The sequence below is a fragment of the Aythya ferina genome (genome assembly GCF_964211825.1).
Source record: "Aythya ferina genome assembly, chromosome: 2".
In the NCBI taxonomy this organism is placed as follows: Eukaryota; Metazoa; Chordata; class Aves; order Anseriformes; family Anatidae; genus Aythya; species Aythya ferina.
The window spans coordinates 37,148,047-37,218,986 of NC_140297.1; the positions used below are offsets into that span (position 1 = coordinate 37,148,047).

The 70,940-nt window shown below is 42.4% G+C and overlaps 3 protein-coding genes across 4 annotated transcripts in view; 1 reads left to right on the forward strand and 2 right to left on the reverse strand.

Annotated features, from left to right (window-relative positions):
* Nucleotides 1–3,773: 3,773 nt before the first annotated feature.
* On the reverse strand, nt 3,774–10,430 carry FKBP14 (FKBP prolyl isomerase 14). Its single transcript, XM_084507550.1, has 4 exons — nt 10,144–10,430; nt 7,472–7,623; nt 5,841–5,968; nt 3,774–4,997 (listed from the first exon to the last, which is right to left on the reverse strand). Exons 1-4 carry the CDS (start codon nt 10,341–10,343, stop codon nt 4,839–4,841), a joined length of 639 nt encoding a protein of 212 aa, XP_084363676.1. The 5' UTR covers nt 10,344–10,430; the 3' UTR covers nt 3,774–4,838.
* A 425-nt stretch (nt 10,431–10,855) lies between these two features.
* Nucleotides 10,856–31,910, forward strand: PLEKHA8 (pleckstrin homology domain containing A8). Of its 2 annotated transcripts, none has more exons than XM_084509371.1 (14): nt 10,856–10,917; nt 18,470–18,586; nt 19,193–19,348; nt 20,647–20,771; nt 21,414–21,572; nt 22,469–22,509; nt 23,253–23,410; nt 25,245–25,404; nt 25,805–25,890; nt 26,433–26,491; nt 27,546–27,676; nt 28,238–28,308; nt 29,911–29,972; nt 30,734–31,910. In XM_084509371.1, the coding sequence occupies exons 1-14, from the start codon at nt 10,878–10,880 to the stop codon at nt 30,929–30,931; spliced, it is 1,563 nt and encodes a 520-aa protein (XP_084365497.1). In that variant the 5' UTR covers nt 10,856–10,877; the 3' UTR covers nt 30,932–31,910. The 2 variants fall into 2 exon arrangements, with proteins under 2 accessions (XP_084365497.1, XP_084365498.1); XM_084509372.1 differs by lacking the exon at nt 10,856–10,917 and adding an exon at nt 15,620–15,638.
* Nucleotides 31,911–42,698: 10,788 nt separating this feature from the next.
* The window catches only part of COLQ (collagen like tail subunit of asymmetric acetylcholinesterase), a gene marked incomplete at its 5' end in the record, with an annotated part of 39,046 nt that continues 10,804 nt past the window's right edge, over nt 42,699–70,940 (reverse strand). The window contains 16 exon segments of the mRNA XM_084507551.1: nt 42,699–42,881; nt 44,833–44,935; nt 46,690–46,810; nt 48,170–48,289; nt 51,048–51,187; nt 52,751–52,847; nt 56,923–57,003; nt 57,939–57,974; nt 58,685–58,729; nt 59,353–59,379; nt 60,398–60,460; nt 62,840–62,911; nt 64,563–64,589; nt 65,265–65,309; nt 68,459–68,551; nt 69,930–70,042. Of these exon segments, the coding sequence (XP_084363677.1) occupies nt 42,812–42,881; nt 44,833–44,935; nt 46,690–46,810; nt 48,170–48,289; nt 51,048–51,187; nt 52,751–52,847; nt 56,923–57,003; nt 57,939–57,974; nt 58,685–58,729; nt 59,353–59,379; nt 60,398–60,460; nt 62,840–62,911; nt 64,563–64,589; nt 65,265–65,309; nt 68,459–68,551; nt 69,930–70,042 (1,253 nt within the window). The 3' untranslated portion in view covers nt 42,699–42,811.

A 70,940-nucleotide genomic window follows, 5' to 3' on the forward strand; every position in this document is an offset into this window, starting at 1 on the left:
AGAGAGCTAAGGAATACACAGAACACAAACTAAAATTTGCTCTCACATCCATAAGGTGTTCCTAATAACATTTTGAAAGGGATTTCATTTAGTAAATACCAAGCCAGAAAGTCTTAAAAGTAAGCCTTCAGAGCCACGGCATTCAGAAACCTTGCACAAAATTGTTTACCTGACATGCTTAAGCTTCGAATGATCGTACCTCTGAGCAGCAAATTTCTCAGCTAAACTAACCTCCTACATTTTTTTTTATATCCATCAAGGTAGCAGAAATACCACGAGGCTTCCAACTGGGGAAAAGCTAAGCGAGCCTGCTTCTTGAACTCAAACTCCTGGAAGGAAAAAATTTGATGCCAGAGGCAACTCCCATTTGAATCCCCTGCAAGTTGGGAAAGCTGACGGTGAAGGTTCTGGTCCCTGTAAGAGATACAGAGCTTCCTACCGAGCTTCTCAGTTACATTTCTGGAGTTAAACTGTTGGCATGATCAAGCAGAAACATAAAAAACAGAAGCAGGACAGCTAAAAGAAGATCATTATTTTGTCACAGTTGTTTTTGCTACAAGCCGGAAGAAAACTAGGACGCAGAATGTAAGCATTATGATTAACTTTCAGGAGAGGCTAAAATTATCCAGGATTACACAAAACTAAGCAGGTTCTGGTTGTTGCGTGTTTATTTCCTGTTACCAAAAATGATTCAGTGTTAAGGATTAAGGATTCAGGGCTGGTTTTTTGTTTGTTTGTTTGTTTTGGGGGGTTGATTGCTTTGTTTTTTGCAAAAGCTCTGTGATGAGGCTGATGTATTTTTAAGAAGACATCAAACTCAGCATAACTGTTCTGAGTATTCTTTAATGGTCCTTGGAAATGTGAATTTAGCTTAGTTGTAACAGTAGAATCCACACAGAAATTGTCTGAAGCAGTGATTTCTAACCAAAGCCAGATCAGGAACCAGCCTTATAATTTGCAGTACCTGCACCAGTGGCTGCCAGTGTTCTTTCTGCCAAGGAAGCAGATGCCAAAAGGACCGAGGAAAGAAAACCTTCTGCATTTCTCACATCGTTCTGCATGCTTCCACCATCTTTTAGCGCACTTCCCCTAATTCTGCTGCTTTCCCCAGAAACGTCCCAAAGCAGTGAGCTCTCTCCATCCTGCTGATACTTGCCTGCCACCCAAAGCTGGGATTTCTGGAGGATCAGACATCCTCCTATCTAATGGCAGAGATTTTGTGGTTTGGGGAAGCACGTATGACAAAAACACTTGTAATTTAAAGGCTGACCTGTACCATCTATTTTTGCTTTGAAAAACATGCCATGGATCATTTCAGTTCTAAGTGTCATGGCCGAGAAGCTATGATAGCAGTTTGTTCAGTGTGTACTTAACGCTGCAATTTTATGACCTCGTTACAAACCAGAACACCTCGATACTGGGAATGCTGCTGACAGCGTAAGGACACAAGGTGCTGAAAAGCAGAGTTAAAACCGAATAAAGCAATTCCTATAGCTTCAGCACTGTTTGCCTTGTCAGTTGATCTCAAAGAAGAAAGCTTCAGAAAACATCTCAAACTGTAAACACTGTTCCTGAAGCTTTGCCAAAAGCCTTCTCGTGTCACTGCACTGCGAGGATTTTCAAATAAAATGAGCTCTGAAGGCTGCTTCTGTACCTACAGAAGGCACTAACTCCTGTAATTGCTAGGTAGTAGCTCTGAATGACAGGCTGCCGTTCTAAAAATCATCAGTGTGTATTTTCCTAGGTAACCATAAAACAAGAAATGTGTGAAGGAGGCTATAAACTATAAACTTCAGGAGGAGGAACAATCCAGTACGTGCTCACAATGCTGTTTTGAGCCATCTCCACTTCTTCAAGTGCTGCATCTTAGAGACAAGCACTGAGGGTTTGTTTCCTCATGGAAATATACCTTGCATTTCAGAAACCAGCCAGTCTAAATGTTGTTGAGTACCCCTGAAGCTCCAATATTCCTCCTCCCTCATAGGGCAGGCAGCTGCCTGCCTCTGCTCTCCTGCAGGTAGCTAGCTGGCTCCTGCTGGTACTGCAGCAATATGCCCTGTGGATTAACAAGCAGACGCAGCTGAGAGTAAGACAAGCAGCGATATTTCTACCTAAAAAACCCATCATCTTCACAGAAGGACTTGAATGATAGCAAATGGTAATGAAGTTGCAGTGGCTTCTCAAATCTGCTGCTGATTCTGCAGTTTTGAAAGTGTTTTTAGCTCAATTTCAGAAAATGTACCACAGCCACCATGAAAAGCAGTAAGAACAAACCCCATCCAGTCTGCCATGAATCAACACATAACGCACCAAACAGAGAGAGCATTTCAGTCTTGCAGCTTTAATAGTCTGCTGGTACAAACTGCCTATGGTACACATTTACTGGAAGCCATTTTTATGAAATACTTTAAAAATCTAAGATAATGCATATATACATTTCACAGTATTCTCTGCCTCCCAACTTGTATTTAATACCAAGGAAACACTTGGTCCTCACTGAAGAGGCACACTAGCATCCATTTAAAAGGTTTAAATATTTGTCTGGTGATCAGGGGCAAGTTTTATCTCATGTTTTTATGTTTTAATTTCCCAGACAGGTGTTCAGAGAATATGCTAAACATTACAGACCCAATCCGAGCCTCAGTTCTGCTCTCCCCAGCAGAGCACACACAGCATTTCCAATTTGGTTGGTTGTTACCAGCTGGCTCCTGCATCCTAAGCAAGGCTGCCCTAAGGACCACCTTTTTATCCCATTTGCCATCCTTGGCCTCAGTTGCAGGAATTGTCTAGGCTCCCCACGTAGTTAATGGAGAAAGACAGGTACCTCTGCTCGATGAGGCATCTATCCTGACCCACACCAACAATATAAATGTGATGAGTTGCTGCCAAGTGCCTAGTGCTCTAGTGACTTTAGAAGAAATCAAGACACCCAGCTCACAAACAATGTTAGGCAAGCTGAATTTGCCAGTGATGAGGAAAAAAAAAATAATAAAAGAAAACAAAAGAAAAGTTACATACAAAATTATGACTGGTAAGAAGATATAAATGCTTATTGATTATTTCCTCACAAGAACCAGGATAAGCACTGAGCACAAAAACAAAGGGAAGCACTATCCTGCATCGCTTTACTGTGAAACTCACCGCCATAGAACGCTGTGGGAGAGAAAGTATAAACGGGTTTCAGACTAGATGGCACAACTGAGTTCTTGAAAATAAAGTATGTGACCACAACTCCACATCACGTAGGTCATTGGCCACAAAATGCCAGATGCTGGAACACAAAGATTTCACTCTTGCATACTTTCACTTACACTTTTTTTTTCCCCAGAGAAACAATGACTGCTTACAGCAATCCTTGATGTCCATATACAACTCAAGTCTGTCTAATAAAGTGGTCTTTTAATGCTTACTTACAACACTAGGTGGCAGGGAGAACAACTGGCTCATATACTGTATAGAGAACCTGGAAGGCAGAGCCCCACTTGGCACTAGTTAGGGATTAGCACAATCCATCAGTGTTGATTTTATATAACTGGATTTGCCTTTGTCCCTCTTTAGCCTTAGGCATTTTTTTTCAACCAAAGTACCGTGTCCAGAAACCCCTATTAGAGGTGTCAGAATACAATTTATTTCCTTCCAAGAAATACCTCAGCCTCTCATTTAGGAGCCCATGGATGATGGCTAAGCTTCTTTCTCTCCAGAGAGGGTTCAAACACGAGATGGAGTTAAAATCCTCATTGCCTCTACTCATATGAAGATGCAGCACTGTAGTATTTACCTCATGCCTCAAAACTTCACTTTATTACTTAAAATTCAAATAATTTCTGTGCTTAACTTGTGAAAATACAGCAAAGGTGTAAGGATGAGACAAGTTCTGCAATTCAGGCAGTAGCAAAGCAGGTAAGCAATGCAGCTTTCTTCAGGACATACCAAGCCTCCATTTAGCACACTCTTTCTCTTCTGAAAATGGGGAAAAGCTTCAGCTTTGCAACACTTTGTTTTAGATCTCCCTCAAAACTTGAGGACAAGGATTATTTTTCTTTGTGAACACAAGCACTGAGTTTCAAAAACAATGTGTTTATGTAGGTATGTAAATGACACCACCCCTATAGTGCAGCATAACTTGCTGTTTTCCAAACTGCAGTTATTTCCTAGAATGTTCCTGATACTAAACATGAAAAAAAAAAAAGTGACATTTAACTCCTACTTTGTTCACAGAATGAAAAAAACAGGCAATTATTGACACAAGTGATAACACTCTCCCTTGAGAAAAGCAGAAGCAGCACAGGACAGACATTCCTCTCATTCAGCTTTGTATCAGTTTCTCAGCTGTGTTAGGAGATGTTGATGCTTTCAAGTATAGCTTTTCCAAAGCTGCAGAAAAAAGCAAGATCAGCATACTGCTTTTCAAGCACTGACACACAAGAAGGAAGGTTAAAAGTAATTAACCTTAAGCCACAGACCAGAATTCGGACATAAAAGTCACTGAAAGTGATCTCAACGCACAAACAAATCACAGAAAGGCAATGAACCGGATTTTGATTTTCAAAGTGTTTGCAAAGTGGAAACCTGGTTTCATTTCTAAAAAATAAGTTAATACAAAATTTAAAAAACATGGAATGTGCAAATCTTTGCTGCACAAAAGTACATTTTCATACTTACAAATAGTTTAAATCATTTTTACATAAACAACAGAAATTCTCTTTTGATACATAGTGTTGGGTTGTTCTTTTTTGCCGACAGCAGCTGTCAATTCCAAAACACAGAATCAAGATGACAAGAGAACCAGACAGTCTAAGTCACTGCCATTTGTGTCAAAAAAATTGTGTCACCCTTCTCTAGAGCTCATCGTGCTTGTACGTGAATTCCCTTGCAGATATAAACCCATCGCTGTCTTCATCCTCTTTATCAAATATGTCTTCAACCAAAGCATCGTGCTGTGTGTCATTTACCACTGCTCCGTGTTTTTCAAATTCTTTCTTCAAGTAAATTTTCACCTGTAAGGTAAAGGGTGAGAGTTAAAGTTTTTAGGCTTACAAGAAAATTAAGTACTGGAGGGCCATTATGTTTGGGATGGTAGCATTAAACTATTAACAGATACCTTCCTTCCTATGCCACTGACAGAACAGTACTTGTCTGACTGATTCTGCAGACAAGTTCAGTGATGAAAGAATCTCAGAGAAAATAAAACCAGCAAAGCAGTTGCCATAGCTTTACGGTATCTGACTGAAAAGTGTGCCAAGAAAGCCTGTCATCTGTTGTATATTCAATGAAGTATTAGGTATCAATTGGTCAAAGATCAAACCAGCTTTTTCACATCTTAGCACATTGAAAAACCAGCAGGTGTAAACAGCCACCCCAAATAGATACAGAAATCTGTCCACAAACTTGGCATCTGCTGCTCTAATGGGAACTACGTTAATAAGGACTTATTTCTGCAAATCTCAAAGCTTTGAAGGACAAATAGGTTTGAGGCAGCTTTTAGCAAGACTGCTGGAACAGTTATTTACACCACACTAGTTACTAATGGTGAGCAATGTTTTTAACAATATCAGATGATTTTTACCGAGTTTAAGGTTTAACTATTGAGAGCCCAGGTGTTCTACACTGCAAAGCCTTCTATCCGAATATTAATCCTAATGCACCCCTTTTAAATCCCTCGAACCACCAGTTCAGCTGGGATCCAAGGCTCAGCATGGCGCAGCATAGCCGTGCATCTTCACCTTAGTTTTATTAAAAGTTAAGCTTATAAGCCAAAGTTTGTCTTTTCCTTTACCTCTACATCATCCCATTAGGTTTCCTCCCAATGGGTTTCCTCACAAGAAGAGTAACCCACTCACCTCTTGCTTGGACAGTTTCCAATCATCGTTAAGATCCATCTCTTGGAATGACTCATGAGATCTTGGTCCATTCCTAATTTCTAGAAGGTCGACGTTGAATATCAGCGTGCTCTCAGGTGGAATTTTTCCTGCCCAGAATGGTAAACATACAGAAAAGTTAAAAACAATTACACATTCTGTGCCACACAGAAGCCATATGTCTCAGAGAAACATTCTGCTAGTCCCACCACTTCTCAAGCATCCTGCATTTTGAACTAAACTGGATAAGCACCACTGACAATGAGAAGTGCAAATATTTCAGACTGTACTCCAGACCTTGAGCAGCCCCTGCAGTGCACATGCAACTTTAAATGCACATGACTTTGGCTTCTCTCACGTTTGGTCCTATTTAAGCTCTCTGTATTCCTATATTGGATGGAAGCACCCCAACAATATCCACATAACCTGAGATGACAGGGAGAAAACTAATCCTATTTTGGAGATGCGGTGTTAAACATAGCCTGAGCTGCAGAGCCAAACAAGATTAGAGATTTCTGGGATGAATAAATGTGCAGAAACTTCTGGAACTGCAGACCACAGTCGCTTGCACAGGGTTTGGACCTCGGGTAATTTTTTCTGAGTGTTACAGAACAAGGCATCTGACTCATCACTCGGGGCAGACAGCAGGCAAGGCACCAGGTGGGAGGCTAGTGAATTCATGTGCGTTCAGAGCAAAGCATGAAGAAAATGGAGTATTTCTGTCATCGTTTGAAAATAGCAATGTAATTATGTTCAAATACTTCATTTTTTCCTAAAATACAGCATTCCTTACAGCAGCTAGCAGTGTTTACTCATTCAGCCTTCTTGCATTAAAGCCATAGGTGAGGCTTAGAAGTCTTTGAAGGCTTGTAGTGTTCTGCATTTTAGTCAAGGCAAGTATGGCTGTAATTACTAGGTGAGCTCTGCAGCGTTCAGTGGCTTTTTGTGGAAAAGTTTACAGTAGTGCCCCGCATAAAGCAGTAAAAGTAACATTCCTGCTTCATTCAAACTGACACTCATTTAACTGCAGATCCCAGACCTGACCTGCCCATGAAAAGAAGGGTCTGGAAATGCTGGAAAGGAAAAAATATCCTCAATACTCTCAGCCTGTGTACTACTGGCAGAAAACATTACAAGCAATGTTTTTTTCTGTCCGTGCAGCATTCAGTACATTTTCAGTAGATGTCAGCATGGCTGCCAATGTTCCTGCATATCTCATTTTGGGTAACAGGAATGACTAAAAGTGTCTGGAGGAGGGAAAGAATAAAGCATCCCTTTCTGGAGAAATAAACGGCGAGTTTTCACCATATCAGCTGAGAACACAAGAAGATAGGTAGCAGTACTGGGAGTTCTTCTGGGTTCAAAAGAAACCCACAAACAAGAACGAGGCTTGCACATGCACATTCAGGAAGCATCAACACAAACACAGATGCAACAGCCAAGGTGATACCTAAGTAAGCACTTCAAGTTTGACGGAATAAAAATAAAATAAAGCTGAGCACCACTGAACGCGACACTAACAGAAGCTTGAAAGCTTGCTAAACTCTTAGGCCAAGAGTAGATCAACAAAGACAAAAATAAATAAAGCGAGGGAAGGACTTCAGGTGTTTTACCTTTCCCTTCTTTTCCATAAGCAAGGGCTGGTGGAATAGTTAGCTTCCGCTTCTCTCCCACACACATGTCCTTCAAGCCTTTGTCCCAGCCTTTGATAGCCTCCCTTATGCCAAGTGTAAACCACATAGGCTGGCCATTGTTATGCTTGTGACTGGAAAAGAATGGGATAAAAGTCTTTAAACAGCAAGTTCCATAAAAGGCACGTGGAACAGATGGAAGATGTTCACAGCACAGCTATATAATAAAAAAGAATCTCAGTTGGCACCTTGGTATTTCTTAAATGAAATACCCAGACTTTTAAAGCTCTTAGAAGTTCTGCCTGGCATGACAAGGTTTCTTAAGAACTGGAAAGAAATAAAAGAGCACGTCCATGGTGTGCTTCTGACAATGCTGAACAACCTGGATCCCCACCTTCACTTCCCTGATCACCCATTTCCACTTCGAAGCTGATCAGACTAGAAAGGCATTTCTACTTTAAAAAAAAATACATATATAAATATAAAAAATAAATATATATACATATATATATATATATACACACACACACACATATTTGAAGCTATTGCACATCTTTGGTAAGCTGCGAATCAAAAACCAGCTAGGTCACGATTACAATCTATCTTATAGCATGCTTAGAGGAGTCTGACACATCTCTTCTGAAAAAGCCATTGGGGAAAAAAAAAAATAACTACACAGCAGATAGTTTAGAAAAAGAGGAACAGGTGCATGCAAAACATTTAAGTTTAAAATAGGAAGACAATCCCCTTTTCCAGTTTAACCAGGTGGTAACACCAGGGTTACCTTCACTCTATTGAAAGGCACAGAATTTTAACTACAGTCAAAAGCTCAATTGACAGCCATGCAGGAAAGGTGCTTAACAAGAAATACGAGCACTTACAGAAGTTAGTCAGCATCAAAAACTTAAAGTGTCACTAGAGCTCCGTTTAGAGAGGCAGGTAAACTACAAGAGAAAATTAGTGAGATTTTAGTTTACATCTGTGAACATGCAAAACATTTTTTATTTAAATGGGTTCCACAACAGCAGATTTCAGACATAGCCTGCAGGTACTTGTTCTTTTCCCCACATCCCACTATTGACACTCCGTTGTTTTACAGGAAAGGCAACATTAGCAAGTCTTCGAAGGCTCTCAGCAGGCTCCCCCAGTTCCTGGCTCTTCCTTCTACTTACATCACTGCTGCTCTGTGGGTTTTTCCGCTCTGGGGCAGGTGAGGAATGTCTCAGAATCACAGAATTGTAGGGGTTGGAAGGGACCTGATGATCCAGAAATCACTGGGTCCAACCCCTCTGCCAAAGCAGGTTCCCTAGAGCAGGCTGCCCACGTAGGCGTCCAGACGGGCCTTGAATATCTCCAGGGAAGGAGACTCCACAACCTCCCTGGGCAGCCTGTCCCAGTGCTCTGTCACCCTCACCGTGAAGTTCTTTCGCATGTTGGTGCGGAACTGCCTGTGCTCCATCTTGTGGCCATTGCCCCTTGTCCTGTCCCCACAAACCACTGAAAAGACGTTGGCCAAATCCCTCTGTCTCCCACACCTCAGGTATTTATACACATTGATGAGATCCCTTCTCAGTCTTTTCTCCAGGCTGAACAGACCCAGGCCTCTCAGCCTTTCCTCATAGGGAAGATGCTCCAGGCCCCGTATCATCTTAGTGGCCCTCCACTGGACTCTCTCCAGGAGATCCCTGTCTTCCCTTGTACTGGGGAGCCCAGAACTGGACACAGTACTCCAGGTGAGGCCTGACAAGGGCAGAGTGGAGTGGGAGGATAACCTCCCTGGACCTGCTGGCCACACTCCTTTTAGTACACACCAGGATCCCGTTGGCCTTCTTGGCCACAAGGGCACAGTGCTGGCTCATGGCCAACCTGTTGTCCACCAGGACCCCCAGGTGCTTCTCCTCAGAGCTCCTCTCCAGCAGGTCACCCTCCAGCCTGTACTGATGCTTCAGGTTGTTCCTTCCCAGGTGCAGGACTCTACACTTGCTCTTATTAAACCTCATTTATTTTTTCCTGCCCATCTCTCCAGCCTGTCCAGGTCTTGCTGAATGGCAGCACAGCCTTCTGGCTTGTCAGCCACTGCTCCAGCCTTGTGTCATTGGTGTCCTTGCTGAGGGCAGACACTATTCCTTCAGCATCGATGAAGATGTTGAACAAGACTGGACCCAGATGTGTCATTTAGGGCATTTCAGTAACTAGAAGGCATCAGTGCCTGTCAGATGATTTTTTGGGGGATGTTGCTGTGTTTCTTTTTAAATAAAGGTAGACTTCTCCCCTATAAGTCTGCTTCAGAAACTAAGGAGCGATTTGTTCACAGCAGATAGCTTTATACCAAAACTTGTCGGTTTACACCAAAAATTTGTCCCCTGGTTGGTCCAAGAAGACGCCCAACACTCTCACCTTTTACCAGCCGCTATCCAACGCTGCTTTCTAGAGCCCAACCAGCAAGCAGAACCCACACAACATTTACTTATTATTTATTTTAGCACTTTGATTTGCGGAAAGGAAAGGAGGGGAGCCTTACAGCTGGCACCCCCCTTTCCAAGCCAGACCTTCCCGAGCAGCTGCCTTTTAACCCAGCGGGGAATAAACACCCGCACACACCCCCGGACAACCACAGACACACGGACGGAGCCCGGGGCCCCGCGCAGCCTTACGTGGAGTGGAACATGGCGCCGTCGCTCTGCAGGAAGCCCTCGTAGTGCACCAGCAGCAGGTCCCCCCACTTGCTGCGCCGCCGGCACAGGAACGGCTTCTGCAGCACCTCCACCTCCACCTCGGCCGCGGGGATGAGCGCGGCGGCGGCGCAGCGCAGCACGGCGGCGCCCAGCAGCACGGCCCGCAGCACGGCCGCCATGGCCGCCCCGCCGCCCCCCTCAGCGCCCCGGGGCCGTTAGGGCCGTTAGGAGCCGTTACCCGCAGCCCGGCCCGCAGACGTGGCAGCGGGCCTGGGACTGGCAGCCCCCTGGCTTCGCGCTGTGCCGGGGTGGGCGGGGCTCGCCTTCTGATTGGTGAGGGCAAGCAAGCGTAGCCTCCCATTGGGGGAGCTCCCCGTCCGTCGCGCGGTTTGTCCAATCGGAGGGCGGCGACGCTGACCGTTCAGCGGGGCCTCCGCTCTCCAGGAAGCGCCCGCACACCACGGGGGGCGCGTTCCTATTGGCTGCGGCCGGCCCCCTGCCCCGGGCGTTCCGCGCTCCCCTCCCTCCCCCCTCCCTTTGGCGTCCAGCTCGCGATTCCTAGACCCGCTTACGCTAGCGTAGCGCTGCGGGCCCGCTGTTCGAGCCGCTCGCTGCGCTAGGAGCGTGGGGGCCGCGCAGGGCGGGCGGGCGGGCGGCGCCGCGCTATGGCGCTGAGCCCCGGCGGGGGCGGGGGGGGCGGGGGGGCGGCCGCCATGGAGGGGGTGCTGTACAAGTGGACCAACTACCTGAGCGGTGAGCCCCCGGCGGGGCAGGGAGCGGGCTGGGGGGCTCGGGGAGAGCCGGGGGGAGCGGGGGGGACCCTCAGCGGGGCGCTGGGGGCGCTGAAATGGCTGTGGGGGAGGTTAATGGGGTTAATAATGGGGTTAATAATGGGGTTAATGGCGCTCCTCCGCCTCGGTTAGTGGGGGGAGTGCTGGGGGCGCCTCAGCGGGCACGGGCTGGGCTTTTGTTCTCCACAGATCTGCGATGGAGGGTGGAGGCATCTCCCTTATCTCGCTGCTGAAAGTCCGCCCTGGTGTGTAAAAGGTTGGGGTTGCCCCGTGTCTTTAGGGGTAGGGTCGCCCGGTGTCTTCTCCTGGGTTGTCAGGATCCCGGCTGTTACCGGGTTTGAGGGCTGTGCTGCCAGCTGGCTGTGCCCACATCTGCTGGCTTCTGGCATCGTACCACGAAGACTTCCTGCCCCCAAGGCATTAGGTCATAAATTTGTCATAAAGCAGAAAGAAAAAAGAGAAAACAACAAAAAACAAAGTATGCTGCCGGAGTGTGGTGTTGGTCATCGAGGTGGTAACAAGGGGTTGGGAGCCGGGAAAACCTGTGTAAATGCAGGCAGCAGTCATCCCGTGCCCTTTCCTCCTAGTTATAAGGAACACGCCTCTGTTTTCCACAGTCAGAGAGCTGATAAGACATCCACCGAAAGAACAAGCTCAACCCTATAAAACAGGAGAGCTGCTGGCTCTCATTGCAGGGGGAGAGGAGATGATGGAGTCGGTCGGTAACTGGGGCTTTTCTGGGAGTTTTGGTTGTGTGGCGCCTTCTGTCAGCACCACCAGGAGAGGTGAAGTCCCCACCGAGGTGTTTCCCCACAGGCCTTGGGCAGGGAGCAAGATCTGTGTCACAGCCTGCCCGGCTACCGACAGCGAGAACCTGTCACAAGTAGGAAACGCGCTGGGCTTTCCGTGGGCAAAGGTTGGAATTGGAAGCAGGCAGGGTTTGCCTGCCAACAACTGAAAGGCAGGTCAGCTCGCCTTACTGCTCAAACAAGTTATCTCCGCTTGTAAAAATGGGCTTGTTTGCTCTATGTAGATTAGGATAAACCGAGTTAGTGGTGCTTGATTTCTGCTTGGAGATCAGTTTTTCCCTGGCATTGATCCTCTGCTCGTGTTGTGATTTGTACATGCAGGTGTTGCAGGCTGCCTTTGAGATGTTTATTTATCCCCAGGCTTACAGAATGAGCGAATTATTATTTACCCATGGGGAGACAGTAGGGTTGAGGAATTCCTTTCAATTGTGTAACAGCTTGGCACTTTCAGCTGATTTTTCTACTGAAGTTCAGTTAAGTTTGGATCTTCAGCATTTACCTGGGATGCTTTACCTGGGATAATTGGCCGCAGGAAGGATGGAGGCTGACTCTGGAGGGGATGGTGTGTGCCAGGTGTTGGCTTGTGGATCAAAGGCAGCCTAGTCATTAGAAAGAAAACTGCTGACGGCCTCCACTGAGTCGCCTGGTGTTCTTCATACGCTCAGGCAGGTGGCTTTGATCGCTTTCTTCAGAAAGCTCACCTTTTCCTGTATTTAAATATTCCCTTTCTTAATTGTGCTGACTAACTCACTCGTCTACCCCGAGGCACACTCACCCTCATGCCATCCCAAGTGACGCTGCATCGCACCACATACCACGGCTGGCTCCTCCCATCCACCTTTGTGGATCGTGCACCATCGTTTTTTGGTTGTGCTCTGATTTCTTTGCTGTTTATTTCCAAGACACCAACACCAAGCAGTAGTTTTCGGGCTTTGTGTAAAGTTTGAAGTTACTCTTGTCTCTGGTGTTTCAGACTTCCTAAACTTGAGGGGAACACTAAAGAAAATGTGGAAGAGCGTTAGTTTTTATAGCTTGGTTCTGGATGCATGGATCCATGGATATCTGTATGATTCTGCTTAGAGTGAGTCTTTGTTTTGGGAGTTTAATAAATCTGATCTTTTAGGATGGGAGCCACATCCCATCTATTTGCTACCAAGCTCTGAAGATAAGGTCCTCTGTTTGTAGAGATGGAGGAAGTAATTGAAAACTTCACACTTAGATTAACATTTGGTTCTAAAAACGCTTTTGTTTATAATTCTTTTTTTCCTTGTTTTAGCTCTCTGGGTATAGTCCAGTTTCTGATTGCATAAAACAAGAACTCTGGCTGTTGTGGAGGTGGAGCTGAGCAGCAGAGGTGCCTGCTGTCTGAAGGGAGGTGGTGTGACCAGCATTACTGACCACGGCTACTGCCAGAGACCAGCTGTTGGTTTAGATGGCTGACAGAGCCTCCCCCGGGATGCTTCAGGGACTGCTTAGGTCATTTGTTAGGATTCTGCATAACTGTTTGTGTGGCTTGACCTTTCTTATCAATTCCCTATGAGCACGTCTCCTTTTTCTTGCTTTTTCTTCCTGCTTTTGTCACACCTGTTTGGAGCTGAGTAACGTGCTTCCCAGCAGAGAAGTTTGAGGCTGCAGGAACAGAGCCGTGTCCCCTCTGTCCTCTGTAGGGGACAGGAGTGGTGCTGCAGAGCCTGCCCGGCAGCGCTGCATTCCCCACCAGGTATGCTGCAGTACCGGCGCCTCTGCGTGCTGCCCTTCTGCACTGGATAAGCTGGGTCAGACAGAATCAAAAGGTGTGGCAGAATGAGGATAAAAAAATAAAAAACATCTTGTGTGTTTTGGTAAATCGGTCGTGTTGGCTCAGGTGAGCAGGTCGTGGGTGCCCCCGGGTCAGGCAGGAGCTGAGGAAGTGTGACCAGAGGAGGGAAATGCCCAGGAGCTTTCAGTAGGTGAACGTTTTGTTGCAGATAATAACTCGAATTAGCGTGTCTGAGCAGTGACCTGGTTTACTGCACTTTTGCCTCCGTCGCTCTCAGCAATCGCTGCTCTGCCCTTCGTCCTTCCACTGCCCCTATTAGTAACGCCTCGTTACTGGCACGGTGTCTTCCGTTCCTCACAAGCACGGAGAGCTGGCCATGGGCATAAAACCCATTTGCAAACATGCCATCGGTTGCCTTGTGAAGGCAGGCTGCTCTGCCAGCGCTGCTAGCAACAGCTCTGAGGGGGCACGCGAGTTGTGCCACATCTGCATGCACTTCTGCTGCCCTTACCAGTGGTTTTTTTTTGCTGCCAAACCATTTCACCAGGGAATTAAGGCTGCAAAATGTGTTGCAGTGCCTCAGATTGTACCTTCACAAAGGTGGGATTTTGAAAACTTCTGCACATTTGCAATGTGAAGATTTTTATTGCCTTCGTTCCCCAGGGATATCCTTGTCCATGAGATGTCAGTGCATTATGAGCGTAGCTTTTGGGCTGGTACGAAATCTTTGGGTTGTGCAGATGAGGAAGCGCAGAAGGTTTTCAGCACTGCCTGTGACAGCTCAGCAAGGTAACGGGAGGCTGGAAATAAGAGCTCTTGACTCAGTCCTGTGTTTTGGCTGGTGGAGGGACGTCCTCTGGCTGGAAAATTTGGCTTCCTTCATAACTGGGAGGCAGATATTTTAGCAGTTACGTCTTGGGACAATGGCATGTCCTGGGCAGCAGCCGCTACCTGGAGCAGGCTGGGCTTTAGCAAAGGGCCAAAATTTGTGATGTTTGTAGACTTCTGTCAGCACTAGCAGCTGGGGAAGGACCTCTATTGTGGCTTTTCACTTGGTTTTTGCAAGCCAGCAGCACTGCTTTAGGCTTGTTTGAGCTTTTTCAGCTGCTCTTATCTGTCTGTCTGTCTGTGAGGCTGCAGTTTGTCTGTCCCTGAGTGGTGGGAGATAAAAGTTCCTTGCTTTGCCCAGGGCGGGGTGGAGATATGGATGGTGCTTGCACTTGCTGTGAGATGTCTCTGACTATCTGGATTCTCTTGTGACTTGACAAAGAAAAGCAGGGAGCTGCCCCCTGCTCTGCAGCTGTGCTGGGGGCTGCCACAGTCTTACTACCAGCCTGGGATGTGAGCAGTGGGGATGTGATGAAGGCTTTAATTCCTGCTCTTAGGTGGATGCTGCTGTAAAGTGGAAGTACACAGTTATCTCCTACCCACACTAAAAATATGAATTAAGGTCAAAGAAATCCAAGGACTATTTACTGCAGAAGCTTTTCTAAAGACTCAACGTTGAAGCCCAAGAAATTACTAAGCATAAATTATTGCAAAATTCTAGTAGGAAGCGAGCAGTAATAAAAAAGCCTGAGTGTTTTGCCTTTGTGCCTTTTAGAAATGCAACTGAAACTGGCATCTCTTAATTGCAGCTTGTTTTCCAGGTCATCAGTTTGACTTCCTGAGTATGTAATTCTCCCAGATGGTTTGGCTTTGTGGATGTCTGACGTGATCCATGTGTATTCAGATGGTTTTTTCTTCGGGCTTGGCACTTGGGAACCGGTGCTTTCTGGAGCCTGCGTTGTGTAGCACTAAAGTTTGAATTAAGTCCAAATTTCAGCTTTATCAAGAAATGTCAAGTTTGCTCAGTGATAGCTGCATCCAGATTTCCTGAAGTGTAATGATGGAAGCAGGCAGATCTTTCAGACTGGGGGAGCTTCTGGAGAAACAAGGAATCCTCAGCAGGCACAGGCTGCTTAAATATCTCTTGTGGACAATGTTAGGTCTTGCGGGTGCTGCAGGTGCTAACTTTAAGTTTCACAAAGGAGTGCAACGTGTATTAGGACCTGAACCAGTGGCTGCTGAGGTGTCTGAAATCTCTTTGCTGGCTTCTGTGACTGAGCCCTCAAGGTATTGCTTCCTTTTCGTGTGCCTTGAATTTTATCGTCTGTCTGGGTTTTTTTGTTTTTCCTTTTTCCCTCCAGCAAGGTCAGCTTTTATTGTTAATGGTTCTGTGTCTCTAAGACAAGCTGTGGAAGTCTGAGCTATGTTTTGTCCTGCCCATACGCCAGCGGTATGAATGGGCTTAGTAAATTCTGCAGAGTTGTGTTAGTGCTATTGCCAGTAAGACCTGGAGAGGTTCATCCTTAACTTTCAATCTCAGGTAAAGTCTGAATGTGTAGTTCCAGAAACTGCAATATTCTTCCTAGAGCTTATGGGGAAGAAATAAAACTGAATAAAACCAGGATTTGTGCTCCTGGAAATGTCTTTTTGCTGCTTCATTTTTTGTATTTTGTTTTTTAATCTGTTCTGATCTTCACATCTGACTGTGAATGTGAAGCTACTCAAATTGAAGGTTGTATCCCTGTTGTACTGTCCAGGATTTGTCAGCCACGCGTTATTTTTAGCTGGTTGTTTAGGATAACCTTCCCGTGGCTGCTGACTCAGTGTCATTGAGTACCAGGTGGTTAGTGCATCTTCCGACACAATCCTGCTGTGATTTTCTTATTATTTTTGGTTTCCTTTTATAAAAATGGCTTTATTAGGATAACAATTGTGTGCAGAAAATACAGGCAATTGCTGTATATATACATGTCTGTGTTGAACAGGATATCATTGCACTTTTAATACCCATCTAATAAAGAAGTTAGGTTCTGCAGAGCAAGGCAAATAACTGCTGATGTTGCAGATAAAACCCAACCAAACAAAACCCTCCCAATACATTGACTCATAACATTTTTAACCAGCATCCAAAGGGGACGGAGGCAGAGCGCTGTGTGTGTTGGCTAATTGATTGCATGGCCCTTGATTGATGGCGTGCAATTTGGGTGAGCATCAGCTGCGATTGTAAGCTGCAGGACCGTGGCTGAAACAGTTGGTGTGCACCAGCAGGGTCCCCATGCTGAATTAGAGGCTTGTATCGACTGTGGCACTGTGTGTTATTTAAAGGGTTGGATCTGTGCCACCGGGTGTCTGAGGCAATTAACTGCTTGTCTCTGCTCAACAATCGCCTCCTTTTTTTTTTTTTTTTTTTTGCGAGTTCCCCTGTATCAATAGTGACTTTTAGGACAGTTTCTTTAGTTTGGTGGCAAGGCAAATAAAACCCAGTCTTGTTGTTTTCTTTCGTCACTTTTTGAATTTTCATTCTTGTGATTTTTTTTTTCCTTTCAAACAAAGCAAAGAAGTATGGAGAATGCTCTGGCATTTAGAATGCTTTTGTGTTCTTCTAGAAAACAGTGGGGGAACTCTAGAATAGTGTGAAGGAGGATATAGGTTAATTTGTTTTCCCACAGTCCCGAAGGATCAGTAATCTATGGGTTATAAACCCGGAGGCAGTTTGCTGACACAGCATGGGAGCCCAGGTGTCCCAGCTCTGGCCCTGGCCCGGGGAGCTGCTTGGTGCTGCTCAGGAATGAAAGCTGATTTCCTCCAGTGTCAACGCTGTGCTCTTGCTTCTTATGTTAATGAGCTTCAGCTTTTAATTAGGAGTAAAATGATGGCTGGTGTCGTGTTTGTTCATATCTTTTCGCACCGAAGTAGTACTTCCAAAAGGGGTAATCTAGTTCTGAGGGTGGGCAGCAGGGCAGGCAAAAGTGGTAGCCGGAGCTATTGGTTTTGGTCTAGGCTGACGTTTTCATTGCCCTCTTGGAATGGATCCAGAAGCACAAGTTATTACTTGAGACTGCTTTCTATATGGGCAGCACAGGAGATCCAAGAGCTGTTGTTAAAGATGGCTTTCAGAAACTGTTTCCTCCTCTGTCTCCTCTCTACCTTGATTTAGGATTTTCTTGCCCTTGTTTCTGAAGCTAGTTTGACTAGGCTTTTCTGTAAGGGAAGAAAATAGCTTTGTGCCTCTCACTACAAGAAGGACATCGAGGCCCTGGAGCGTGTCCAGAGCAGGGCTACGGAGCTGGTGCAGGGCCTGGAGCACAAGGCCTGTGAGGAGCGGCTGAGGGAGCTGGGGGTGTTTGGGCTGGAGAATGGGAGGCTCAGGGGAGACCTCATTGCTCTCTGCAGCTACCTGAAAGGAAGGGGTGGGGAGCTGGGGGTCGGCCTCTTCTCACAGGTACCCAGTGACAGGACTAGAGGGAGTGGCCTCAAGTTGTGCCAGGGGAGGTTCAGGCTGGAAATGAGGAGACATTTCTGCTCAGAGAGAGCAGTCAGGCCCAGGGAGGTGGTGGAGTCACCGTCCCTGGGGGTGTTCAAGGAGAGGTTGGACGTGGTGCTTGGGGACATGGGTCAGTGGGTGACAGTGGTGGTAGGGGATGGTTGGACCAGATGATTTTGGAGGGCTTTTCCAACCGTAATGATTGTAAGGTTATATATGTAAGGCAAGACTGCTGTGGTGGCGTTTGAAAAGAGCAAAGGGGAGAAATGAGAAGTGAAGAACTTGAGGGATAGTGGTCTGAAAAGGTGTTTGGGGAGAGAAACGTTAAGTAATACTGTGTTAGCAAAAGTACTGGAAATGACATATGGCATCTCAGGAACATATCGCTGGGGTGTAGCTGAAAGCCTTCGAGCTCAGCTGTCTGCAGGCAGGGCTGCCTGCAGGATGTGATTGTTAGCAAGCAGTGGTTGCAGCGTGCAACATCCAGGCCTGTTGTAAATCTTACCTATTCAAATGGTTTATTTTTCCTGGGGGAACCAAGAATCTTTGGGGCTTTATTTGCAGCAAGTCTTGAATTAGAGGTGGTGAAACTGCAAGGAGAGAAGTAACTGAGAGATTTAGTTTTGTTTTTCAGGCTGGCAGCCTCGGTGGTTTCTTCTCTGTGGCGGCATCTTGTCCTACTATGACTCTCAGGAAGATGCCTGGAAGGGTTGTAAGGGAAGCATCCAGATGGCTGTGTGTGAAATTCAAGGTAAGTACGATACAGTGACACAACTGTACAAAGTTTGTCCGATAAGCACAGGCAGCACTGGGATGAGATTTCAGGACACGAGCTATTTGTTTTTATTTTGATGTTACCCTTTTGTAGTAAACCAGTAACTTGATTTATATGCATGTTTGTATTCTATGGTATTTTGAAAATGTTACAAGAGCTGCAAAGCTCTACAATAATGAATATTCTGCACGGAGGTATGTCACTGTTTCATGTGAGCTGTGGTGGGAGAGCACATCTTTAAACAATTCTTCCTAGGCACAAAGCTAATACTAGAAATATGAGTGACTTCAGTACTAGGTCTGCTCACCAGCATTGGGTTTCTTGCCATACCTTTGAGGTGTGACTCCTGGATGATAATGATCACAAAGCTGTCTTTCATAGCCTTTTGTCCCACAGCTGTACACACGTGTCTTGTCTATGCCCTTACTTAGAAGAGAAGTAACAAAATGGCAGTGGGGGAGGTTTGGGGCTATAGATTCATACTCTCCCATTACTGTTTGACCTGCCACCTAATATCTGTTGGGATATTTAGTTGGGCTGGGAACGGCTGAAGAACTGTCCTGAAACCTGTGTTGCTTCCAGTTCATCCTGCAGATAACACACGAATGGACCTGATCATCCCCGGGGAGCAATACTTCTATCTGAAGGCGAGAAATGCAGTTGAGAGGCAAAAGTGGCTGGTTGCGCTAGGAACTGCCAAAGCCTGTCTGACAGACAGCAGGACACAAAAGGAAAAAGGCAAGAACTCCCTTTTCTGGCACATACTTTTTACTTTTTATTTCCCTATCCTTACCTTAGTAGACGTACACACAAAAATGAGAAAATCAGTACTGGAGCTCTGTGTCCAACCTGTGCTTCTGGTCTTTGGAGCTACTAAACAACAACGCATACAGGAACCCTAGCTGGAAATCTCAGGCATTAGCTCTGGCATTAGTCCAGGAATCTGAAAACTTTGGCTTTTCCTTAAGATCCACTATCTATTAATCATCTGAAAACTGTTGATGGCTTCTGTGAGTACAAGAAGTGACTAGCTCCTGGCTGTGGGTCACTGGGATGCAGACTGTTACTGTTTGGCTGTATATGAAGGCAAAACTCTCACTAATCACAGACAAATTAATTTCGTTCATAATTCCAGGACTCAGAAGAAAAAATTACTCCTGAAAAATCTCAGATTGACTATTAGTCGTAAAGTAGCTGAAGTACTCTGTCTAGATCTAGGTTCAACAGTACAAGAAATGCGTGGACATACTGGTCCAGCAAAGAGCCACTGAGATATTTTAAAGAAATATCTGATGGGAGAGCATAAACAAGATAGAGCCAGACTCTTCTCAGTGAATGGACAAGAGGAAATGGGCACAAATTTAAATACAAAAAGCTCCATTGCGACATGAAGAAAAAATATTTTTACTGTAAGGATGATAGAGCACTGAACAGGTTGCACAAAGAAGCCGAGTTCATCCTTGGCAGTATTCCAGGCTTCACTGGATTTGGCCCTGAGCAAGCTGCTCTAGATGACCCTGCTTTAATAAGGGGAGTCAGACTAGCTGGTCTCCAGCGGACTCTTCCTGCCTCAACCACTCTGTGATTCAAGGATATATATTAAGTTAATCCATTTGTGTTTAAAAATACATGTCTTTTCGCTCCAGTATTTTTCTACTCAGAACCCTGATCCTTTAACTCACAGTGTAATTGTTTGCCCCTTAAACTACTCAATGAAAACAAAAAGATACGAAGGGCTTTTATTCTATTTAAAAAGCCCATTGAGGTCATATGTGATGCACTTGCTTTTTCCTCTGGGTTCTAAGCCTAGCAACACACTGTTCCTGCCTATCGCAGCAAATAGTGAAACATTTTTACCTGTCATGAGCATAGCTTATGACAATCTAGCTCATTTTTCTGGGGTTGATTGTAAAATGTTTTGAAATAAAGAAGTATTGATTCAATTAGATTGTATAGTATTGTTTCAGCAGCTTTCTAAAATCACATACTCCCAGATGGATACAACAAATTTAACTTATCTTTTGTTTCATTTTTAGAGTTCACTGAAAACACAGAAGCCTTGAAGACTAAAATGTCTGAACTTAGACTGTACTGTAACCTCCTTGTTCAGCAAGTGCATAAAACAAAAGAAGCCAGCATTTCTGGTGTATCAGAACCCGAGGTATGATTATTTTTTCGGTGTAGACCAAGTCTTGAGTGTTCTGAACCCTTCTGGTTAGTCAGTGCAGTATTCATTCATAGTTATTTACTGTCTGTGTTACTCACCCTCTTTCTGCTGAGGACCTGTGGGAAATAGCATATCCCCACAATAGTTCTTGTTTAAATGAAGTAATACTGTATTGTTGTTGGTAATGGGATACTTCATTCTGCATGTTTTTCAGTTGAAGTAATCTGTTTTTGTTGTTCCTGGGATTTTTGAAGTTACTGTTACCTTCAGATTAATCTGTATGTATTTCATTTGTTTGCTTTCATTTCCCTTGTCGGTGTTGTCTACTGGAATACAACTATTGAATACATCAAAGGTTGTACTTAATTACTCATCTCTGGTGTTAAATATATTAAGATGCAGCTGTTAAAACCCAAGTCTGCTTTGCTTGTTGTAGAGAGGCTTACAAAAGTTGCAGTGCTGTGAGGGGGCATAGCCCCAGTAATTTGTGGTGCCAGTTCTGTCAGCTGACCCTGTGCATTTTAATTTATGTGAAACAAGAACCATGACAGTAGCAGTCATGGTCTTTGTAGAAATTAGCTGCTCCAATTTGATCTTTTGTGTTGAGTCTCTGTTCCAATTGGTTTCTTCCCGCAGAGTGGGATTGATATGGGAGCTCTGTTGAAATCAACCTGTGACACTTTCCTCAAGACTCTTGAAGAATGTATGCAGATTGCAAATACTGCCTTTACTTCTGAGTTACTGCATCAGACCCCACCTGGATCCCCGCATTTAGCAGTTCTCAGAACAAACAAGGTAATGACGAGTACCCTCTTCTACCGGTCTTGGCATGCAAGGTACCATTTTGTAAAGTAGCGTTTGTAGAAGCAGGGAATTAATTTTTACTCATACTGTAGCTAGTAGTCCTCCACTGGACCTGTTGTGGTATTTCCTGTGGCTTGCAAGTTAGGTAGGGCAGTTTTTGTAATACTCACTGGCCAATCCCTTAACTTTTAATGATAGGTGAAAGCTGTTAATTGCTGACTTGCAGGGCCTGATTCAGCTGCAGACAGTGGTGTTTAAAAACATCCTGCCTATATGGCAGGCTGGTCCATTGTGGGAGTTCACAGCAATTACAACTCATTTAAGTTACTGCAGCAGCACATCTATGTTAACATGCCAAGAGGGGCTAATGAGCTTATCTTTTCAATGACAAGGACATTTTCTTGAATCGTGAACCCACAGCTACATCTGTAAAATTGGAGCATCCCTGGCAAACAGCAGATTAAGGTGTGTGTGGGAAGGTAGATGTTTCACTGCCTCTGGGAAGTGAATTCACTTCACTGTACCTGGTATCTGGCTTCACATTATTTAGCCTAGTTTTTCAGATTTCTTTTTTAAGTAAAGAAAATGTCATTGCAAAGAACACCTTGCCCTAGTTTTGTTCAGGTGCTGTATGGCATCTCACTCGGCACTTGCTAACTAGCTTCTGAAAGAAGTCATTTTTTTCTCTTCAATATATTAATGTTATGATTTTGTAGCACCTTTTCACGTTTCTCTGTACAGTGCCTTTGGGTCAGAAGGAGTGAGTTTATGCTTTTCGGCTTTTCTGCTGACTGCAGTTTGGGTTTATTAAAAGTTCAAGAAACACAATACAGTCTTCTTGCTATAAAGGATGTCTCTCTACCCACTCACTCCCTCTTGTCTTACAGATAAAACACTCAGTCTTGCCCAGCCACACCTCAACAGAAAGGTATAATAAGAATTACTATCAATCTTTCTAATCTGTTTTGGGTAGTGTCTGTTCTTTCCATACTTTTACTCTGATATTACCAGTGGTGGATACAGGCAGAACTATTGCTCTGAGCTCCATACTTGGAAACAGATGTAATGAAAGAGAGCTGGCTTGCCTCACTTCATGCCTCTTCTTTCTGAGCCCTTTCCTTTAAATTTTTCTCTTCCCTGGCCATCCACCCAGTGAATTCCTGGCCTGTCACCAAACATTTCTCTCCGCTTCAGTGCTCTTCCCTGCACCTTAAGTTCCACTCCATATGCTTGTAAAATCGTTGACAGAGGGTAGATTATTTGTGGGTGAGATGGCAAGAGTGTATATTATCTATTTAAAAGCAGTAATGAAGGGACATTGTTTTACCTACAATATATGCCCATGATTTTCTTTTTTTTTTTTTTTTTTTTTTTGTAATCAGATTTTTCTTGATTGTGTCTCTTGGCAATGATCTTTATTAAAAATATACTCTCTATATTTTGTAAGCTGAGGTTGAATCATTAATGTATATCCTACTTGCTGCAGACAGTAGGATATATGTTAATGATTCCTTTTATTACTGTAGACAAGTCACTTTTCCTCAGAGAAGCCTGTGACAACATGCAATTTCTGGCAGCTATTTTTCTTGTATTGTTAATTTGTGTGCCTTCACAGGAAGAAGCTTACCAAGCAGTGTTTTGTACTAACCATTATTCCTTCGCTTTCTTCAGGCAGATGGAATTGAATCCCTGTGAAAATGGCTCTGTAAAAGCAGAAATTAACCAGCAAGAACAAACCTTTATTAAAAGTCTGGCATGTTTAAACCTGGAAACAAATGAGGAGTGCAGCGATGTTTCTGTTGAGGATCACATAGAAGAGAATCTGGCAGGTAAATACATGTGCCACCTTTTATCCAGAATTACTGTTCCTTAAGTGGAGGGAGGTTTAGGCTGCCTGCGAGTGCACTACTAATACTTTGCTTCCCAGGAGAGGGAATGTCAGTGTGGTTTAGTCTGATATCTGCCTGTTGTCAAGTCTTCTCAGCATAGCTTCTGGCTCTGCTGACAGCTAACTTAGAACTGAATGCGGAAGGAAATTAAAAGTTCTTTAGGACAGGTGCAGGCTCCTGTTGATGTTGATTGACATGAAGAACAATATGCTGTGGCAGAGCTTCAGCTGCTCTTGGTCTGTGGACAAGCATTTCATTCCCAGAGGCCCTCATCTGGGAAAACCAGCACCTCCCCTATTATGTAGGGCTGCACTGTCAGGAGGGTGCATTGAAGCTTTATGCGCCTCTGTCAGAGGCGTTGACCTTGTAGTTGCTAACAATTGTTCTGGCAAATCTGTATGGAAAATAAACCCTTTTTTTCTCTTCCAACTGAGAGTTTATTAGACAGCACCTTATTTCTTCCATTACATCATTAGTAGCATGAAAGTTGGAGTTGCGTGTGACTTTGGTAAAACAGTTGAACCAATTCCATATAAAATTCCGTCCTTTGTGGCCATATTGTTAAAGGCTGCTGAACTTTAAAAGTTTCTTGCACAGACTTAATTTTATGTCTCCTCCTTCTGTTGAATGGACTGCGTTGTTCTTTAACAGGAGCTTTCTCTGACTCACCATTATTCTAAAACATCCATATGCCATCAGTCAAGCAGTTACTCTTTTTAAGCCCTAAATGCAGGGGCCTTCCTTAGTATTTTGTGTGGAAGATGGTTTTTTTCTCCCTAAAAATTTCTTTCACATTTCCTTTTTTCCCTGAGGAGCATGGCTAAAGTCTCATTCCTCCTACCAGGTGTAAATGGTTCTTTTCACCCAGCACCAGGCTTATTTAGTGGTTCTACAAATAGCTTGCTTTCAGGCTTTGCTCAGAGGAAAAGACTTTGTTGCAGCTGGATCTCTTCAGCCCAATTCAATGCCACTTCAGGTCTATAAATGCTCAATGGATTTTGAAAGCATTCATTCCCTGGAGAGTCAGGGTCCCTGAGAAATTCCGGGTGTTAGTTTGGTGGTGTAGCAGGAAGATTTGCTGTGATCCATGGCCTGTGCACGGCGGATGCTGTTGAATGTATCACTTCTGCTTCTTGACCTGTTACCTGCAGTTCTCTGTGAGGTCAGAAGGTCTTGCCGTGCATAGATGTGCCCTTTCTTTGGGTATATAAGACTGATATAAAAGTCTTCCTTTGGAGGTGCTTTTGTAGTCCTGAGTTTGTTTGAAACAGATGCACTTGACCTCAAAGAAGAAATAAAATAGACCAGAGAAGGGGAAAGAAAACCGGATCTTTTTCTGGCAAACTTTAAGATGATTCTTACAAACTGGGGAGAACGTAGCAACCTTTCATGTCATAGCAGTACCCATCTGAGCAGTCACTGCACTTCCTTATCAGGAAGAGCAAACAAGTCCACATAGCTCTTTAGCATCTGGAATGGGCTGTGGGACTTGCTTGGCACTGGGGCAGTTGCAACTGGGTGAGAACTACCCTTGTCTTCAAACAGATGTGTCTGCTACTGGCTTGCACATAATTGGTCTGACTGATTAGAAGGAGGGGAGGGGACTGCTGTGGATGTTGTCTTAGCAGTTGACAGGAGAAGTATGGTGTCACTAACTTTGCATGACCCAATGCCTTCCTTCAGCAGAATACATCTTGAGGAGCAATAATAACAATATGGGTGTGTGGCTGTTTTATCTTTTTTTTTTTTTTCTTCTGCTTCCCATGAATGTAAGGCATTAAAGAAGATGGAAAGAACAAGCTGCAAGCTGTAGAAGGCTTTGATGCCCACACATTGCTGCAGTCAGAAACAAGTTCTTTAAGTGGACTGACTCTGTGTGAGGAAGAGGACAATGAAAATGGCTTTCCTACATTCTTCAGTGTCATGAGCAATAGGTAGTACATGTTGCAGATTCACAATATACAAATAATGAAATTATTAAACCTTTGACTCGTTTTCAAGTCTGTTCTGTCTGCAAAGCTGTGTTTGAGATTATTTAACAAGCATTCAGACAGCACAGAAATGGAAGAAGATACTCTTTGTAGAATCAGTTGTACAGAAGAGTGGGAGGGCTTTTTCCTTGTTTATAATTACATGCCTTGCATGCCAGCAGTTATGCATTTTCTGCAGTCATTTACTTTAAATGAGTGAAACAAAAGCCATGTTGGTGGTTCAATGTCTATAAATTCTATCTCTGTTCAAATGTAGTGGGCGTAAAATGTAATTTTTGTCTTTAGAAGTTGCAGAAAAGGCACTACTAAAGCTACAATCTCTCTTGCTTGTCCTGGATACCAGGTTCAGTGATATTGAACTTCGGGAGGAAGAAGGCATACCAACGGAAGAGTTTCTGGAGTCATGTTATGCAATTGTGCCAGTTCTGGGTAAGCAGCTCATTTTTGTGCTGGGGTGCCTCAGAGTCCTTTTGACTGACACCAGCTACCAAAAAAAAAAAAACAAAAGTGGTTTGTTTGGAGAATTCATTACTTCTCTGAGGTGATAGAATTAATTTCTATAAGCAGAATGGACATGAATGGTACTAGATGTTTCTCATTCTTCTTCTTTGTAGAGGATCCACTCTCATTTAGATGGGACCCACGTATAATGTGTCTGGTAATCTATGAGTATATTTGGAACAATATTTTTCCCCGCCACAGAACTGCATGGAGTGCCTTATGCATCCAGTACAGCTGACAGCACGTTATCAGCTATACTATCTGTTGTCACTTTTTTTTTTTTAATAATTATATCATCTATTTTTTCTTTCTAATTTATTTTTCTTTCTATTTCTTCTTAGCTTTATGTCGTTCCTCTAGTATTTTCCTACCAGTTAGAAGGATTGTTTAGACAGTAGAATAAAATTGTTGCTAAGACATGAGGATTGGAAAAATACATAATCTTAAAGTATGGCTTTTTTTTTTCCTAGACAAGCTGGGACCAACAGTCTTTGCTCCTGTTAAAATGGATTTTGTAGGTAACATCAAGGTAACACTGACTTCTTGAATGAAATACATATCTTTGCTACCAGGCCTCAAGAATTTTTGTCATGGGAGTCAATACTAGAAGGCTTTTTAATATTTGATAATGTTGCTGTCAGATCAGAATGCTGAAATGTCCCTAATTCTGTCCTTACAGTACGTGCTGTGTTTAATAAATCCAACTGTTGTGCACAACCAAACTTAGAAAATACTTGGTTGACTGCCAAGTAAAAAGCCTGTTACACCTAATGAATATGACTTTGATTCTGAGCTGAAAGGATTGTAAGTCATGATGTGGTGGTATCAATACTATCTTTAGACTGTAACACAAATGAGGAAAAAAACCTTTCCTCAGCAAAGTAGCAGCAAATCAGCTCATTAAGAACCAGCTTTTCAATAGCTGCAAATCAGAGCAGATCCTGTAGATTAGGTTCTTCTGAAAGTTCTTCTTGCTTCAAGTCTGGAAAGGTTTGAAGTGCCGTTTATGAGATAAGACATATTTGTAGTAAGACTATTCATAATTTTTTTTTCAAGGTGAAAAACAAAAGCAGAACATCTTCTGAGTGTATGATAAGGAACACTGTATGCATTCAGGGTTGTTTGGAGCAAAGTCACTCAGGAACTGGCTTATCTTGCTGAAAGCGGCCACAGTAGGACTGTGGAAATAGAACAAGGGAAGAATGCTATGTAAAAAAAAAAAAAAAAATCCTTGACTAAGCCACTTGCTCACAGCAGCTAAGTCTTGGTGCAGGTAGAACCAGGCAGTGCTGTGGTGTGAGGTTGATCCAGCAGCAATGTGATCTCTCTTGAGCTTCATGCCCCCTCTAGGCTAGCCTGGTGTGTCTGGGACAGTGCACACTTTGCCGGTGCACGGCCATGGGGAATGCGTGACGTGAGCCTGTCAGCTGCTCAACATAATAAGCCTGAGGGAGGAACTGATTAGGGGAGAGCTGCAATATGTTTTTGAAGGGAAGAATCGTGATAAATAGGTGCTGTGTATGGGACGGGATACTGTTTGATCTTAAAATCGTAAAACCTTTCCTCTTGTTTTTTTCCTCCAGAAAATAAACCAGAAATTTATAACCAACAAAGAAGAGTTTGATACCCTGCAGAAGATAGTGCTCCACGAAGTCAATGCAGGTGTAGCACAAGTTAGAAACTCTGCTACAGAGGCTCTTCTGTGGCTAAAAAGGTAACAGCTTCCTATCAGTTTCAACTATAAACAATTAAAGTGCAGCAAAAGGCCTTTCATCAGTGTAAGCTTATTTATCAGGAGCAAACTAGTTACTTTCACAGGCTCCGTCAGTCAGCCCAAATTCACTAGGTTCAAGATCACTGTATTGTCTGTAGTTATGCCACTGCATCTTTACCAAAAGGCCTAAAAAAGTGGTTGCAGACAACCCTTTTTCCATAAAAGAAAAGAACAAGTTACAGGGAATGACCGTTCCTGCTGGGCCAGTACATCAGGCAGATAATTTCAGGCTTCAGCACAATTGTTTTAGCAAAGTGTTTTTTCTTTGGGCTGGCAGAGAGGCTGGAGAATGTAGCTGCATTTCTTTGTTCAGATGGAAAATGGCTTCTTAATTCTGAGTGGAGATAAGCAGTGAAGATTAAGCTAGGTTGGCTCCAGAATATCCCTTTGAGATACAGAAATATGAGGTTGACTGTATGTTGTTAAAGTTAAAACAGTACTGCGAAATGTGGGGATTTACTTTGTTACATGGTTCTCTTTTTTGTGGGCTCATCCTGACAGAGGCTTGAAGTTCTTGAAAGGGTTTTTGACAGAAGTGAAGAATGGAGAAAAGAATATCCAAACAGCTCTGAGTAAGTGCTAGTTGCTTTATTCTTCACATGATTTTGCATACTTGTCTACTTTCCTTTTTGTTTCCTTTTCTCCAGTGATTAATGATGCACGTAATCTCCAATACACAACTTTTTTTTTTGAAAGTTGTAGGGTTTTTTTTGAAAATAGTAGTCTTTGGGCAGATGAAATAAATGATTGATCTTGACTTGATGCCAGATAAAGATTCACTTAATTGTCATACTTCTATCAGGGAGACAGTCGTATCTTCAGAAGAAAAAAGTATTTTGTCTCATTCCATTTTCTCCACTGGCATGCATTCCCGAATTTACAGTTGATGTTTTACTTCCTCAGTTCCTTGCGAGATTGGCCATCACTCTTTGAAATCACCTCCTTGTTGGTATGGCTGCGACTTGTCTATGTCAGTTAGAAGGAAGGTCATAACAGAAAAATAAATTTTTCCAAGTATACAGTTTTTGTCACTTACTAAGTCAAGCTAGTGACCACAGCAAGTACGGTGCAAAATATGAAACTGTCGTAGGCTTAGTTCTTCCTGAGTAAGACTCTTCCTGTGTGCATGCAATCTTGCATTACAGTAATCCAAACTTTGCAACTTCTGATGGTTTTAATGTCCCCTATATTGTCTATTAAGGCAGAGAATAGACTTGTCAATCCTATTTGCTACAAAATACCTTTTTTCTTCGTTAATTCTTTGTTTTCATTAGTGAATACCTTTCTCATACGTTCTCTATGTATAGAAAAAGACATATTCCTCAGTCATTAGACTGGTAGATGGGGGGAGTACTTCACATTACAGTAAAACTTGTACCTGGCTTTTATTGACTTTATGCACTGTTCAAGAATAACCATCTGCAGATTTCTGAGCAAATATCCAAACACAGCAAAACAGATTTTCTTGCTTCAGCTCAGGGTAATTATAATACAACATCTGATATTTAAAAATCCAACTGAAAGCTAGGCATATGTAACAATGACAGTACTAAGACTGTATGAAATAAGACTCAAAGGTGTTAGGTTTTTTTATATAGAAAGCTTTCTGTATGAAAGTGGAGGAACACAACAAAGTCTAGGAACATAACAAAGACCTTCATCAAAGGCTACACTTGGGCACTCAAAAGAGAAGAATGGAGTTTGGTGGTTTGTTGTTGTTTTCTTAATACAAGCCCTGTGCTTTCTGTGCTGAGGGGTTAGAAGTTGACTCTCACATGTAAAGAGAAGGTTTGAAGGTTCTTGTTCAATGTCTGAGCTAGACATCCAGACTGAGCAGAATAGTTTCACTCTGTATAACATTTTTTCAGACTTACACTGAACTGAAGCCTAGAAAGTAGAAGAAAAGTTAGTTTTGAAGTACAGCTAATCAAATAAAAAATAAATCTGCCTTCATGTCTACTAGAATACTTACTTGCCATTGACGATGTGTAGGAAAAGTGGCAGCAGAGCTGAGACCCCACTGCAGAAATCCCTAATCTGCCAATCCTTTTCTCCTTCCTTTCATTTATAACTTTGGTGCTCAGAAAGGGCAATTACGTGCATCAAACAGTAATAATATGGTGATGCAAATGCAAACTCCTTACATGTTTCTGTTTTTTTCCCTTTTCTTTTAGACAATGCTTATGGGAAGACGTTACGGCAGCACCATGGTTGGGTTGTCCGTGGGGTCTTTGCGGTAAGTGCTCATCTTAGTTTCTGAGCTGGGGGTCTTGTTACTGAGATCTTCTGTTAGTTTTAGTTAACAAATGCTATTAAAATTAGAAGCATTACAATTAGTAGGTTCCTTTTGTCAGATCTTATCTTCAGGGTGAGGATTGTAGCTATCACTATGTTTAGGATTGAGCTTTCAGGGCAGAGCTCGTTTTCTGGAGCCAAAACAGAAGGATTACTTTTTGCATGTGTGTTGTTTTCATTATGTGTTTTGCAGTCTTGCAGGGGCTCTTAAAAGAAGTGAGATTTTTAGTCTGCTAATTTGAGGATTGGTCTCTCTCTGGGGTGTTAGCGTTCAAGAAGAACTGATGCAGATGGTGTCAGGGAGTTGAAGCAGAATTTACAGGCTAGAGGAGATGGTTTATTTCTTGTCCAATCTAGCAGCTCCCCCTTGTGTCTGTTACTGGAAACTATTATTGAAACTGTAAAAGGAAAAACGAAAGCCTCAGCCAATTGATTAAACAGAGACTGACTTGGAGAAGCATGAATGTTGAGGGGGAGAGTTTTCTGAAGAGTATTTTGAACATGGGACTGCAGTGCAGAAGTGTGGGACACTGGCTTGGGAGCTTCCCTAACAATTATTCAAGCTTTGTATTTAATTTCTAATATTTACTCTTTATTTGTACAAAATATGATATACTGACACTTCCTAAAAATCAGGCACCTCTGAAGATGTCTTAATCTCCGTGTAGACCTTCAGTTTAAAATCTTTGTTTCCTCCCCCAGTTAGCTCTAAGGGCAGCTCCAACATACGAAGACTTTGTAGCAGCTCTGTCCGTAGAGGACTGTGATCCTCAGGAGGAAACATTTTACAAAGCAATGCAGAGGGACCTCAACATTTACTTACCAGCCATGGAAAAGCAGCTAAATATCTTGGACACTCTCTATGAAGTACATGGTTTGGAGTCGGATGAGGTGGTATGACTACAGCAAGCCAACATCTTAAAACTTCAGGGACTGTGTCTGTTAACAAAGATTTTTTTAACACCATTTCTGTTCATTGTAGCTTTTCAGGTGGGAAGGGTGTGAGTGTTTTGGGGGAAAGGTATGTATGATTTTTATTTTTTGATGTGCACATTTTGTGTTTAAATGCAGAGGTACTGTTTCTCTTTGGGTCGTAACTATAGCTGTGATGAATGTTTTTGACTCTTTCCTCTCCTGCCTCACCCCCTGTTCCCCTCACCTCTTAAAAGTAGCAGAGCAGAATTTGCCCTTTGCTCCCTCACTTCACACGGGAGCCACATATGCAGCAGATCGGTCGTGGTGTCAACACGGAGCCTGAGCAGGCGCTGCTGGCTTGGATCCTCCCGTGCCCTGTGCTGCTCACTGTAGTGAGCATTACTCTTACCCTGGTAGCAAAGAGAAGGGCAGTTAAATGCCAGTTCATTGTCTATGCTGTGAGTTTCCCTTAATTTGGGTTGAAGCTTTTTTTTTTCACCTCCACAAATAGAGGCGATCTTCATCACAAGCACACACGGCTGGTGATCAAGAGCTTCCACCAGGAACCAGCCTTTGAAACTGGGCATTGTGTTCCCTCCCAGCTACCAATATGTGCTGTGTTTTTTTTTCCTTTCAGCTCCTGCCAGTGGGCCAAATGTACAGAAAATTTCTCCTAGTGCCCTCCACAGCAAGAGGATGCTCGAGCTGTGGTTCAGGGCAGCCTGCTGCACCATTTATCGTAGTGGAGGAAGGAGATGTGTACACGTGATGAGTGGAAGGAAGGCCATAAGCACGAGGTGATATTTCTTCTGCACTGGTACCAGTCCCAGTGCTGTGGCTGGTGAGCCAGAGCCTTGGCTGGCACAGACTGGCAGAGCCCAGCTAGTTTCAGTAGTGCTTTACACAAGCAATTGAAAATCATGTCTATCATCCTGGTTTATTAAAGTTTTGTGTTTTTTCTATATTTTGGGTTTAGGGTTTTTTAAATTAAAGTCATACAAATATAATATTTGCTTTTAAATTGAATGCAGCTAGCAGTTTATAAAGCAGATTTCATTCAAGTCCTCCTTAGGCTGCCGTTATAGGCAGGACTTCATGAAAGTGGACATGAAATAGTGACACCTAGGGGAAGCTAGAATTTGTCACTGAGCCATTACACATTGGGCGAATTACAAACCTTAAAACCTGAAATTATGCAGAAGTGACCTGAAATTAAGAAAGTAAGATTTGGTGGGTTTCTCCTTCTGCTAATATCAATTAAAAAAATGTGCTCCTTAGCACTGCTGTTATTAGAAATAATAAAGAAGTCCTTTTAGTTAGTGATATGGTTACGGACAAAATTCCTACTTGTGTTGAAGACTAGAACACTGCCTGTGAATTATTTACTGCCAGTACAAGGCGTAAGTGGGTCTCTCAGTAATGAGGTAGGGATTTGGATAGCTTTGTCCAAAGAGATGAGCTTAGCCCATGTAGGGGAGGAGATAAGAGTGTGCTTATGAGGTACTTAGTAATGACTTCATAAATACAGGAGAAGTTTCATTGTTGCTGTACTCACAGGAGAAATGCTAGCTTTTGCTAGGCTAAAAATTAATTCTATCTAAAATGAATGTACTGCAGGCCTGCAGCCCTGCTTTGTTCTGAGATGGGAGCCTCTCTGCATGTTTTATACTTGATCCTTTCAAAGGAGCCCAGCATTGCAAGCTTTAAGAAAAGCATATGATGCTTGAAGAAATAGACCAAACGTCACACCAGGTGCATAAAGCAAGATACTAGGACTGTAATTAGGTATTTAAACAGTGTCACTTTCTTCTTCCTGTTATCTCTGAGTTGTGCCTATCTGTAGTTTCTACATGCACCAAGGAAGAATCAAAAGGATGTATAGGGATTTTAATTTTTGGAGTTTTCTTAATTTAAGTAGTGTATATTTATGTTAGAATATAAAGTAAGAACTTTTGACCAAAGCTCCATTAAAATATTTCCCTACTTGCAGTGCTAAAAAGGAAGCAGAGAGCCTTCAGAATTTGGCTGTCTACTTCTTGAAAGCATGAATGCAAAGAAAAGAAAAAAAAAAAAAGAAAAAAACACCCACGCCTACAGCAGAACAACCAGCTCTCCACCCCGTATGGTTTCCTCATGGCTTTCAGCTATTATGAGGGAAACTTTGCTATAATAGGTCTTAGCTGAGTGCTCTGAGAAAGCAATAGAGACCACATTGCCACAAAATCAGTTGGCATATGGGGACAGCAGGAACAGATCACTCGTCTCTCAAAAATGAATTGCAAGATCATGTTTTTGCTGTAAGCTTTTCCAGTAGTAGGAAAATAAATCTAGCACTTAAGGGCTTGGAGGTTTTGTTTTTTGTTTTTGTTTTTCTTTAAAGTAGCGGGAAAACCACTGGTTTGTTAGTAGCGCATCAATCCCAGTGTTTGATGCAAAAAGTGAAGCAGCTTTATTTCTTAAGCAAAGAACTTAACAGCTTCATTGGGCCACTAGCTTCAGCAACTGCTGACTTCTGCAGTTCTTCTTTCTTCTAACAAGCAGATAGCAGTCCACATGGCATGTCCTCTAACCAGTGTGGCATCCTGCCTGAGAGCAGGCTTTCTCTGGCTCTGCTGTGTAAAGCTGGTCTTTCCGAACTGTGGAATTGGTGCTTGAGGACGTTCTCAGTAGCTTTGGGAGACCCCCGTGTCCTCGTTGCTTAATAAGGGACTTGCAGAGATGGAACTGAGCAAGGTCTCCTTGCCTTCAAATCCTGTACTTCACCACGCACTGTTCTTGCAGGATGTTGAGCACTTTGAAGACTTACAGATGCTACCTTTCCAGTCCTGGCACCACTGAGAAAGAAACCCATGCAGCATGTTGCAGAGCTGAACTCCAAGTCACACCTCTAGGGAGGGATGCGATAGACCAGTTTACGAAGCGTAAACAAATAACACTGCTAGGCAATTAACTTTTGTGATGTCAGTTTGGCAAGCACAGAAGGTTATTCTTGCTTTTCATGATTGTAAAGGACAAGCAACTAACTTCTGGCCTTCAAATTTGGAATTGGGAAAGAGACGGGTGGGTTTTGTTTGATTTGTTTGGTTCATTGATTGTGGGGGAGTGTATTTGTTATTTTTCTTTAATGGCTGAGGTTATAAACAACTGATCTGCATACTGATCTTGGTCCACGTGACTCTCAGATAACAGCACCCTTGCTCTGTATACTTGACGTGAACTGCTTTATTTTCTTAAAGTGCACTAGTCTGAAGTTTTTGCATCCCTTTCCTTTAGAAATGCTTTTGGCTGTTTCCTTCAGTGTCCAACAGTTGCATATTCTCAGGGATTTTACTTAGCCATGGCAAAATAAGAGTAATCACAGCCTTACCCTAGGGGAGTAAGAGTGTTTTTGTGAAATTAGTGTGGCAGGGTACAGAACTCTGTACAGCAGATGGCATGGACAAAGTCTATCCTGTGCATGTCCTTGCTGAGACATGGTAAATCCCAAAGCAATCTGATCAAAGTGCTATCTAGTGCTGAATAATGGCTGTCAGCAGATTTTAACAGAGATCACACACACACACCTTTGTAATTTAGTGCTGTTGGCATTAGAGCAGAGCTCCCAAATAATTTCAGCAGAGTTCTGCGTAGCGATGTGAGGCTTCTATTTATTTTATTTATTTTGTATTTCTTTTTAAAACAAACGATGTTCTGGAGCCCCCCTCTGCTATTTTAAGACACCATACTCAGTTGCATAGTGAAGTTCTGTGACATTACAATTGTAGAGTATGACCTGGACGCTCGGGTGCTTTAGTGTTCAGGAGTCCTTGAAACATCCTGTCTTGATGCTGTCGTACTACGGGTCTCCCTTCAACAAATGCACTTACAGTTGAGGGCCATATACCTTCAGTTACAAACTTTTTGTAAAGCATCATCATGATTTAGGTTACAGTTTGCTTTAAAAATGTTTCAGAGTTTGAATATTGTCACTTGCTTGGCTGGCCGTATAAAAAGTGTGCCCAAAATGTGCTCCAGTTGTTTGCAATGTGCTTTGACAAAGGGACATAGACCACTATAGAAGACAGTGTTATCTACGCGCACATGCTGGACCCTCTAACCCTTTCTTTTTATTAATCAATACAGCTTTTGTGAAAAGCTTTAGAGAACCCTGAAATGCCTTTAAGACACCAGAAAAAGATCATTAGCACATTCCTACCTAGCTGTCTCTCCCTCTTTCCACCTGTTCCCCACCCTTTCCTTTCCTTCTATTCATCAGTTTGTTTGATGCCAGATATGTTGCTGTCCAGCTGAAACACCTCTATAAAAGTGTGAAACAGGAGGTTTTGTAAGTCATAAAAATGTAAGCTTTGAAAAGCAGATCTGAATTCAGCAGCAGCAGGCAACCAAACATAGGTGGAGAATGTGCTACTTTGTCTTCAAAGCTTTGCCCTGGTCTGACACGTTCTGCCAGGAAAACCATACCACTGATGCAATTTAAATCAGGACACTTCAGAATTGGTAGTTCTAACTTTTACAAGTGAAAACACTTTATATTTTAATTGGGCTTATTTCTCTTGCATGCATAGTACTGAAAACAAAAAGAAAAAGGGGGGGGGGGATGTCTAAAAACCTACCTTGGTGAACAAACCCTGCAAACTTCAATGTTCTGCCTGCTCTGAGTAATATAAGATCACCCATGAGCAGAGGGGGTATAAGAGCACACTTGCTGGCTTGGAGTAAGCCCATACAGCTACTCCCAGTTCACACAAGGATTTCAGCACTTGCTTTGAAGGTAGAGCATAGGGAGATGTTTCAGTTAAACACACACTCTGTTGCACTGGCATCTGTTTCTTCAAAATGTGGCCCTTGACTGGCATTTTTAAATATCCCTTTCTTGGTATAGTATTCCACCCACCCCCAGTATACTACCCCCATGTGCTAAAGAGCTTTTTTTTTTTTTTTTTTTTTTTTTTAAATTAGTGTTAAAAAGAAATCAGGAAAGAAGGAAGTTTCATGTTTGTTTACTTTATTTTTGCAGCATTCAGGGGTCCAAAATTTATTCTTTGATTCTTTTATTTAATGTTACCTTGACAGTTTGTGATTTTTGTCTACTTTAAAAAAGTAAATTGCATTCCATAACATGGTGACTAAACTGAAAACCAAAGCGGCTTGCTTCTGTGGTTTCCATTCTTATTTTCTTTCACTTCTCAATCCAGTTTTGGGCATTCGTTTTATTAATGTCAAGCTGAGCTTACAGTGAGCCTTACTTAGATGCATACATTGTAAGATGAAGAGAAGGTATATTGCCTCACCCTTTAAATTTAATTGTAAGGGCTTGTTCATGCCCCCAACATCACCTCCTCCAGTGTAAGCATTGCACAAATCGTGCTGTCGTAAGCAGCTCAGTGTTGAAGTACTTTGGAGTTTCCAGTCTGCATTATTTCTCAAATCACACGGCATCTGTCTGTTTTTTCTTTCGGAGTATTGTTAAGACCTTTGACAGACTTTTATATTATTTCATGATAATAAACTTATTTTAAATAAGCATGTTTTAAAATCTCATTTTCTCCTTGCATGGATTTTGTTTTTTTATCGAAACAGAGGGCCTAAAGTGCTCTTCAGGACTGCATCTGTTCTAGGTACTGTGTGAACAGTCAAAAACAGTATGTTTCTGGTTCATAGAAACTACCTGTATGTATCTTTGTATGAAGAATGTTAACACATGGAGCCTGTTTTGATTACAAGAATAAAAGCTGCATCTGCAATGAAGTTGTGGTTCCTTGGCCAATGCAAATAGCTGAAGGCTGTAGCTATAAAAGCCAGCCCATACTATATGTCCTTCTGCCTACGCTCCCATCTCTTCAGGAGTATCTGAAGTCTTTGAACTCTCCACGGTCATTTTGAGAAGCTGATGAAGACCAATGCCAGAGCTTCGGTGAGGGCTCTGGCAGGAGCCCCACACTCTGCATCTCTCCACACATCTAACCTGTTGGTGCTGAGCTGGTGGGTAGCTGACATCATGGTGAGGGTGAAGCAGTTTAGATGGCAGGGTACGCTCAACTCCTGACTTTCCAAATTAATGAAAAAGGCTTTTCCAAGTTTTGTCACGTTCTTGCAGTTCCCTAACCTTTACCTCTTACCAGCCTCTATTACTTTGCTCCTGTTCTGGGTGCAAGGTTCAGTAAATTTTCTTCAGGATCTCTCTGCTGCTTGTCTGCTGCTAGAGCAAGGAGTCACCAGGCTCCTGCTCCAGCTATGGGCTTTCCTCCAAAATAATCTCCAATTAATTTAGCATCTGTTTCCAGTGCTGGTGTTGTCAGCTCATCTGTAGCCTCCAGAGACCAGACGTGCCTCGCATAGTTTCCTATAGGTCACGGTTTTCCACTCGCTTCCTTGCCTGGCAGCTGGTACCCGGCCTCCTTCCCGCGGGCGCGAGGAAGACCTGTGCCGTGCCGTGCCGCCCAGCACCGTGCGTGTCCCCGTGGCCTGACACTTGAGCCATGCACTCAGGTGTTCAACGCTGGCTGGCACACCACGTCCCGCACATCGGGTGGCAGGCGCGTTTCCCAAAAGCCACAACAAAATGCTTTGTGTACACAACGGGGTGTTGTGGCTGTCTGCAAATCCTGCCCTGTGCCCATCACGGTGCCAGCGAGGGGCAGGCACTTGGCCTTAAGGAGTTGTCCCCTTCCCAGGGGAATGCTGAGCTTCCTGGTCACCCACTGACTCCTGCAGGGACATTTCACTATTGATTTTATTCAATTCAATAAATGTCCTGCCCAGTGTTATAAGGATTCATATTCTCTCACCTTTAATCTATGGCATGGTGTCAGGGCTAGTTTTGTCCAAAGTAATTAAATATTAATTTACAATTTCTTCAGCCTTTATTATCATCAGGCAATCAAGTCATTTTCTTATATGCCCTGAGCAGCTGGTGAGTTTGGAGTTGTTCTCAGGATGGGGATCATTCCTCTGTCCACGTTCATATTGCTTTATGCAGAGCATCTCAAAGGGAGTGCTGCTTTCAGCTATGAGAAGAGTCAAGCTTTTTGACACAGATACTTAGAAGCATGCCCAAGCAGGATGTTCCTGCATGAGCATAGCTTTTTAAAAATAACTATTTGTTTGCTGGGAACGTGGCTGCGGTGTCCTTCCAGCACCACACGCCAGCACAGGCCTGCATTAAAGGGCTTTTGCTGGGGGCTTCAAAGTTTGGTGAAACCACGAGCATCTGGAGACCTGCCATAGTTTATGTCCCTAAATAAATGTCATACAGAGCTGATCATCTCCATAAATCAGAGGTGTCAGGAGCGTGTCCTTCAGCCTCAGCACCCATGTCCAGTCGAGCCGTAGGCAGTGGGAATTCCTTCCACCCCGAAATGCTGAAGCCACGCATCGGCCCCTTTGTATGACAGAAATTATGAAGCCTCCAGCCTTCATGTATCGATGTGCTAAGCAAAACAGACCGCCCCGCAGTGAAACCTGGCCACAGATGTGCCAGGCAAGGACTAAAACCCGAGCCACTTTGTGTCACCCACGTTGGCACTGCAGAAACCCCACTGATGATAAATTGCTGACAGCCTCTTGACACCTGGGACAGGCTGACCTTTTCCGTGGGGAGCTTTGTGCTTTATTCCACCAAGCCTTCAGCCCAGCTCTAAAATGGAGTGGGTTTGTGAATGGAGGGAGGCTTTGCCTCTTTTCTCTGTGCCCAGGGCTGGGTGCTCTGGGGCTCTGATTCGACATGGCACGGCTGCGAAATGCAGGGTATTTTAACATTTACCCACAGTTTCTTCTCTGTGGCACTCACCACACGGCACCTTCTTCCTTTTGTGCCTCAGGAGTCCGATGAGGCCGCAACAGGCCGCTGGGCCGTGGCGTTAGGCAAAGCCATCAGCCTGCCATGAGGCAGGGCCAGCCGCCACTGCTGGGCTCGCTGCTGACTGCTCCTTGTGCTGGGTTTCTCTGGCAGGGCAACCAGACACCTTTAGCTCATCCAGGCAGCCTAAAGCAGAGCCTGTTTGTCCCAGGCAGCAACAGGTACAGCTCCCTGGCTTTATTTAGCCGCTGTAATCCCGCAGCATTTCACACCAGATGTTGTCTGCTCAAAAAGCCCTGGCACTGACCTTGGGTTCACCCCAGCGGTCCCAGGCTGCTGCTCTGTGGTTACTGCTGGGGTTTGAAGCCGCTCTCTGGGCAAACAGCAGTGAAATATCAACTCACCACTGTGGCCACAGGGGGGTTGTATCTTTTATCCAAACACACTGGAGCACCACAGCTTAAATCTGTCTTTTTATTGTATTTCACAATCAACTTCCCTGTGCTTTTTGGCCCATAATATACACAGCTCCCACCCCTGAACTGTTCTGTTTCTTACCCCCAAATTGGTCACCCTTCCTTTTAAACTCAGAAATGGCTCAAAATCCAAGCAGGCCTCAGCGTTAGCTTTCCAGGCACATCGTGGCCCTCAGAGCAGTAGCACCAAGTAGGTGTGAGAGCTGCCGGCTAAGCCGAGGGAAGTTTACAAAAGAAATACTATTGCCATAAAGCGCCAGGGCTGGCGGGTTCCCCTACATGGTTGTTCCCTCCTTTTTCCACCACACATTTGCCACCTTTCTGTTCCTATTGCTCCAACAAGACAGATTCATGGAGGGCTCCTCGTTCAGTACTGGGTAGGAAGGCTGTGGCAAAAGACATCTCTTTAAACCCCATTTTCTTGAGAAGAAGGAGAAGAAGAAGGTTGTTTTTGCCCTCGGCACACCAGCCGACGTGCACACATCCAAACGGGCTCCTCCATCAGACACACAGGAAGCTGTCAGGGAGAATTAAGGGCACCGGCAGGATGGGACTGTAACTCCGGGCTTTTTCAGCTCCAAGATTTGGGTTGCAGGAGAGAGGGAAGCAGGCACTAATGCAATTTCCAGCAGGAGTATGCTCCTCTAATGCAATTTGGCCCAGCTCCCCTTCCGGCTGCAGCCTTTGCTCTGCTGGGCTGGTGCAGGTCTGTCCCCACCACGTGTCCCCATGCCCCACGCCATACACCCAAAGGAGGGCTTTGTTCCTTTTTCCCATTTAGGTGAGCTCCGGCAGCTCTCAAAAGCTGCACAAGCCCAATTGGAAGCTCATACTGTGCTTTTCCTTCCCAGCATCTTAAACTGGGCAATTATATTTAAAAAAAAAAAAAATAGTTGCAAAACACAAGAGGAAATAAGTGAAAGTAAGGAAATGCCAGAATTAAGGTGGCATGATTTATTGACATGAGCTGCTAATACATGCAGTAGGTAACTACATATATTTAATCACATACTAAATGCAAGCTGGCTTTTTAGTATACATTTAATACAGCGCACAATGCAAGCTCGTACTCTTTCTGTATTCACCTACAGCTCCATACTAATGATTAGAAAACCTTTCCACAGGCATTCGTTCCTACAAAAGGCCAAGGAACTGAAATACCTCAGTTAACTTTTGAGCTATATTTGGCTTAACACATTAAGAAACTCAGACAAGGAGGGAAGATAACTCAGAGCAGACCAGGCACCGTCCAGCTGAAGAATCCCAGGTAACAATAAAGCAGGTACATCTGAAAAAGGAGGAAGGTTTTTTTTTTACAGTCTTTTATGTCACAGATACTTAACACCTTCCCAGATGTGTTTTTTAATGCTCTATCGTCTGAGGGGAAGAAGAAATCATTTGTAGTAAGAAAATTGTTCCAGTCCTTTTTTTATCTTGTATCTTCTATTCCTTTCCTTTTGTTAAGATGCTGAATTGTTTGTGCTGTATTCATAAAGTCCATTTAAAATCCACACTTTATAAATGTTTTCTGATGCACACCTTCCTGGACACATGCAGCACATGACAATCCTACATAAGTTATCTCAACTCCTTTTTATATTTCCTGCCCTTGGTGTGCTCGGCTTTACAACCTCTTTTGCAGGTAGGAGCTTTAAAAAACACCAGGACTTAAAGCTGGACTTAAAATTTCTCCAGGACTCCAGCCTTTTGGGGGCTGGAAGTAGAGATGAACTCCTTGGAGAAGGCAACAGATCCCACTGGGATAGTGTGGTGCTGCCGAAACCCATAGGCAGCTCTTCTAGTGCATGGACTTCCAGAGCTTATGCCATATTCCTTGCCCCATTGGTTCCTTGGCCTTTTATTAAGACCTCTGATTAAATTTTAAAAAGCCACAAGAAGTGTTGTGAACTAGTGAACTGGGCTGCAGATGGTGGTGGCTCAGCTTCGCAGCAGCACAAACAGCCCAGGTAAGCAATGGCCACAGAGTACACTAATTTTGTTTATCTTTCATTTAATTGATGATTTCCAGTATCACATTGGACATGCGGAGTTAAAATCTCCTATAAAGCTGGTAAAAGTTGTATGTATTTCTCGGTTGCTTTAATGCATTATCATCACAAAGTAACACCCACCTTTATTTAACCTTTACAGAAGTGACTGTGTAAGTGCAGCTGTCATTGTTACAAACAACTCACGCATTTCAAGCATTCAAGTGCAGCATTTAAGGCGAAGCAGAAAAGAGTGGCCTGTATGAAAATAACACCTTGATTTGAGGCTCTTAGTCCTGAATTCTGCACATCTCTGCACCGTTTTCTTTTGTCATGAACTCTTTTGCACATAACGCATTTAATATGTAAAATTTACTCTTTAATGCTTGCTAATAAATAAGTATATAATTACCCTGACTCCTATCAGAGCTAACAGAGTTGACCGAACCTGTGAAAAACAAATATATATATGTACATTATACAGCATGAATCAGCACCCACGAACACTCTAGGCCAGGATTTGTTTCACAGAGATATAAAAGTGAGGAGGCACACTGGGGTACTCCAGACACGATGGCAGGAACTGAGAGCAGTCGAGAGGGGTCAGTGCACAGGGAGAGAGGATGGGGTGCAGCTGGCACAGAAGGACGAAGATCGGCTGGACAAAGGGAGGAGAACAACGAGACCTTCCAGTACAGAAACCAGAGTGAAGGCCACGTGTACATGGCCGTGGTGAGGTTTCAGGAGGGCAACCAGCACTGCCCCAGTCTCTTTGGGCTCATGCAGAACGCAACCAGCTTGGCAAAGGTGTAAAAAAGAAATAGGCTCATCCTTTGTCACCCTTTGTTTGGCCACTCCGGCCTTTGTGGTCTGCAGATTCAGACCCGGTGAGACAGCTCACATTTCTGTGGATGGGTGCAGATAGATGCAGCCCAAATTCATTGCCTGGAGGTTTTTTGCCCCATCTGCCGGTCTGTAAAGCACTTACTGAAAGACCCCTGCTTGTTCAATCCACAAAGGCGTGCAGCTGACCTTAATGCCGCTGAAGTCATCATCACTCACGTCGATACAACACTTAGGAAGTTCACATTGTAATAAAAGAGAAAGTCTCTATAAACACCATGTCCAAGATACACTTTGTGTTTATGCTGAGAAGGTTGAAAAACAAAAACCCTGAAGAACTTAGATTTAGGCTGAACAGTGCTAAGTCGAGGTAATGTTGTCTTGTTACATGATATTCCTGGCTAGTGACATTCAGTTTCCAGTAGCATTTGTGATAGAGCAAGTTCCCACACACAGCCACCCAAAAGTCTTACTGGCAAACACTGTTTGACATTTCTCTATTAAGACAGGATGCAGTGGTCCTATTTTTTCCCAATCCAACTTAAAAAAAAAAAAAAAAAAAAAAAAGACAAACATCTCAAAATGGCCATCAGCAGCATGACATCTGTTTGTTTGTTTTTCACACAGAAGTGTTTTTTTTTTTTGTCTTCTTCTTCTTTTTTTTTTTTTTTTTTCTCCTTGTTCCAGTCCTTCCTGGATAGATGATAGCGTAGCACCTAGCACCCCATGACACATAGGATGCTGCCCACCTCTGCTCCCCTCATGTGAAGTATCGGCACTGTGTAGAGTCGATGTAGCAGTAAGAAGTGCATCGCAGTTTTCCGTAAGACCTAAAATAGAAGAGAACATCTCAGTTCCAATACGCGCCATAGCTCATGTTACATGGTTTCTGGATGCAACTCTCTGTAGGAATCAAGAACATCAGAAAATACCAAGTGAAGTGACATATGGCAACCAAAACTGGAGGATAATTTCCAGCAGTGCTCTGCTGTTCTCCCCCTTGTCAGCAAAATAAGAGCCCAAGAGAAATGAAGAGTGAGGTTTTAATTCCCCATAATGTCGATTAAAAATAAAAATACAAAAGACATCACTGCACAGGGGTAGGTGCAGGAGGCCTTGGCGCTCACCCATGAGAACTGTGTAACCAAATATCTGAGGATCTGTGTTATTCCAGTTACTTACATTAGTTCCAGCAGGCATGACTGTGCCTGCCTTTCCTTTAACTTATTTTTCATGCACTTGAAATAATGATAGTGACAGATGCCCACCTTCAAAATGAAAAGAGGCCTTTAAAAAGGACCCTTGCAAAATAAGGGAAAACATCTTTTTTTTTTTCTACTGACTTATACTGAGCTGCAAGGATTGTACTAACTGAAGACCTGACCAGAGGTGTTGATAAAAATAAATAAATAAAAAATAATATTGATGACTTTTTATTGCTACTATATGTCCAGATGAATAACCCACCCATCAGATAATCCACAAGCTGTCCTTAAAAATGCGTCCTTGGATAACCCACATTCTCAGAAAAAAAAAAAAAAAAAAAATCTGAAGTGAATGTGTGTGAAATATGAGGAGGAATTTGAGAGCTAGAAGGAGAAGAAAATGGGAAAATCAGCTGCAGCAGAGCTCTTGGAGAAGAGGGTGATGTTGGGGCGAAACTCCCGCTGCAGTGCCGAGCTCACTTACTCGTCCCACTTTGCTGATGAGTCACGGCTTTTTCTTTGATTTGGCAGATAATCTGCAGGCTGCACGCACAAAGATAAAGGATCTCAGTTGCTCTTCACAACTTGATTATACACGGAAAATAGAATTTATAAAAATTTCTCAGGCTTCTGCGGGACTCTATTTTTGGCAGCAACCTTAAGACTCTTAAGATGGAAAAGCTTTCACAGGAGAGTAGCTTCACACTGTCTGCAGATGGGAGCTCTTTAAAATGTTTCAGGCTGTCAGGTTTGCTAGTCTTGGTTCTAGTAATCTCTTACACCAGGAGTGCTCCAACAATTGCAGTGGAAGGATTAGCACAGCACTTGATTTACAAAGATGTTCTGTGGGTTCTTATTCCTGTCAATTAGCACATTATTCTTCCATGAATGATGAGGGCTCTGCATATAATTTAATTTGCAAATTAAATGTTTCCTGTTATCCAGTAACAATACCTGACAGTTAAATAGGAGGCGTAATGCTGACCAGAGGAAGCTGTTTAAACAAAGGCAGAGAAGGCAAGTCAACAATAAGCAGATGTTTGAAATGAAGGACATTGCTAAGCAGATGTATGTCTTTGCATCTGCTGCAAAGTCAATGAATTTTCTGGTCTTTGGAAAGGCTGATAAATGAAAGGTAGATTCCAAAACAAAGATACCCCTAGAGCACTCACTCACAAAAAGTCCAGGAGTTTGTTTGGAGGCTGTGGTTTGTTGTGTTTTCTTTTTTTCTTCCCTTCAGTGTAATCATCTCTTCATCATGGTCTATCCTACTCGAGGTAAGTTATGGGCATTAATGTAATGAGAACATCACCAAGTGAGGAAATCTTTGCAAGCGATGGGTAAACATGCCCACATGATCCTTCACTTTGTACCATAGGAAGCATGTGAGACTGAGAAATGAGATTCAGCCCTTAAAATCAATAACATACAGAAATAATCTGATAAGGTCTTTCTCCACCACTTTCTCTCCACCACTGTCCCAGTGGAACAAGGCTTATGTGGGTAGTCCTTTTCTCTTTTAATGTTGAAGGTGAAGTAAAAATAACAAACCAAAGTGCAGACCCTTCATACATACCCAGGGAGATACGTTTTACATGTCAAATATCCAAAATCCTTCCCATCACAGTCTTCAACCCCCTCATGTCTGTAGCCATCTCCACAGTAAGCACGGCGACATCCTAATGAAAAATAGAGAAAGAAATATCTTCATAAAACTTAATGTATAAAGGATCTTGGGGACAGAGGCAAGTGGAGCTACATTTTTAAGGGTAAAGCATAAACCAAGGCATTTTGTGGAGCACTTGAATGGAATGTAGTGATCTGTGGGCTGTATTTTAAGAACTGGACTTTGCTTTTGATGTCTTCAACTTTCTGAGTATAAATTGGGAACAAATCCATTTAGCTAAAATCCCTTTGATATCTCCTCAGAGACACTATTAAGCAATAGATTAAAGGGACATTCAAAAACAGGGAGTTTACACAATTTAAGTGGGTCATTTACAAATGGAAATGATTAATTGATTGCAATGAGGACCTGTTTGCTGGAGATTAATGATTTTTAGAACAACAAGCCTATTTATCATTAAATCCACTTACCGTTTGGTTAACCTCTTTTGATAGAGTCACAAGATCATAAGGATGACAATATGGTCATATTCAAGTAATTTGTGGCACTAAGGGACATGATTTAGTGGTGGGACTCAGCAGGTCATATTGATGGTTGGGTTTGATGATCTTAAAGTTCTTTTCCAACCTTTATGATTCTATGATTCTGTAATTCAATTAAAACTCTTCAAGTCACATCAGTGTCTGAAATTCACATACTGCAAGGCCTCTGTGGACCTGGAGCTCTACCCAGTGTACAGCACAGAGCATTATGATGGACTCCCAGATGCACAACATGCAATCTCACAGGCACTAGAACTAATGAGCACTATTTTTCCTGCATGTTTGTTCCCCATGATTGATTGCAAATTCTAATTGGATAATTTTCTCATGCTTGGAGCCTGGAGAGCTCACTCTCACTGGATTGCTCTGTAGTCAGGCAAGCTTAGAGGGACATTTATTTATACATCTATGCTGAGGGGAAGGAGCTAAGTGGTGAAAACAAGGTAACTGAAACATGCATGTGAAGGCTGTGATAGCTGCTTGCATGCCAGGCTTATACTGTGTGCTCTTCTGTGCTCTTTGCTGTTGCTGTCCACAACCAGCAAAGAAAGAGGGAGATTGAGTAGACAGGAATCAAATGTTTTGTAAAGCTAACAGTGAAGGCAGTGAAGGCTGTAACCTTCCCTATGCAGCCGAATAATAAAACCCAAAATGGTTTTACTGGAACCAGGATATGACATTTTATTAATCTAGCATCCGTAGAAAAATGAATGGCTGTCCAAAAAAAAACATGTAGAAAGGCAAATATCACACTGAGCACTTGAACTACCAAAAATCATCTGTTAGGGTTTCAAACTGATGGAAGGAGACAGCTCTAGTGCCTGTCAGAAGTGGTTTTGAGGTTCACTGAATAGGTATGCTACATATTTTAGTCAGAAAGGCGGCTTCCCCCTGGAAGGTTCACAAATAAAACAATGGCTGGATCTTGTCCCTGGAACACAGGGGTTTTACTTCAGATACCTCTGTGCAGACAGGGACATGGCCATAGAATCACAGAATCATAGAATCACACTGGCTTGGGCTGGAAGGGCCCTTAATGATCACCCAGTTCCAAACCCCTGCCATGGCAGGGACACCTCCCACTAGACCGGGTCTTGATGAGAAACACTTTGAGTCACTTCTGTCTTGTGCTTGTGTATGGCATCTGCATGCACAAAAGATCTCAGTTTTGGTGCTATGGCCATTGTTCCTGTCATCCTGCAAAAATGACACTACTGCAACTTCCATGGTAGAAAGAGGCTGCTCCTGACGTGCTGTGACTTACTTATGCAGTCATCTGTCACAACTGTGTTGCCATCATCACACTCTTCCCCATCCTGGATGATCCCATCTCCACAGGTACTGCCGTCCCCGAAGCGGTAATCCACGGGGTAGAAAGGGCTGAGCTGGTCAAAAAAACACACCACAGTTACTGTGCAGGACTACCAGCAGCCTGGCTCACAAACTGAGGTGACAGGCTATAGGAGGAGGATCCTGCAGACAGGTTTCCATATCCCACTGTTCGATGGGTCACACATGTGAGGAATGTTTTAACAATTCGTGTCCATAAAGAACAATTCTGTTTGAATCCTGTCTGCCTCTGGGCCCTGCACTGGCAATTTAATTCTTGAACCACAGATGCAGTGTGTCCCAGTCTCCCCCTCATTCTAGTCAATTTATCACTTCTTAAATTTATGAACCTGTTTGCTTTTGTTATTCCGGACTTCTATTTCTAACACTGCTATAGATGTGTCTGTGAATGGCTGGGGAAGAATGTTTTAATTACTCGTGTGTCTGGGAGTTTCAGAACAACTGATAACAACTAGTGACTGTTATGGGATACTATGTGGATCTTTGGTATCTGGTTAGGGGGGGCCAAGAGATAAAGAGGAAGGAGAAAGAAGCTGAAGGGCGGCTGGGAGACAAGACTTGAAGAAGATGTTCCGTAAACTTGGTATGGTGCCCAGTAAGTACAAAGGTGGAGAGGAAGACTATGAGCCTTCAGCATGAAAGACCCCTAGAGACCCCCAGAAGAGACCCCAGAGGAGACTGCGCATGCTCCAGTAGGAGGGACTGCACCCCGGAAGCTAATTTTAATAATCTATTTTTTTTAGAAGTAGTAATGAATATGTATTAGTCTAGGAGCATAAAAATCAGCTGCTTGATGTAACTGGTGTGCGTCCTGGTGGAGCGGAGACTCCCGGTGCACCCAGCGCTGTTTGCTTACCTCTATTCCTTTATATTCTTTCAATAAATCCTATTTTTTTATTTAATCCTAATTTGAATCCTGAGCCATTTATAACACACAGTTTATACAGAATCTGATTCAAAATCCAGTTGAGACAGTAAGGATCCCACTGTTGATTTCGGTGGGACTTTTAGTTTAGCTCCCTGAAGCAGTAAGGAAATACCTGGTTTGATTTGCAGGGGTAGTATTTTTCCACAGCTCTCTTCCCTGATGAATTTTGTGTTATTTTGTGTTAAATCAAAACTGTTTTTTACTAATGAAATTCCCCAAACTCAGTTCACCAGTTCACAGGGAGGTGAGCAAAACCTGGACCACTGATGAGTTAATGTCTCAGCAACTAAGACTCCTGTGAACAAATCCCACAGAATTAGGTACAGTTGTAACAGTGCTCAAGAATTAACTTTTTCTTCATTCACTTAATTGATTCTGTATGATACCTTAAGTTCAAAGTTATCTGCTGTATTTTAAAGTGTCATGTACATTCACAAGTTTTCTAAAACCACAGTCATATTTTCACCTGGATTGGGAGCCATCCAAAGGTATCCTTGAAATACAAAGATCTCTGATCTCTTCTAAAAGCTAAGGCATTTTCAGTGTTTAACCGGTCCAATTCTTCTTGATTATTCACCACAAAAATCTGGGGTACAGAAAAAGAGGTGGTTGGTAACTCTCTCAAGAAGTATTTCGAATTGCCATGGAATCCAGTTCTGCAAACTGAGCTACGTATCTGCAAATATGTAAAGAATTGCCAGAAGATTGGTTTGTTTTCTGAAACAGAATGGCATGCCAGCCCTGGGTGAGAATTTACATGCATAAAAATATTACTTTGCAATTGATAAGAAATTCTAGTCTTCAAAAGCTAATGGTCTCTCCTGAGTACCCAGCTAAGGCTCCACTGACCCCTATTTCAAAATGCACACCCACAGATAAGGACCACGCTAACCCCTGTGCACAATCACTGCTGAGAACAATTTCCCAATGGTTAGATGCTGGAACAACTGCAAAATCCATATGGGCATAAGTGGTCTTTGAGGGTTTGTCTATAATTTTTAAGGCATGTTTTTGGTTACCAAATAAATAATTCATTGCTCAATGCAGCCTTCACTTATCTTTTGCTACTTTGTACTTCATTTAGATTTAATTGGCATTTAAATTCATGTTTCTTCACATGCATTTACTTTAGTCTAAATTCAAGTCTTCAATTAAACAGAAAAAAAATCAGTACAAATTGGAGAGAATTAGAACAAGCTTCTCCCAATTTTTTTTAATGTCTCATTCACCAAAATTGTAAGGGGCATTATGAAATAATCTTTTCCTTTGGCAGCTTAACCAAATTAATTTTAGTAAAATTCAAACCATTTTTAAATTAAGAAAAAGCAAATGGAACGCTTCTGAGCAAAATGGATTTAGGTCAGAGCCTGATTCCCACCAGCATAATCGGAATTGGCTCTTTTTAAAACAAATTACCCTGAAATTTTTACATAGCAGCATATTCCCATAGCCCCTGACAAAGGCCAATTTCATTAAAGAAGCACTGAATAAAAATGCCTTCAGCCAGAATGAAAGAAAGCAAAGAAACAGAAAGCCAGCAAAGAGCTGGTTCTGTGGCTCTTCGGGAGCTGAAGTCCCAGCGCCAGAGCTGCAATTTCTCTCGAAATCAATAGCAGATCTGTGCCCTCTGAAAATCCCTCTTACAGATACCAGCCTTTGAAATTGCAAAGGATTTAAAAACCGGGATGAATCCCAGCCAGGGACAGAAAAGCAGCACTTTGTTTCCTTCCCTCCTCTGGCAGCATTGGCACGGTCCCCACGGAGGGGCGAGCAGGTGGTTGCGCTGGGGACATGCCGCAGGGGATGGAGCAGGGCTGGAGCCCTGGGGAACCCTCTCTGGGTCTTTCCCAACCAAGTGCAGCTACAGCAACCCTGACAACAGCCTTCAAGAGGCACAAGGCAGATTTCTAAACTGCTCCATGGGGATTGGAACAGAATAAATAATGGCACTGTTAAGCTCCCTGCCACTCGAGGGAGTAAAACAAATGGGGCAGGCAAATGGGGAGCATTCCTCAGCAGGACGAGGCTTGCCTCTTTGCCATCCCTGCTTTCTGAGAACAGAAATGGCACTTGATCATCATCAAATGACAGTTCATATAGATACTGTAGGTTACTCATATCTGATGTAACTACACTCTCATTGCCATCTTTTAAGATCTAATATTAAACAGTGCCTGGGGGAGAAGGAGGGTGGTAAGACCTACACAGAATATTCTGAGTCTTACAATTTATCCTACAAGTTCTCCATGAAATACATGATATTTTTTGGTAATAGCACACAGCATGATGCAATATGCACCTTTATTTCATGCACTTTCTTCTGTCACCATTGAGTTTTAAAAGTAACAGGCCTTTTTTTTTGTAATGCACCAGGGATGTGCAATCAGCTGAGAAGACTTGCAGCACACTCATGCAGAAGATTGAGCTCAATGACCCAGTTTAATGAGCAGTGTGGTGAGCACATCCCTTTCTCACACATTAACAGCTTTCTGAAAATGTGACAGATGGGAATGTTAACAAAGCTAATCACCGCCTGTTGTCATTCAGAGACCACCAGACACCAGACAATACCCAGTCCCTTGAGTGGCAGGGTTAAGCTAGTACACAGAGGCAGTAAAAGGTAGCCTTTTCACTGCTGATTAAGTGATACAATGCACAGAACAGCAAGGCAGGGCCCAGCTGAAGGACAAGTACAGAAATGGTATTTACAAAGACCTAGGAAATCAGAGATGAAAAATTGCTAGGTCTTGCTCTTTAAAGTACTTTGTCCAATATGCTCATAAAAATGCTTTCAAGAAGGCTAGCAATTGAAATTAGCTATGAAAAGTGTGCGTCTACAGCCAGCAGCTCAGAAGTCTGACTCCATTTCTGGCTCAATGTAGAGGGTTTGTATTTTGGGAGAATGCTCTGTTGTATATGTGAAATGTTTGACTCCAATATTCAACTCTGAAATCACTGTCTTTGCAGAAGAAGATATAAAAAATAAACAAGAAGTAGATGCTTCCTTCACCAACCAACATGAAATATATTTCAACTGACTGAAATAAAAATAACAGATTATGTGTGTATAGCAAGGTGGAAGAGAGCTTCCTCAGGATCAGAGAAAGGTTTCCAAAAATGTGCCACATTACTGGTGGTTTGTAACAGATGCATTTCCGCACCTCAATCATACAACCTTCAGAACAGCTATGAGACCAAATTCTTTTGCACAGACTGGATCTCAGAGGTTTTGGATACTGGAGAAAACACATTGCCCACATATTCCGTTAAATGCAAATTATTAGTGAATAGAGCAATTCTTGTAATAAAAGTCATTCATACCCTCTCCCAGAAAATCTGCTTACCGCCGGGACTTTTGGATAACTGTGTCCAAACACAGATTCCTCATATGATGGATTATTCATATTTTGTGGGGATCTGCAGAGACATCTCCCTGGAGGTCCTGGAAGTCCTCTTTCCCCTTTTGGTCCTATTGCGAATTGCCCTAGAAAGTAAAATACCTGATTGCCCTGTTGTTAAGTTAACATACAAAACACAAACACAGCCTCAGTGGAAAAAGTATGGTTAAAAAGTATTTTTTAACCATGGCTAGGATGGCCATTTTCTTAGGATTTTCAGCTAAAAGTCAGCCTGGTTGAAATTACAGAAATTCAGGTCATGACACATACAGAGATCACTCCAAAACATGTATGCAGTGGGTTTAGGAAGACCTATATTGAGTCAGTCTCTGTAGACATCCAGAACACATGGGAATTGTGCATTTGTACAACCACTTCAGCACTGCTGCTTCAGAGGTTTCTGTACAGGAAAACCCAACTATAAAGACAGGAGTCCTACAAATAAATACTTTAAAACCGAATGCTTTTTGACTTTCAAACTTTGGCAAGGATGCAGTACTCTGCAGAATTAGACTTTGAGCCAACATGCTCATACTGCAAGCAGTGACATCATTACAGGAAGGTCATTTAGGATAAGAATTTATATTCTGGAGGAAAAAGATGAGCAAGCCTGATACATAAAATTTCTGTGGATAGAATAAATCCTTTAAAAAGTAATCTCAGGATCCTGGCTGCCTTCCTGTTGGCACAGTGAAAATTCTGCCCTCTGAAAACTTCGAGCTAATTTACTCAGGATAAAGATGTTTCATAACAGGAGACATGAGATACGGGTAGATTTTAAAGCAGCCCCCAGCTTCACAGATGTACCATTTCCATACCACCACTCAGAAGAGACTTCCTGCCCACTGGTGTGAGCAAGGAAGGAAAAAGGGAAAAGAAAAAGAAAGAGGACATTGAAGGGCTGCAGTACAAACGGCTGTTGTCCATTTGAGACAGCAGCAGTCTCCAGCTGAGTTTGCTTTTCTCTTCAGCATGTATCCAGGTTGGGAAAACTGTACCTCTCTTGGTCTCGCAAGAGAAAGCAAGCTGCCCAGAGATCATGTGAACACAGCGTTTTGAAGCTGTACAACTACCAGTTACCAGCTTTTCTCATGATTTCCACAACACACTCAAATGCAGACAGCATAGATCTACAGCACTTAATAAAAAGAGATATTTTAATCACCCTTTTCCCCCTCTAACTCCTATCCTGATCCTTCTTTTAAGTCTCATCTGTTTTCCTTTTACAGAGTTGCACAGAGTAAGTATGTCCTGGCTGATTAGAAATCACAATCCTTCACTGTATGCCAGGATATCTGGAGAAGCAGCAGACCTTTGATGATGGAGATTAACTAGTCCTTCCAAGGCTGCCAGATAGCTTTTCATCATCCCCATCTGCCAAAGTCCCAGGGGAACCACATGGGCCATGTTTTTGCTTTTATTTGAGACATTGAAAGTTATTATGTAGGCTTTAAAGTAAGATATAAGGTCCTTATGAGGGATAAAGAAGGTTTGACAAGACTTCAGGAGAAATCCTCTCCTTGCTCTTGGTGGAGAAGCAAACAAATCTCTGCACCATTCATTGTAATGGAGCTGTATAGACGTATGTGCTGAGTCAGGAGGGGCTGGGGAGAGTGCACACTGCTTCAGATGACCTAATCCTTGCTTACCTGATCCTGAAGGTCCAGGGGGGCCTGGCTGGCCAGAAGGACCAGGCCTTCCAGGTGGGCCCATGATACCCACGGGTCCAATGTCTCCCTTTTGTCCCTAGGAAAGAGGAGACGTTTATTTGCTAAGCTGTTAATAATACACAAGATCCCCCAGCCAGCCTTGCAAGAAAGCCAAGACATTTGCCAATAGGAGCATGCAGCATGATCTCCATAGCCACTTTCCCGGGAAAGAGAGGGGCTGTCCCTTTCTGGGTACAGACAGAAAAGTGGGTCCAGGCAGGACTTCTGCTTCTGAGAGTGAATGTAACCAGCAGATTGCTCTATGTGGAGCTGGGAATCACCCTGTTCTGACTTCAGTCATCCAGGGGCTTTCTTTCAAGGATGCCTTTTTATTCTTGATAGTTCCCTAGGAATCAGTACAGCTCAGAAAGAAAGGGCTGGCGGCACTGAACTAAGTGATCCTGGAAATCCTTAGAAAGCAGCTCTGACTTCTGGATCTTAGCCTGAGTTTGTGGGGCTGACAGAAATAAATTGATACATTTTGCCTCCAGAAAGAGAAAATTCAATAAGAAGTCATCAAGGGTTTCCACAGTGACATTTCTCCATGCTGAGAAGAATACTGATTAGTTTGAGACCCTCACTATTTTTACAAGTAATTTAGAGCCTCAACTCTTGTATTGCATTGACTTTCACTATGAATATACCTGTGTTAGCAAAGCATTGCAAGACAAGCAAGGGCTTGGTTTTACAGAGGGCAAACTAGTGTGCAGCAGCTGCACTGCTGTAAGCTGACAAATGATGTTCTTCTGGTGCCTTATCACGCAGTCAAAACGCTGTACAATTACCTATGGAAGATGAGTTTACATACAGGTACCATACAATAGTTAATTTTCTGTAAAATTAGCCCTAATTTGCCTCAGGAGAGCTTGTTTGTGTAGCCACACTTTTAGGGGGTTGAAAGTTTTACCCTAGAACTGTTCAGCACCTTCCTATTTTGGGGCCTGAATTTAATATGGTGGCACTTATTAAAAATAACTATATTTATCGTCCTACTCATATACTCTGAGGCTTGTATTTCTCAGATTTATATTTCAGAAGCACACAGCATAGCTTAAGGTTGAAATATCTGATTTGATTTTTAGGTAGCAACACACATTGTTTAGCAAAACAAAAACGATGTGTGCCACATTATCATTCTTGTACTGCCAATGACATGAATTCCTTCAAGATGGTTTAATTCCACGTTAATGTGCATTCATGGGCAGATGATGGGCAATTGCATGTCTAACTTCAGATTAATGAGGCATACATAGTAACAGATGATAAAATAATTTGTTGCTATATAGTGTGCCATACTCCATGAATATGTTTGAATGTCACTTTGCACCATTTCAACAAATGAAGTTTTTTGTTTGTCTGTTTGTTTGTTTTTATGGCCCATAAAGAACTAATTGAATATTTACTTTGTTTAATCCTATTAGATAAGCTCTGTGCCATCAAAATATTCCAGGATTTATGTGAGTGTCAGCAATGCTGATCGCTAATTACTTCTTATGTTACACAACATGAATGCACAAAACCAGCAGACCAAGATTTTGTAGCCCCTGAAGAAGCCTGCGGCAAATCTCTTTCCCCACACAATAAGGACCTGGCAGAGGAAATCCAGTGCCAGTCTGACATGTACTGCCTGAAAACGAGCTGACTTTTGTGTCTTATGTTTGGAGGAATGCTTGCTTAATGTTCTCTTGCTTAGCACAGGTAGATTAATTAATTGCAGAGGTGATATTAAATATCTTTGCCTTGTTTCCTTTCATGTGTGCCTATGGCATTCAGAAAAGCTTTTCCCAGGGATGATATTTATAGTCCTCTCCTTCTTTTCCAAGTAACGTCCCTTAAGTCATTCCTCCTCCACAACTGAAACCCAAAACTTGCTCCTTGGGAGTCAATTCCCAAGTCACAAAGCTTTGGAAGTTGGGTCAGGGCTTGGGGTTGGTGAGGGTGTGACTTGTGACTCCCACCTCCTGGCCACCTTTTAGGAAAAGCTTGCCCCAGAGGCAAAGCAGAGTTGAAGAAGTCAAGGGGATAACCAAGACGTATCCCAAAATGGAAGTGGAAATGACACCTTCCTAATTTAGCTGCTTTCATCGGGGATGTCAGCTGGATCAAGAGACAGGAAATGGCTCCATGCTGATGGAAACTACCCTCTCAGCTGAACAAACAGCAAAGTAATTACAGCACTTAAAGGCAGCAGCCAGACCCACACAGCTTTAAAATGACACTTGCAAGGTTTTATTTTCAAATGATTTAAAAAGGAGAAAAGAAATAGATAGTTCACTAATTACAGAAAGAGAAACCCATTTTTTTTTTGTGTGCAGATCAATACTGAAATTGCTTTCAGGGCAGCAGAAAGGCATTTGTGTACCAAGCCTTGGGCCAGGAAACCCTAATTTAGGGCCAGACTATAGTTCTTTTAGTCCCACTGATTGATGCCCTAAACTATGACATCACATGTGACCACTTTTTGATTCAGACACTGTGTAATGTACCAAAATGTCTAAGATCAAGTATAAAGTCCTTTCAGGAAAAAAGGGACACTGCACTGTGTCCTTGTTGATCTGCAGGCACTGCGTCTCCTCTTCACCTTACACTACAGAAAGGTATTCTGTGCACATCCCCTTTGCCAGGACAGATGAGCACAGTTCATTAAAAAAAAAATAAATAGCAAGAGAACACAGACCACATCAGCTATTAAAACCTATCAAATCAAGGACAAAAAAGACATTTCTTCTGGCTCATCTAGCAGAATTATATTGCACACATCTTCCTTATTTGGTGGCTTGTTATTCCCTCACAACACCCAGTTTTGAATTTTTACTCACATTGGGTATTCTTTCACTTCAGATATTAGCTGACAGCATTAGAGCAACAGCAAAGCAGGCTTGTGTCTCTTTTTGTCATGCTGGGCATAACCAGGCTGCAAATAAAATGCTTTCAGCTGATCCTATTAACCTCTGCATCTACAGACTTCTGTATCTAAGCAGATGTATGTTAAAACAAACACTGATATAGCAAGAGCTTGTTCCCTTCCCTGTCAGAGGAAAGAAAGAAGCATTGCAGGCAGCAAACCAAAGGGACTGTTCTTATAGGGCTGACTTTGTGTCTACTGTCCCCTTGCCCTCACAATATCATTGCTTAAAATAAATGCACAAGGAAAGATGCAATTAAAGAAATTCATTTGGTCACTTGAATAGGTAACTACATTAACACTGCTGCCTCCTTGGACAATGCTGTATTGGAGGAATCAGGATCACATTTACACAAAATTTCCGGTCTTTATAATTCATCTGAAAATCTGAAAAAAAAAATCAGTTCTATCAACATAATTATTTTGAGCCCAGAATAAGGAGCATTTGCCACCACCCCATTCCTGAGCAGAAGATTACCACCCTTGAGGTTACTGTGTGTCTTCCGGACCTTTCTTAGAGAAGAGGAATCTGTCCCTGGCATGCTGTACTGTGGTGAGAAGTGTCATATAAATATCTTAGCCTAACAAATCAATCTTGTGTAAGTATTAACAGAGGGAAAGGGAGAAACCAAGAGGGTGTTTTATTACTCTGATTCTGTATCACCACACTCGGGTCAAAGCCTGTCTGAACTAAATGGGACCTTATGGACAGAAAGCATCCTCCAGTCAGCCCCAGCCGCAGGCTCAGGACCTGGCCACACACTGGGTGCACCCTACTGCTTGTGCTAGAAGCCAGGGGTGTACTGCAGGACTGAGGTGTGGATGTGTAGACCAGGGATTTTCATTGTCACATACCATACACCAGCCACATGTTGGCTACTGCCAGTATACACAGTGTTTCTCCCAGCCTCGCACCAACTCAGGTGGGATTTGGAACAGGCCTTTGTGTTGTTTAGGATTCAAAGGCAGGGTTCAAGGTCTGCTCAGCTTATACTCAATGAGTTATCAATCCATAGAAAATGTTACTTTAGCCGTGCTGCACAGCAAGGGATTTGAGTGCTGCAGATAAGTCCCAGGCATGCACGCGAGGTGCTGCAGCACTTCTGGGACGAAGCACAAGGCACCACCACAGAACAGACCACACAGCTGTACGCCATGACCACGCAGATGCCAGCAATCACAGGAAGAGGAAACACCATGGTCCTACTTGTTTGCCTCGTTTTCCAGGTCTTCCTATAGGTCCTCTGTGTCCCGGTGCTCCAGATTGTCCCTTGGGGCCCATCTCTCCCTTGGTGGGTGTGGAGGGAAAGAAGCAGAACATAGGCAGAGCAATGGTTATACATGCCTTGTGCAATTCCTCTAGACAACGCTGGCATTGTATTTTTCTTGAAAATTCACAATTTCAAAAAAAAATATTTTAAAACAAGGGTAAAGCCAGAAATACCTCTTACAATTTACCCGTTTTTCCCTGAAAAATACTTCCCTAAAGAGGAAGCCAAATGGAGAGGCTAGCAAAACTCTCTGACCATTTTGACAATACCGTGCTTTGTTGTTAAGATGCACACATAATAAAGTCTCCACCAAGAGAAATAATAGTGGATTCATTCAACCATTATTTGTCCTAAGTTTAGAGGTAAGATGCAACAATGTCATAAATTTTCGTCTTTTAGGATTTCTGTCGATAAACTAACATCTGAGCTGTTCATGTTTTTCAAGTAGAGAATGATGATATCAACACGGGTCAGGATTTCCACTGCTATTTGTAGCAGTGCTATTTTGATTTAGAGTGTCAGGACGGAAATGTTTATTAGCTCCAAGTGAAACGTAAAGCCCAAACAAACAATTAGGCCAGCCACAAATCTATAATCAAGAGGTATAAAAATGTTAATAGAAGAAAGATTATGACTATACCTATGTTCTGGGGAAAAAAAAAAAAAAAAAAAAAAAAAAAAAGAAAAAGAAATAAGGCAAAAAAGCAGCTAAATGTCAGGGTTTTCTCCTAAAGTAAAAGAAAACAACAACAATAACAGGAAAAAGGAAAAGGAAAAGAAAAAGGAAAAGGAAAAGAAAAAGGAAAAGGAAAAAAGAATTTGTTCACATCCAAAAATGTTGGTCATTGAATCAAGCATAACTTTCAATGCCTTATGCTTTCTAGGACATCCCTGATTTGTTGACCCTATGCCAACACTTATTGCAATTCCCCAATAGCTCATGCCCACTTACTTTCTGTCCCAGCATCCCAGGAGAGCCTACTTCTCCCTGAAAAGTAAAAAGAGAAAAAGCGTTAAAAAAATTGGAGTGATCATTGACAAAGCAGCACCAATTTAAGCCTTTAAGGGAGAAAGAACAGTGACATGTAGTGATACCAGAAAAAAAATACTGTGATTCAGCACTGCAGGTGACACAGTAAATGGAGAATTATAAGCAAGGCTGTTCTGTAAAGGCCCTTGTACTGAAGCACTATTCCTCTGTCTGATCCTCTACAGCCTGCTTCCTCTCAAGCAAAAACATACCAGTTGTGTTTCTGTCCACAGGCCACCTGTGGACAATACCTGGACAATATTTAAAGTCTATCTTTGTGAATGGCACTTTTCTATCTACTTCAAAGAGGATTTACTTTCCCTTTCTGAGTTAAAAGACCTCTCAAACCACAAATCTCACTTGTTTCTTTTGCTTTGTTTTGTTCTGTTTTTTCTTAAAGCAATATAATGTCACCAACTAAATGCATTTTGGCAAGCTGTCATGGTTCTGGTCTGCACAAGTCAAGAGTGTCTCATTACCTGGGTATGCCCCAGGGCTGGTGGGGCAGATGGGCACAGAGGTCCACATCATACAGGGCCACCGCCTCCTTGCCTCCCCAGGATCATGCCTCCATGCTCCCTTCCTCCATACCACCCTCATTTTTTCAACTATCAAAAATACATCAGTCTTTAGGTGTTTATTCAGCTCACAGTCATCTGGAAAAGTACCTGGTCTCCTTTAACTCCTTTGTCACCTCTGTCACCTCTGGATCCCTGGGAAGGCAAAAGCTTAATTACTACAATTTCATGAGAAAGCAAAAAATATTTCTCCTACACAAGACATTATTTGTAGTGGCACAGAATATAGTAATGTTAAGTAGTAAGTTATATGGTAGATACCCTAAAATGTTTCCTTAGTACTTTCATTAATATTATAATAGAATTGAGAGTAAGGCTTGTAGAAAAAGGCATTTATTCTTCCCAGATAATTACTTTAAATATGGGTTTTCTTGGTTGTATACTTCCAGACTTGTCTTTCTCCCCAGTTGGCTTCATCCAAATTTAGGCTCCACTTTTACTGTAAAAACTGTCTCTGTGCCAAAGCATATATAGCCTAAATAAACCAACCAACAATTAAGGTTTGTTATACCCATGATGGGGAAACATAGTGGTGTTCACTGTAGTAACTTGTTCACAAGAAAATGAGGTATAAAACTCACTTCTTTAGCAACCCAGCCCAAGCCACAGGACAGTACTCCTTCGCAATGTGTGTTTTAATTTCACAATGGGACCTTCAGACTTCAGTCCATCAAAATTTGACCACATTTTTACAGTTACTATTTTTACATAACTATTTCCAATTGCTAAATCATATATTATTCTACTGTTACACTGACCTTTTCTCCTCTAGTTCCTGGAAAACCCTAAAGGGAATGACAGATATTTTAATGCTTCTCACTTTCAAGATGACCAAAGAAGCAAGTTCATATCTTGCAGACTTTTAAGTAAAGAAAAAGAATGAAGCACAAGTAATTAATTTCATTGACTTGTAAATGCAAATTAATTTTTATAGCTTCTAAAAGTGCACTGAAACAGAATTATGTAATAAGAATTAAAGGCAAAACAAATCAGCCCAAAAGCCAATGTGAAAAAGCCAGGTAAAGCCAGCAAGTGTGATACTGTTTTTAAAATTAAAGCAAGGGAAATTAAATGTAACTGAAAGAGAATAAAGACTTTCACTCCACAATTAATACTCTAAATTAATTTTAGCAATAATCAGTCTCTTCTTTCCCCCTGTGGAATATCCTTAGATCATATTTAAGTCATCTTCTAAGGGAAAATTACTATAAAGCTGAGTTTCTCTTTAAGAAAAAATATAGCAAATAACTGTGTCCAGCTCTTCTTTGCAGTGCTTTATTTGAGTAACCTAATTACCTAATTTGTACCAAGATCCTTAAAAGGTTGTGGCATAATTTTTTTAAATGCAGAAGCTGTGCTATAAAAAATGATATGCAGATAATAGACCATCCAGACCAAATTGGTCTGACCATCCAACTATTAATATATATGCATAGTTTAAGGTGAGGACATAAATGATCTCCAGTCTTATGTGGTGGGTGAAAAGCATTGCAAATGTGAGTTAATTCTGAAGGTATATTTAAGAACTCCAGTTTTCTAGTGGCATACAATTAGATATGATCTTTGCTCTTAAGATATTTTTTTGCATTACAGTAATTTACACCAAAGCATTTTATGAAAAGCCAAAAACACAGCCAAGCCCAGCCAAGCGCCATGGCCTTTCCTGAAGGAGAACATGTTTCTTCAGCTATATTAGAAAACGTATATCTTGATAAATGCTTTCTGGCAAACTCATGAGGGAAGCAGCTGTCAGCAGAGCATTAGAAACCAATGTCTGAAAAATGCAGTGTTTGGTTAACAAACCTTGGAGCCCATTGGTCCTCTTGTACCTGGCAATCCCATCACACCCAAATCTCCCTTTTCACCCTAAAGGGGTCAATAAAGAGAGTTATTGATTGTGGCTCTCTGATGAGGTCATATCTGAATGTCTGATAGTTCAGTGCTTGGGGTTTTGTGTCAAATACACGGGACAAGCCTGACCTTGCTGTAGCATTGTAGTCAGAGGCCTATATTGCAATTGTGTTCTATTTGAATCGTCATATATGATGCTATTCTTCTAGCTGCATTTCCTTCGGTGTGTAATTTGTGCTTCAGTTTTGGCAGATGTCATTAATGGACATGCAAGCAATTAGCAGCTGAAGTACATCCTTATTCTACCTGAAGTTGCATTGTCTCTTCCAAACATTGCTTTCACTGAGATGCAGAAAAGAAGGTTATTTTGCTGCAAGCCTTTATGGCTTGGAGAGACATAGTGATTACTTTTATCATTGTTCTGAGATATTATGGGCTTTACAGTGGTTTGGAGACAATAAATCATGTAAAGACTTTACAACATCCTCTCTGTCTACTGTCAGCTAATTATATCTAAGGGGAAATACAGAGTAGTCCCTGAAGATATGCAGCAGCCCTACCAGCAAAACACATTTGGCTCTCATTCTCCTTTGGCTTTCACTGTCCAAGTATTGGAGAGGATTTTCACATTGGCTGCTACCTCAGTAGAAGTTCAGAAAAGACTTGAAGAAACAAAGTAGGAGAAATAGGGTTGGACCAAGACTGTGTCTGAGAAAGAGAAGATAAGAAAGGAGACCCAGCTGAAGAAATAGAAGGCACATAGAAGGGAATGAGAATTAAAACAAACAAACAACAGCTTACTGGAGATCTACAGCAAAAAGAAGAGGCTATGAATGACTATAATGAAGATGACTATCAGGAGTCTGGGAAGATCGGAGATCAGAAGAAAAAGGAAAGAGAGACACAACCTATGGAAGTGAGCAGAGACATCTACTGCCCTCTGTTCAGCTGGAGCCTTCAGGCAGGAAACAGAAATTTGTGGTGACTGGAAGGAATGAAAGTAGTAACACATCAGAAGAACAGAGGAGAGATTTATCAGAGGACATAATAAAAGCAGGAGAATGGACATTAAACAGGAAGTAGGACATGCAGTAGAAGTATATTGAAAAAATACATTACTCAATGTGAGGTATACTTCTAGGAGTGCAGTGAAAACAACAATAGATGAGGAGGAGATAAAATCAAAATTAGAAAGTTTTCGTAAGTAAAGACAGGATTTATATAAATAAAAGCTGAACTGAATGAGTTTTCTGACTGTTCTGCTCTCAGTACTTAGAACGTGAGGGAACAAGGTTGCTGGATCTTCCTTCTGCTCTCACTGCTCCTGCTGCACAGTATCACAGCACATGGTGCTTCTGGGGAGACACCATGTCCTATCTCCCAGTTCAAAGTGAACGTGGGCTCCTTTTTAGTTCACAGGCAAAAAAAGCATACAATTCTTTGCCTACATTACCACATAATGTAATGTTCCTCATCTGACATGTCTGTGAAGAGCTTAAGCGTTTGCTTCCCATGTATGGCTTGAATTCTGAAGTAATCTACTCTTATTCTTGCAGTAGCAAAGCCTATGGCATAATGTCCTCTGAGATTGGGCAGCAACCCGTATGGAGTGAAAAAAGAGTCAAACATTCGCTAGAAAATGCAATTTCAAATGAAACATAGTATGTCATCCTTCTGTCTGATACGTACTGGATTGAATAAAAACAGGCTTTCTATCTCAAATGCCCCAGTAGGAAATTTGTATTCCATGGCTCCTGTGAAAATCTGTGTACCTTTTGTATAAGGTAATAGTCAGAAAAGAACTGTCATGCAGCTTTTTTTATAATAAATGCAGATGAAGCAACCACCCTGCAGTAGGAAAGCATGTCCTGCCATTTCTTCTGCTGTTGGCTATGAAAATTCACAGTAATTAGTGTTTGTCTGTATAGCAGTGAGCTTCATAGAACAAATCAGCAATCCACATGGTTTCTAATCCCTTTCCCCTGAATGCAGCCTGGTGTTCCCCTTTATGCTGTCAAGAAGTACACATTCAGGCAAAGAGATCATCAAGAACAGCCATGGGGATGATGACCAGTTTTGAAACACTGATTCGTGTGGCTGTGAGGCACCAGTGGTTATCAATGAGTCTTCATTAGACTTGACTTTCAATTTACCTGTGGCATATTTTAATCAAGATCAGATTGACTATGTAGGGCTATGCTGAAGGTGTGGTGTCCTAACCCTAGACTGGGCAGGTCTTGGCAGAGCAGTGTAAGAAACAGGGCAAGCACCAAATGTCCCTGCACTGTTGCAGCTCCCCAGCCTCTAGCAGACAGTGGTTTAGAGACTTCCCGAGCAACTCGCGTGTTCAGATCATTATGTTTAGTAATCATCCGTTGTGGATTTTAGTCTTACCTTTGGTCCCACAGGTCCAGGCCATCCTACTGGTCCTGGCATCCCAGGGACACCCGGGGGACCTGGTCTACCCTTGAACGGAAAACATCGATTACAATGATTCTTGTAACATTATTCCTACACACAGGTCTCCACTGCAGACAGGTGATGTGGAGAAATACAGTATTTTCAAGAAAAGAACTGCAAATTCTTCTCCACCTTGTTTTTAATACAATATATATATATATATATATATATATATATATACTATGTTGTATTCACAATATTGTTTATGTTGATGCTACTGGAGGAAATGTAGACTCAGAAATACCAAGTTATACTGATTCAAATAAGTAGATCAGCTGCAGAGGAAATCTACGTGTAGTCAAAATAATAATCCAAAAACCCAGGATCAATAACTTAATTCTTCCTCTCATTTAATAATACAACGTAAATCAAAAAGACCTGCATGTAATTCTATCCGTACAAATGCAATTTACAGCAAGAACAGAAACAAACCTTTAACTAAGACATTCCTGGTTTTATTTACCATTAATTTTATTATGAGCACTCATATTACTAGCTGTAATTGCTCTTTGCTGTCTTGTGACTAGTATTAACTACATACATACAGTTACTTATCTATTTTATCTTCTGCCTGTAAATCGCTCCTTGACTAGCTGCTAAAATGCAGCAGATTAGTGCTATTCCACTGCTTTATGCCACTTGACAACATGGTCCTGGAAATCTGATCATGACTTTGGAGCTAACAGTGACCTTCCATGCACCAGAGAGCTTTTAGCAGGAATTATACTGTTTTATGGGCAACTTCTCCTCTGGGACCTACTAGTTCTTGTCAGAAAAGTAAATACGAATTAAGGTTTGCACTCCTGTGTAGGTTGATGGGTGACTCTGTCTCATACATTAGATTTGAACACTTAAATATATCTAAGTAGTATTTTTGTTTACTATAGGGCATTTGAAATCTATATTAAATAAAAAGAAGTCTTTGTTTATATGTTTCATATCCATTTGAATTACCGATAAGTAGCTAGTGTCAAAATCCTTTGCTTATTATTAGAATGGTATTTCTTTTCCTGGTTAATGACTACCCCCCACATATCTCTGATTTCATCCTGCATTTCTGTCTTCTTTTAAAATTAATTACATTAAATGGAAGCACTTAACGACTGAGATAACATATTCTGTTTCATCACACATAGGGGCACATATTTTTGACAATATATCATGGCTCGTGTCACCAAGCAGAAGACTGTAGTCAGCATATTGCTTTGGTGCCAAAGCTTTGGAAGTGGCCATTAATGGCCATTCCTCCTTCTGGGCTCTTTGGTCGAGCCTGGCTTCAGCTTTGGAGCAGTAAAAAGGTTGATTTGGCTTTGTTGTTGTTGTTGTTGTTTTTAAATAGACCTTTTATGGTAGGTCCCATACTTTGCTTCCCCTGTCCACAGAGGTATAATTCAGGTAATCTCCCACTCCTAATTGCCTGGCTGAAGATTGATGCTCTTACTGAGGCAATTTACCAAATTCAAACCAGCTGTGACAGCTCTCCAGCCCTGTACCCAGAGCTCCTACCACTCTCCTGGCTATGCATGGGAGCAACACAAATAGGCTCAACACTTCAACATTAGCTGATTTGTATTTATCGATTGCCTGTGCTCCTCTCTGGCAGCTGCTATGTGTCAGGTATCAGGCTGGTGTCTGAGGCAGCACCTTTTGTTCATACCTTTCTTCCTGGCCTGCCGATCTCCCCCTGCCAGAGAAAGGAATATGTTAGTCTCAGAGATACCACACAGACCACAGTGGCTCATCAGTCAATGCATTTATAAACAACATTGGGAATATCTTTACCTTCTGGACTTTTTTTTCCAGAGGTAAAATGGGAAGAATTTTTAACAGAGGTCCTGGACCTTTCCTGTGTTCTCAGCCCTAAATCTACAGACCCACTCTTGTAAAGCATGTAATTATGCCCAGCTTCTTTAAGCATCATCATGGAACAAACGCTTTGCAGGTCTGAAGCCATAACCTCACATATAGACCACCTTTACTATCTGATCTGACCCATACAACTAACGGTGGATAGGAAACCTTTGCTTCTCACATCCTCCCAGAGAACAGGGTATTCAAAAACTGTGGGATCAGCAAGACACCCAAGATACTCTCTTATCCATAATGTAGACAGAGGCAGCTATCATGAGAAGCCATAAAAATATTTCAGGATTGAAAATGAACCCTAGAACATGATGCTTTGAATTACGGCTTCAAACTTACCGACAGCTCTACATTCAAATTAAAGCAAATCCCCACATGTCCATAAAGCCCATCATTGACTAAACAGACAAGAAAAAAAGTGAGTGACCCCCCACACCCCCATCTCTTTCCTTGACTCCTCAAAAACACACCAAACACCATAACAACAGGCACTTACTTTCTCTCCTTTTGGTCCCATTATGCCAGGAATTCCTCGTGGACCCTAGGGACAAAAATGAGTGCTGTTATTGAGCAGTATTAGTAAGAAGGCACTGGTATTGGCCTTCCCCCAGCCCATGTCCCTGCTGGTGCCTCCTGGGAGCGATGTGACCCCACAAGGTGAGGGTGTTGGATGAGGTGTTTGAACATTTTCTCTAAATGCCAGGTCTGAGTCACTGCTGAAGGCAGGCTGGAGAGTTGCACTGACATGAGAAGCACAGGGGCATCTCCTAGGTGAAGAAAACTAGCAAGAAAAAGTGCCTGGGGCACAAGAAAGCAGGGAAGTTGTTGGAGCCTTGAAGAATGATCGACTGCAAGGACACAGAGACATTGCATCAGCTGGCAAAGGAGGTCAGACAAAGCAGGTAAGGGAAATGGCATAAACCACGTGGGATGGACTCTGAAGGGTGCTGTAGACATCAAAGATTGTCACCATTTCTGAATCTTGAAGCTTGAAGACACCAGTTTGAATTTTTAGCATCCTGGGCACAGTTTGGCAACCCATCTCCTCACGGGGCTTCCTGTCCTCATCCCTGTTTCCTGCCTGCCTGCTCAGGTGGAACACAGCTTCCATGCAACCTCATGGGAAGGAGACAGTGGCTGTCAACTTTAGGGGCTGTTCATGCCTCTGCTGAATATTTTGTAGCCATTTTAAGAACTCCTTAATAGCATGGGCATTCTAACAAAAAAAAAAAAAAAAAAAAAGACTTGCAAAGACTTTCAAAAATTATTCAATTTCTTCTTCTGAAACACTTTTTGCTCATCTTTTCATAAAAATAACAAGAGGTTCCCAATGTTTCTTGTTTTGTGTATTTTCCCGTGTTTATGGAATGTCATTTTCTACAGAGTAATAGTTAGGAAACTGAAATGCTCTTCTTTGAAATACAATTGTCATTACTGTTGTTGTGATTGAAGTACTTTAAAAACAAATAAACTTCACGTAACTTGTGGTAAATTTGTCTCCTCATGATTAAACAAATCTCAAATTTTTAGTTAAATTGCAAATGTAGCTTTAAGGCTGACATCCTCTACAGTCAATATTACCCTCCTGCTGCCTAGTGGCCAGTCCAGATGTAAGCTGTTGAGCAGAGATATTTGTTTCCTGTGGTTTGAAAACACCCCCAAAATATATGAATATACATCTCCCAGTTAGAGTGGAGCTGCCTTTCAAAGATAACCAATACCAAATTTTCAAAAGTCTTTTCCTACTTTCCTGAAATTGCAACTGAATGAAATAATGTGGCTTTGGGAAGCTGGACATAAATTATAGGCAAGGGTGACATAATCTGAAAGACATGGTTAGAAAAGACTGATTCAGATTTGAAGTAGAGATTGATCAAGGCTCACAAATCTGTTTAAGCCCCCAGAAATGAAGATATTGCTCTCCTTCACGTGAGGCTTATTCCCCTTTCAGGAAACATTTTAATCGAGGGACATGCTCAGAAAATAAAAATAAAAGTAAAAATCAGAAAAAAAAAAAAAAAAGCTGTTTTTTCTAGAGTGCTTCAGAGAACCCTTTTGTTTCTGAATGACTAAGGAAAATCCCACGTCATACAAAGAGCATTAGGCTCACCATATAAATCACTCCAGGTTACAATCCTGGTTATCTTATATGGTCCAAAACATGATGCAAATTGTACATGAACAGGAGCAACCACACCCTCAAATGCAAATTAATCCAACTATTGTAGTCAGTAATTTTAGACTTTAAATAGTGTAAATCAGAATGTACTGTATTAGAGTCAGAGCCAAATTTTATCTTTCTTTCCCTTTACCTTGGTTTATACATGGGATGAATTATATGCTGAGTCACATCATTACAAATCTAATTCTCCTTTTGACAAAGTGTTAAAACTCAGCTCTGGCTCAACAGTAGGAGCTTTTACAACTCATATGAAAGTCATGCATTTACAACAGAAAGCAATTCAGAAATACTTTTGAGATATTTTTTAGGAACTGTAGCACTTCTTTTCCCGTGACCATTTTCATAAAGGTATTGTCTGGAGGATTGCCGGCTCTAATACTGTCCCTCTATAAAACACCATCCCACAATTTATAATTAAAAATTCCAAAGCCATGTTATACCCATCCTACTGCTAGTGGTTGTGATAAAATCTGTCAGCCTACTCTATTTAAAAATGTTCTTGGAGGGATCATAGATCATTCAGTTGCAAGGTTAATTATTATTTATAGCAGTGAACCTTGCAGAACAATAGAACTGACCTTATTGTTTTTCCAATTTAAGTCAGAGGTAGCATTAAGAGGATTGTATCAAAAAGACAGTCTGGCAAATACTAAAATTACAACAGCTTTTTCCACATATACTGAAGATCTAGATGGTGCCCAACACACCATGGGTCTGCTCCATAATGAAGAGATTTTTCTCAACACAGGGTAGGATAAACCACCACTTCTCCATGTGCCTCCTAGTTCACACGCTAAAAGACTTTCCCTTCAGTTTTATTTTCCTTTGGAGGGAACAAATTGGAACAGAAGGATAGATGGGTGATATTCTCCACAACAGTGAGACATGCACAAAACCTTCTCCCCTAGAAGTAGAACATTTCCTTGGAAGATTTCTGACCTTCTGCCCTATGCTTCAAATGTACAAATTGTAGATGAAATAGGAGCCCAAAGGGGCTGTCCCAAGGCTACCCAGCAAGCACACATTTTGCAGGTTAAGCTGGAAGTTTATCCCATTGCCCTTCCCAAAGCCCCTTCTTGCCTCTGGTCTGCACTGAAGGTATGGGCCTTCTCAGGGATGTACTCCACTAACACTCAAGTTCATTGCACCTCTTGTGCATCAACTCCATGGGCTCTTTCTCCTCACATAACAAGAGAATAAAGCGAAGAAATAAACCAACAAAGTGCCTCTGAAGGAAGTGATGGCAAGTCTGGGATTTTTCGTGGGTGCCACCCACTGTAAAACTACATGACAATGAAGGGTGAATGTGAAATTTGCAAGGCAGGAATGAGAACACAGGGTAGAAAGCCTACATGATTTATGCATAGTCATACCAAAATGAAATTAAGCCAGAGTTTGATATGCTTATTAAGGCATAAAAGGCATTTACAGAAAATGTGTAACAGCTTTGTAAGGACCTTGGAGCAAGCGAAAGACTGCTGTGGTTTGGTCACAAATGCATCACTCACCTGGGGACCAGGAGGCCCTGTGGGGCAATGCAAGTCGGGCATTGTTATCTGGAGCTCCTGGCACAAGTCCTTCATGTCCAGAGTAAGCAGCTTCTACGTAAGGTAAAATATATGAATGAACACTCATAGAGAACATGGAGAAAAGCACAAATAAGCAGCCACTACAGTCCAAATGGCACTTAATTACTGCCTGAGGGAGAAGCCTATGGTTTGTCACAAGGTTATCTTCATGGATGCTTCAACATTATCACTTCGGCATAGTGTCCTGCCCCACATTTCCTCCTCCTTTCCCAGGCATGCTGCAGCCAGGCTATCTCATCCCCTCCAAGCCAGTGTGGGACTCAGGGCTATTCTTAGACTTGACCCTACTCTCCCCATCACGCTTTACAAGTAGCAGCTCCTCTCCAAAAATAGCATCTTTGCTCTAATAATACCGACTGCACTCTGCATGGGTATAGGCAGCGTGAACTTCGCTCCAGTAGATACCAACCAGCAAGCATTCATTCACTACTAATCACAGCGGATTCCCTTGAAGTTTTCCTAATCTTTTGACTTCATAATTAAGCTTGCATGGGTAAACTGACTGGTCTATGTCTTGTGACAAAAGAAATCACCCCTGGAAATATGAACACTGCAGCAGAAACACTGGGTTAGCAAAGCTGCTCTTCATCTTCCAAGTGAAAAGGAAGAGGAGGAGGAGGAGATGGGAAAGGTGGAGGCAACTAGATTTTGGTTTGGGAGGAATAATTCCCTGAACTCAAATCTGATCTCTCTGAAGACAGTGGGGATTTTATGCTGTATTTTTTCTTGGTTTATTTCTTGTCAGATATCTTTCTAATTATTGTTTACATAATGCTTCTACTAATTGCAGTATTTGCATATGGTAAATGAGTAGTAGAATTAAGAAATGGGCATTACGAAGTAGGTGGAAAAATTCTTTATATTTGGACAGAAAGCGTATTGGAGGTAACAGACCTTGGCAACAAGTGCAAGTGGGCAAACTGCTATGTCATATACCCACTGTATGCTGTATATGTTAGCATATGTTTATGGATACATATCATCTAGAGCAGGTACGTGCAAGGGCCTGAGAGTGAAAAGTCCATACCAGCAACTCAAATCCATCTTTCTGCAAAATGAAATGGTGCGAATAGATTCCTTGGGAGTATTTTAGGACCTTCATGTCACTGACTAAGGCAAACATGATACAAAATAGGACACATATAGCGTATACTTTGAAATCATTGTGTAGGATGAGAAATTGCCATTCTGGCCTTCCTTGGTTTATTGCATTTATATTTCCCTTAGTTCAGGATTGCCTTGCCCTAGGAAAGTAGCAGAGCCCTACCAACATAGACAGATGGGTTTGCTGACTGACACCGTGAAGCAGTGCTCAGAGAGGATAAGTCAGTCTTTGTCACACGTCAAAAGTCAAGTAAATAGAAGAGAAAGGCTCCTGGGCTACACTTACAGTGCTCCAGCTGTGCCTGAAGTACGGTGGTGGAAACAGGGGCGGTGGAGGAGGGCCGAGGAGACAGCACGGTCTGTGGTGAAGCTGTTTCTTCTGTTCCAAACAAGGGAGATCTGTTCAATACAAACATCATCCATTGTCTTGAACACCACAAATACATCTTACAGAATAAGGTGAGTTTCCATTCCAAAGGACTTTTGTACACTCTGTGTCCATTGTAGGACTGGATCCAAGCAGGAACTTAAGAAACCACATGGTCCCTCAAGTTTATAAGGTCTTCTTGTGCTGTAGGCTATGCAGAGTTTTAAGCTCTAAATATGGCTATGACACAGGCAGATTTTGGAAAATATACGATACCCAATGTTAGGAAATAGATTGAAATATATATTTATCTCTCTTTCTGCCATGTTCCAAAAGCGTATTAGAAATGACATCTTCTGGTTACCATCACAGCCCACATGTGACCAAGGAGCACTGCATGCTGCTGCCCACTAGCCTTTCCCATGGACCAAAATACTTCAGGCTCTTTTCTAATAACAGTGCGGGCAGTTGTTCCACTGCACATCTGATGATATTTCCCATGGGCCTGAAATCATGTTGCCTTATTTCTGACTTGTGCATCATCACTACGAATCAAGACTCTGCAACCCAACTGTAGCTGACAGCTTTGCCACCAAGTGTTGAGCAAGGCAGGCTATCAGTTGTTTTTAGCAATATATTTACCCTTCTCTGAGAGGAAAACTTCCATCGACAAAATAAGCAGCTGTGACCAAAAAGCCACAGAGAAATGATGTGAAGAGGATGCATTTATACTGTCTCATCTTTTCTGAATCTATTTACCCCCCAGGAAATCTCTCTGTAATCAGGATGAGGGCCTTCTGCAAAGGTTTTGCCAAGTGCAGGACATACTTATTTCTCTCTGTTGGTTTCTTCCTCTGGCTACTGGCAGCCAGGGATGGGTGTCTGTGAAGTGAAGGGTGGCAGGGAGCCAGATACAGTAGGAAGAAGAGC

Bases quoted from the DNA above. Each gene is read 5' to 3' on its own strand.
- FKBP14 (XM_084507550.1), bottom strand. From the start codon at position 10,343: ATGGCGGCCGTGCTGCGGGCCGTGCTGCTGGGCGCCGCCGTGCTGCGC. The intron at 5,969-7,471 runs GTAAAACACCTG...CATTCTGGGCAG, and splicing joins TTATGGAAAAGAAGGGAAAG to GAAAAATTCCACCTGAGAGC. The intron at 4,998-5,840 runs GTGAGTGGGTTA...TTTACCTTACAG, and splicing joins GGAAACTGTCCAAGCAAGAG to GTGAAAATTTACTTGAAGAA.
- PLEKHA8 (XM_084509371.1), top strand. From the start codon at position 10,878: ATGGAGGGGGTGCTGTACAAGTGGACCAACTACCTGAGCG. The intron at 20,772-21,413 runs GTATGATTATTT...TTCTTCCCGCAG, and splicing joins CTGGTGTATCAGAACCCGAG to AGTGGGATTGATATGGGAGC. The intron at 25,891-26,432 runs GTAAGCAGCTCA...TTTTTTTCCTAG, and splicing joins TGCAATTGTGCCAGTTCTGG to ACAAGCTGGGACCAACAGTC.